Source organism: Lactuca saligna, chromosome 7, assembly GCF_052625555.1.
Source record: "Lactuca saligna cultivar CGN05327 chromosome 7, ASM5262555v1, whole genome shotgun sequence".
Taxonomy (NCBI): Eukaryota; Viridiplantae; Streptophyta; class Magnoliopsida; order Asterales; family Asteraceae; genus Lactuca; species Lactuca saligna.
The window spans coordinates 146,203,394-146,275,482 of NC_136423.1; the positions used below are offsets into that span (position 1 = coordinate 146,203,394).

At 36.3% G+C, this 72,089-nt stretch overlaps 4 protein-coding genes across 5 annotated transcripts; 2 read left to right on the forward strand and 2 right to left on the reverse strand.

The window, feature by feature from the left end:
* Positions 1-7,249: 7,249 nt before the first annotated feature.
* LOC145007569 (deSI-like protein At4g17486) lies at positions 7,250-9,471 on the reverse strand. 2 transcript variants are annotated; one of them, XM_078966484.1, is made up of 4 exons: positions 9,288-9,471; positions 8,370-8,613; positions 7,978-8,265; positions 7,250-7,747 (listed from the first exon to the last, which is right to left on the reverse strand). In XM_078966484.1, exons 2-4 carry the CDS (start codon positions 8,590-8,592, stop codon positions 7,470-7,472), a joined length of 789 nt encoding a protein of 262 aa, XP_078822610.1. In that variant the 5' UTR covers positions 8,593-8,613; positions 9,288-9,471; the 3' UTR covers positions 7,250-7,469. The 2 variants fall into 2 exon arrangements, with proteins under 2 accessions (XP_078822610.1, XP_078822611.1); XM_078966485.1 differs by lacking the exon at positions 9,288-9,471 and adding an exon at positions 9,063-9,219.
* A 10,459-nt stretch (positions 9,472-19,930) lies between these two features.
* Positions 19,931-21,628, forward strand: LOC145005519 (Tetratricopeptide repeat (TPR)-like superfamily protein). Its single transcript, XM_078964600.1, has one exon. The coding sequence runs from the start codon at positions 19,981-19,983 to the stop codon at positions 21,535-21,537; it is 1,557 nt and encodes a 518-aa protein (XP_078820726.1). The 5' UTR covers positions 19,931-19,980; the 3' UTR covers positions 21,538-21,628.
* A 1,488-nt stretch (positions 21,629-23,116) lies between these two features.
* On the reverse strand, positions 23,117-29,602 carry LOC145007321 (pfkB-like carbohydrate kinase family protein). The gene is made up of 17 exons (XM_078966279.1): positions 29,371-29,602; positions 29,091-29,222; positions 28,900-29,002; positions 28,768-28,815; positions 28,598-28,695; positions 28,421-28,535; positions 28,251-28,333; positions 27,586-28,105; positions 27,445-27,499; positions 24,846-24,921; positions 24,444-24,502; positions 24,177-24,274; positions 24,011-24,062; positions 23,869-23,932; positions 23,694-23,789; positions 23,504-23,576; positions 23,117-23,405 (listed from the first exon to the last, which is right to left on the reverse strand). The coding sequence occupies exons 1-17, from the start codon at positions 29,398-29,400 to the stop codon at positions 23,260-23,262; spliced, it is 1,848 nt and encodes a 615-aa protein (XP_078822405.1). The 5' UTR covers positions 29,401-29,602; the 3' UTR covers positions 23,117-23,259.
* Positions 25,075-27,285, forward strand: LOC145004803 (LOW protein: PPR containing-like protein). The gene has a single exon (XM_078963801.1). It carries the CDS (start codon positions 25,226-25,228, stop codon positions 27,266-27,268), a length of 2,043 nt encoding a protein of 680 aa, XP_078819927.1. The 5' UTR covers positions 25,075-25,225; the 3' UTR covers positions 27,269-27,285.
* Positions 29,603-72,089: the final 42,487 nt, after the last annotated feature.

The following is a 72,089-nucleotide window of genomic DNA, read 5'->3' on the forward strand; positions in this document are numbered from 1 at the left end:
ACCTTCGATATTGATAGCAGGGGTTATTGACACTACATGGTTGGGTTTGGGTGCCTTATGTTGGTGGGGCTCGGTAGGTGTTGATGGATGAGGGTGACAAGTCGAGATTTTATATTCATCCAGGATCTACCAAGATGTATCAGACCTTAGGCATGGGTATTGGTGGCCATGTATGAAGAAGGATGTGGTGTGGTTCATAGAGCGGTGCTTGACCTGTTGGAAGGTCAAGGCCGAACATCAATGCCCTCATGGCAAGTTGCAACCCTTGGAGATACCACTGTGGAAGTGGGAACAGATTATGATGGATTTCATTATGAAATTACAAAGATTGTGAAGGGTTTTGATGCTATCTAGGTGATAGTTGATTGTTTGATGAAGAGTGCTCATTTTCTAGTCATATGTGAGAGCACTTCTGCTAAGAAATTAGCCGAGATTTATGTTCGAGAGATAGTGGCTCGCCATGGGGTGCTGGCTTCCATTGTGTTAGACCGGGATGTCCGCTTCACTTCAAGATTTTGGAAGAGGTTTCATGAGGAGGTGAGTACTTGGTTTCAATTTAGTACCGCCTACCATCTACAGACAAATGGGCAGAGTGAACGGACTATCCAGACGCTCAAGGATATGTTAAGAGCATGAATCATTAAATTTGGTGGGATCTGGGACTCCTACCTTCTGTTGGTTGAGTTTTTATACAATAACAACCATCATGTTAGTATTGACATGCCTCCCTTTGAGCTCCTGTATGAGAGGAAGTGTCAGACTCCTATTTTCTGGGGATAGGTTGGACAAAGAGCCATGAGGAGCACTATGGCGATGCTTAGGACAAAAGAGCTTATCCAGCGGATCAGACAGAGGTTGCTAATGGACTAGAGCTGCCAAAACAGTTACGTAGATCGTCGACGCTCTGGGTTGGTGTTTCAGGTTGGAGACTTTGTGCTCCTGAAGGTATCACCTTGGAAAGGTGTTATCCGATTCAGGAAGTAGGGCAAGCTGGGCCCCAGGTTTATTGGCCCTTTCAGAGTGGTGACCCGAGTGGGCAAGGTGGCATACCGGTTAGAGTTGCCAAAGGAGTTAAGTCAGATTCATGAAACCTTCCACGTTTTCCAGTTGAGGAAGTGTGTAGCCGATGAGACAGTTGTGATTCCTTTGGAGGACATTCAGATCGATGGTCGCCTGAAATACATCAAGAGGTCGGTGGAAATTTTAGATAGGAAGGTGAAGACCTTGAGAGCTCGAGGATAAGATGCATGAGCATTAACCTGATCTTTTCACAACAAATGACTTCAAGGAAGAAGTCTGATTTGAGTTGGGGAGAATTGTAACACCCATTTCCAGGCATTTCCATTTTCAACCTAAAGATGAAATTATTTTGCAAAATCGTTCCTTACATTGGGCATAAATGAAGTGTACGTCGGGTGTAAGTTAATTAAGGATCACGATTTTTGTTGTGTATGTTGGGCGTAAACATTAAATACATTGGGCATATTAGCGATGTGCCTAAAACCCTAAATTTTTATGGTTGTGTCCCTTATTTAAGCATCATATTCTCCCTTGGACCTTCTTATGACCAGCGTCCATCCCTCTTAGCCTTAATATCGGAACCCTAACCCTTGAGTGTGAGTTTTGAAGCTTTTGAGTGATTTTTTAGTGTTCTTGGTAATGAAGGAAGATCATTGGAGAAATGGTGGTGCATTCAAGATCTTGGATCCAGAATCTACATCTCATTATTCATCTTTAGATGGTATGAAGTTCATACCTTGAGGCTCGCTTTGCTAGATCTTGTTAGGGTTTTGTTTATGTTCATCTTGTCCCAAAACCTTGGTCCTTGTGAGTATGGTATACTCCATATCATTTGAGCTATCCTTTCAGAAAATTTTGAGTGCATGATGTCATAAAAATGCAAGCTTGGTCCTTTCCTTTCATCCATAAATGAGTTATGGAGTTTTTGGTGATGTTAGAAGTTAGGGTTTTGGGATTGAGCTCTCTTTAGACATGCAAAGGCATAAAGTTAGAGAATTTATGGATTAGAATGCCTTTTACGGTCAGATGTAAGGTTGTTGTAAAGTGTCTTAATGATTAAGAGCTTAAAAGTTAAGTTATGGGTTTAAGTAGAGTACGCTGAGTGTAAATCTGGCTACGCGTTGTGAGCCCATTTTCAGAACCTTGTGCTCTACGACCAACATAGAGCTTTGGTACGCTGCTCGTAAAGGTCAACTGTGTTGATCTTTGACTTTTTGACAAAGTGTGACTTTTAGGTCAATTTGTGAGGGATTGGTCATGGAAGGGCAAAATGGTCTTTTTCCCAAATTGTGGATTAGACTTGTCTTGGGACTAGTTTAGTTTGTATAATTACCTCAATTGTTAATTAGGGTTATTTGGTGCGATTAATAGGTAGAGTCTAGTTCTGACAGTTCGGGTGTGAGTTTTATCAGTCTTTCGTGCGAGGTGAGTCTCCTCACTATACTTACATGTATGGTAGAATATATGTGTTGACTAGCTGGGTCTATTTTTTGTTATTATGATATATGTTACTATGTATGCTGAGACTTCGGGTAGTCTCCAGGATTGCTGATAATCCACAGGTTGTGTTGTTTTCCCATTGAGACTTTGGGTAGTCTCCAAGGTTGTTGATAACCCATAACTGTTTATTTGTGATGTGTTGTATGTGATACTTTGGGGAACTGACTAAGCTTTATGCTTACAGTTGTTGATTAAATGTGTTTCTGGTACTTCTGATGATCTCGGGAAGGCGAATGCTTGATTGTACGCATTCGCCTGCAGTTTATGATTCTGGATATTTTGGGACACTCTGATATTATGATGATGATTTGTATTTGATACTTGTGATTTTCTTGAGATGAGTTTTTATGAACATTGTTTTTAGCTAATTAAAAATTAAAATTTTGGTTTGAAAATTTGGATGTTACGTTCGTCATTCTATCAACCTCCATCTTAGAGGGCATCTCCCACGCAAATTCCTAGCCCCTTATTGTGTTTCTAAGAGTTCTCTTCCTTGGTTTAGCTTGAATAGTCCATTGATTTGCAAGATGGTGTTGTTCCGGTCATCTCCAACAACTAGCAACCTTCATTTCCTTGATTTGGATCTCTGTGGGTATTCAAGTTCATTGCTTGTTAGATCAAGGTTTATGGCTTTGATTTTTACCCTTTCATGTGGTTTGGGTGGAGTTTGGAAAACTTCAGACCCAGATGTTATTTAAGAGGATCTTGTGAACCTTTTTGGTCACAATTCATGGAATGTTATCTTGCATTTCCAGCCATGTAAGGTCATGAGATCATTTTGGTCCTTTTATGACAAGATTGTAGATCTTAGCTTTTAGGGATCCCAAATGGATAAATCTTGGAACTTTATGGATTAAGACCTTGTTTTGATGAGTTTTGGAATATCAGGGTTTATGCCTAGAAGGATTAAAACATAATGAAAAGGTGGCTATTAAGTCAAAAGTAACGGTGCGACCTGCTTGAGATTCACGACACGAATTCGAGTTTGTCCTGACTATTTTGTCGACCAATGATTCACAACGTGACCTGTAGTAGGTCACGACGTGAATATTATGGATTGTTGAATTTTGGTCAACGTTGGGTTTTTGGATTATGACCACTGTGTAGGTTCGGTGGTGCACGTATCTATTTCTGAATGATTGTTGTAGTTTAGCTTTTGATCAGGCGGGTCTTCTCACTATACTGTATGACACTGGGTGTTAGGTTATGCTAGTTGTCTTTGTGACTCTTGCATGTTTGTGTATATGCTTGCTGGGTTGGACCAGTTGGGCTAGGCTCGTTTATATGTTTAATTGGCAAAACCGAATGTATGTATGTCGGGCTGGGCTTGTATGTATGAAACATAACTGTTGAGCTAGGCCCACTACTTGTATGGTATGTGGTATTTTAGGGAAGTCACTAAGCTTTGTGCTTACGATTTCAAGTTTAAATGTTTCAGGTACTTCCAGTAGCAAATGGAAGGGCCCGACAAGATCGCATCGCATTCACTTTTATGATTTGAGATGATCGGCACTTTTCATTGTATGACTCTAATCTGATGATGTCTGAACAAATGGTTATTTTACTCTTTTGAGAATGAAATTTGTATGGTTTCTTTTATATCAAATGAAAAAATTACTCTAATTGTTGGGACGTTACAATTAAAGATATATAGAGTTACATGTTAGTAACCGATTTCATTAATGAAATAACAAGAAAAAACTTAAAATTGAGTTTATTTTTTAAAAAATTTATAGGTCAAAAGCAAAAACAAAATATACGAGCTTTTATGAAATAAATCTAATTTACTTGTCACACACCTCACACATCGGTTCCTAGAATGAAATATAAGAAATATGTAAAAATTGGATTTTTTTAAGAAAAAAAAAATATTCACGTCTAAATCGAGAAAGATAGAAATATAAGATGTTTTGTCGAATAAACTAAGATAACCAAAATGATTATGTAAACCTTATATGATTAAATTAAACTGTTATTAATTATACTCCTCTTTGTTTTATTTCACAATTAAAACGGAATGATAATTTATCGCCTCTCTTTTTGTAAAAGGTTGGTTTGGCTCTATGTACAAACATTCTCACTACATTCAACATATATACAAATTTGTCCGTTTTAATTGAGAATTTCATTTATATAGTTATAAATTTTCATAATTACGTCTATATTTTTATAAAACTTGAAAATATATATGGGATAATAACTTGGGAGGGGATCGAACTTTCAACTTTGGTCACATTTAGTCCTAAATTTTTTTTTTGCGAGGGGAAATCCTGAGGGGAGAAAGTTGTGTCATCACGTTGGACCCTTGTCCTTGTTACCGGATGTACCTGAAATATAAACTGAAACCCGTAAACATAAAACTTAATGAGTTCCCAAATTATCACATACCATACATAAATAAGTGAATGATATGGGTCATATCATAGTCTTACAAGCACTTCCTGCCATGGGCCAAATCATGGTTTTCCCTTGTTCACAAAGCAACAATTAGTTATAAGGGTAAAATCTGAACAATTTCAAATAGTTTAAAGGTAAATCAAGCACGAAAAAAAAATTCAGTGACTAAATGTGATCAAAGTTAAAAGTTCGTTACCCTCTCTAGTCATTATCCCTTAATGTGTATATATATATATATATATATATATATATATATATATATATATATATATATATATATATATATATATATATATATATAGCTGGTGTAAGTAAATCCTAATAAAAGTTGTGGGTTTCATCTGGAGAGCTGTGCAAGGCCGTATACCTTGCGCTATGGAATTTATTCACAGGAGCATTCCAATTGATTTCATGTATTGCATTTTCTCTGTAAATTAGTAGGAGGATGCAGATCACATACTCATCAAATGTTTGTTTGCGTGTTTGGTTCGAGAAAAAAATTCTCAATTGGTGTGGGATTGATGATATATGACAGTAAACATAGTGGGGAAGTTCATTGATTTTACATACAAATGGGGAAACTGCTCCAATCGTAGGAAAAGATTCACTGCAATATGTTATGGGATGGTATGGGTTATTTGGAAATCACGGAATAACAGAGTATTTCAATGATTGACATGTTATCCTACTCAAGCGGTCGAGAACATTAAGTCATTAGGTTATCTTTGGATCAAATGTAGGGGTAAAAGGGAATTTGTAGTTGGGAGAATTGGAATGTACCCCCCCTTTTCTATTTTTTTGATATGTATTTGTTGTAACTCTTTGGTCCTCGTTTAGTTTCTTGTTAGCGGAATTTTCTTTATAAAATCTTGGCCGTTTCCAAAAAAAATATAAACTCACATATATACCCAAATATTTAATTTAATCATATTTAATATATTTAAAAATTAAAAACAATATTTTTAATTAGATTATAACTAAAATATTAAAACAAATATTTGTAATCTCTCTCATAATCGATCTCCTTATTCACGACATCATTCTTTGTCACTTCTTATTTTGCATTATAGATTAGCAAAACTCGATGATTGCATATTATTGATTGGTTGGAACAGTATATTTTATCTTCGATAATCGATTTAGGAGACCTACGATTATTCACTTCTAAACAATTTTGTTCTTACTTTGTAAAATTATAGAAAACTAATTTCAATATAGGCGTCAATATTTTATAAGAATTAATGAAGTAAATATGTTGAAAATAGCAATGTGGACGAATGATAACTTTATAATGTTACAAGTTAATTATGTTTATAATAATAAAAAATCAATATAAAGATGTTTTTATTTTTTTAATATATTAAATATGATTAAATTAAGTTTTTAGGTATATATATATATATATATATATATATATATATATATATATATATATATATATATATATATATATCTTTACTAAAGAAATCTAATTATTTTTATAAATAAATTGAATATAATAATATTATTTTTTTAAGACGTCCAAACTATTAAGCTTGAAGTACAACTTATTTATAATATAATAATATTAAAACTTTACCCTATCCTTTATCCCCTAAAAATCTCGTATCAAATTAATAGAAGAATTCATTTGCAATTGAACCCGTCAATCTCAACACTTCAGCCATTTGAAGTGGTCAATGTCAACAATTTATAGAGAATATCTTGTCTCACATTGGTAACAAGCCATCTCATAATATCTATCTTCGTAATTCCTTCAAAGTAAGAAATATACGCACACTCTCTCGAAGAACCCTAACCAGTAACCAAGACACTATAACCACCACCACCACAGCCTCTCTGCCTCCTTTCGCCTTCAACCAACCACTATCACGACTACCGCTCTTCCTCTCACCCACGACATGAACTTTCTTTTTGAACATAACATTTTTCTTTAAAAAAATATCGTTGAAAGAAGCTATTTGTCACCGCCGCTGTGCGCGGGTAACGGCTAGTATATATATATATATATATATATATATATATATATATATATATATATATATATATATATATATAAGTTTATAGGTTTTATTAAAATATATATATGTAATTTGAAATTTTATAAAAATATAGATATAATTATAAAAGTTTATAAACATATAGATGAAATTCTCTTAATATTCCATAAATCTTTTTTACACAAGTTGTATTTGCTACTTTTATGACAACAATTAACAATTAACAATAAGACTTCCCGTTTTCTCATCAATCCCTAAGTTTTTCACTTGAACCCATAGAAGAAGATAAAGATAATTCAAAGATATCCTAACACAAAGAAAGATCAACTCAGTCAAAAAAGCATCAATTCCATTTGTACATTATCCACTATTAAAGATACCCAAAGTACAAAGAATATATTTTTACAATCAAATCCCAAGCATCAAAATTCGGGAAAATCTCACAACACAATCACGAAAATCTTTTATCTTTTTTCATATCAATTTCACAAAATCTTTGGTGTTTCACCAAAACCGATAAAAAAAAATGAAACATGACAAAAACCACTTTACTCAATACTCATCATCCTCATCTTCATCTTCTTCTTCACAAAGCCTTTGTGAGTCCACTTGTAACTCCCATGGTGGAAGGCATCCTTTATAGAGTGAATGTTTATATAACGACGAAATTGACACCTTTCTCAACTTATTATGCGTTGAAAATGATGAGAAACAACTAAATGAACCTCTTAAACTCTTTTTTTCGTACTCATCATCATCAGAAGAATTTGATTTGTTTTTCATAGCCGAACCCTTGATTGATTTCGGAAGTATGCAACGACAACATGAACCTACAAAATCATTTCAAACGATTAACTTACAAACACCCAAACACAATTCTGTCTCATTGACATCAGTCTCAGTCTGTCAGTCTGTCACATCAAAGACTACAAACATGAATCCTGACCATCTCATTGACATCAGTCCGGTCCAAGTAAAAATACAAAACATGTAAATGCAATACACGTTTTGTCAGTATCAATATCAGTAGCAAATACAGTTCAACCAGTTTGTCATGTACCTAATCTGGCTAGACGGTTAACCCATCTAGGGATTTTGTTTCCGGTTAACTTTTGACACATATCGTCACAAAAATGATTGCAATTCTTTCCAAATAAGTGATACGTGTCACCATAGTAGTTATTAGATTGGAGCTCAATGAATCTTTGAACTTGACTAGGGCTCAATTTCGTAGTACCCATTAAAATCGACTCTCTAAATTTAAATCCAGGGCATTTTTTAGGCTCAATCTCAAAAACACCACTTTCTGATTCTTGATGACACCCAAAACCATATTCGACACCATGAACTGTATGTAATCAACCATCACAAAGAACAAACAATCAGAATTATGAATAAAAGATAAAATGGAGAATAAAAACGATTGAAGAAATGGAGGTTTGGTTTAATCACCTTCTAACCCTGTGTGAAAGGCGCCAAGGCCTGTCCATGAAATGCAAGTGTTAATGGTGGAGATGTCGTAGACGTTAAGGTAAACAGGGGCGCTTCCAGGAGGAAAAAAGCGTGAAGAATCGTCTCGTGGTAAGATGCAGAAAAGACTGGAAGGGTTTCCGTTCATATAGTAAGGAACGATTTTTGATTTCATGCCTTTGAAAGGTGTGAAGCTAAAGAACATGGTGAAATTCGTCGTCTGGATCTGCATGAATCATGATCGAGTTATGAGTTTGATTAAGGAATGGAGTATGAGATTCTATAATTGACCAATTGCACAAACAAAAATTGGAATATGGAAAATAGAAACAGGGAAGAAGTTGACAAGAAATTAACAAGAAATGAAGAATTTTCGTTGATTGAGGACTTCAAACGACTGAAGTAAGACTAAGTTGTTGTACTTTTACAATGAAACAAGAAGATGAACAAGCGAGAAATGCGATGTAATCCAGATTTGGAAGCGTATTTTAACTTTTGTGAACAGATTTTTGTTTGCAAATGGATGAAATCTGAACGACTCTGTATCTGAACTATCAAAAAAGATTTACATGCAAATTTGAATCTAATTTTGAGAAGATGAATCAGACAAGAGGGTTTTAGTAAAGATCCAAAGAAAGTTTCAAAATCCAGAAAGAGAATTTAGATCAAACTTACACAATTTTTGAATCCATCATGAAATCAAAGACTATATTGCAGAATCGAAATGCAGAAAACATGAAAGCACTTGAGATTACAATCAAACAAAAAACAAATGTTGGAATACTTATCGAAGCCAATAAACAAATTGAAGATTTAAAGAAACCGAAAAGATGATTCGAAAAAGGGAATACAATCCCGGGGAGAAATACTAAACCCTAGAAATGGTTTATGTTAAATTACCTTGAAAAACCCCACACTCTTTCGTCCTTCGAGTGAAGGAAAGAATTCTTGAACACCAATCTGCTTATAATTTACTCTACTCCAATGAATTATCAATTATTGAGCTCGTAATCATCTCTATAAAGACTGTTCTTTTTGTTTTGATTCAGGGAATAAAGCGAAAGTGATTGGTCAAAATGTGAAGAAAAACTGGGGTTTGAGCTTTGAAAATTGGGTCAATGAATGTGAAGTAGTTCTAGTTTACATCCTTATATTTTGGTTATATTCCGTTTTAGTTCCTATAGTTATAAACTTCACAAGTATATGATAATGAGACAAAAATTTAGTTCGTTTATGTGTATATAACGTATTTTGTAGCATATGATGTATTATAGAGTTGTAGTTGGATCTCATTATCTCTTATCATTGGTAGATCTAGAGTTACATAAATAAATAAAAAAATGGACCCTACATGAGTTAGAATTAATTCTTAAGATTGGAAGAGATAAGATAAAATTATACGTTGTTTCAGATTTCGATTAGTCATGTATTTTTTGAACAACACATATAGAACTATAAGTTAGGTTATCAGATTATTCTAAAATACTGACCGGGACCGTTTAGACCTACATAAAAAAATCATCAAAAGTATTTCGTAGCTCAAAACCATCTACAAATTATGCACTCTAACTTTTTCAATTTACTTTCATTGTATTTGTAATTTATAAGACATTTATTTAAATTTAATTTTGTAAGTTTTTTATATTTAGTTTTGAACGTTTTTTATTAATAAATATAATGTATACTTTTTATTTTTATTTATTTATTGATTTATAATTTAGTATTAAATAATAGATTCAACAAAAACAATCAGACTTTTTTAATTAAATCATACAAAGTTTTCACACTAATAGATTTTGTTCAGTCGGGTAGGCTTTAGAAGTTTGAGTTGGACATACCTTTGATTGGGTCGGGTTCGGCCAATGTTGGACAATGGACACTAGGTAAATCCATTTATTGATGAGAACTTTTTTGGTGGCATAAGTTAGTTTCTATAAAAATTACATTTTGCTTAACAACTATAAATTGTCATTAATGTTATAAGTTATAACCATAATATACCTTATAAAAATATGATATAACAAATTGAAGTCGAAGATGGTAAGCATTCCCTTCATTCAAACTTCTCAAAGAAAGGTGGTAGTGTCATTATCTAATAATCAAGACAAACACTGGATAGTCAAGAAAAAACTATAGGGACTAAAAGCAAACAGTTTTACTTCTTACCAAAAATATGCTTTATTTTGAATTTTATAGGTTTCCCATTAAAAGACGAATTATCTCATTCGAAATGTATTCCTTTTCTAATTGCCTCAGCCCTCAAACATACACATTCGACATTGGCAAAATTGAATGGAAAGGATATATATATATATATATATATATATATATATATATATATATATATATATATATATATATATATATATATATATATATATATATATATATATATATATATATATATATATATATATAATTAATATTCATTTCATCACACTGCTATTTTTTTTAACTTTGTTTGTTTTTTTGTTTTTTCCCCTTTTTTTGTTTTTAAATAGAAGTTTTTAAGCCAATCAACCTAAGAAATATTAAAGGGTAAATTACATCAATCGTTCGTCGTGTATACGCCAGAAAGCATGTTTAGTTTCTATTTTCAAATTTTAACTCTGTTCTTAAGTGTGTTTTTTCTTGCACGTTTAGTCCATCTGCACATAAAAAAACCATTTTGCCCTTATTTAATTATTTTTTATTCATTTTCTATTTATTTGTTATTTATTATTTATTTATTGATTTTTTATCATAAAAATATTTATTTGTTGCCTTTAAAAAAGAAAATAGACCCTAAACCTAAGCACCTTCATAACTTGTCTCTTCTCCCATCACCACCATCACGACCAACACCAATCATCGACGTCACCGTCGACTCTAATACTCCGGTGAATCGAAGATATACCGGTCACTTCAAGATATCTCCGACAACAAAATAAAACCCTCATCACCACACCACCCATCAATCCACCCTCCCCCTTCCATTTCTCCTTTTCTTTTTGCCTTCACTGGAAACCGGGTCATTGGACCACCTTTCCATCTCTTTATGTCTTCTTTCTTTTCCGTTCACTACTTGTGCACCGCCATCATATATATGCACACTTACGATCTGCCATCGTAACTTGTGCGACCATCGTTGCACCAAACTCTAACTGTTTCTCATTTTCATAGCGAGAGGGTTGCAAATCTACAAAAAAAAAGAGGTCTACTGGTGGTATTTGGGTTGTAATGGTGATAATTCAAGATTCAAAAATTAGTGTTTGATGTTCTTGCAGGTGGAGTTTACAGTGGAGATAGTTGGGGTGATGATGTTACTGGTTGGGCGGTTTTCGAAGGGGGGTTGTTATCAGTTGGTGTTTGTACAGAAAGATGTTGTAGGTGAAGGAGGTGGTGGTTTATGGTTATTTTCCAAGAAACAGGTGGTATAAAGAGGAGGTGAAACAGATGCTCGATGGAAGGAGTGTGGTGGTATTGAGCTTTAAACCAGGGACTACGGTGGGTGAAGTGAGGGTTGATTTCCATGGTGGTGCAGATTTCCAGTGAAGAACGAGGTCATGGATCCAACAACCACCACCGTAGCCAGAAACTAAAAGGTGGTTGTGGTATTTTGCAGGTGTTGAAGAAGAAGAAGAAGAGAGACAAACAGAGACATCAAAGGTGGTTGTGATATTTTGCAGCGTACCTAAGAGAGAGATATAGATTAGAGAGTTGTTTTTTTAAGTTATAAATAATATTTAATTAATTAAAAAATAAATATCCAAGGGCATTTTAGTCATTTCAAATGGGGTGTGGACTACATTTGCAACAAAAACGCATTTAAGGGACAAAACGTGTAAGTTTTACACAAACGAGGGACGGTCTGAGTTAATTTTTTAAAATAGGGACTAAACATGCTTTCTGGCATGTGCACGATGGACTATTGGTGTAATTTACCCAATATTAAACTTTCTACATCTCCTTGATATTTAAATAAAAGATGTGGCAACTACCAATTTACCATATCAAAACTAGACTCTTTTTTAATCCGAACAGCCTTGAAGATAGACTTGTTACGCTGAGCAATATATCCCCCCCCACCCCCCCCCACCCAAAAAAACCATTACTCTATCCGTTTAGGTGTCGTTTGTTTTTTTTAAGCGAAAATGTTTGAAGTCTGCGGATCACCTTTGCAACCCTCTATACAGAAGAGGGGGACCAAACGGCTGCAACATGTAATAAAAAGTTTAGCAACCCTCTATACAGAAGAGGGGGACCAAACGGCTACAACATGTAATAAAAAGTTTATTTGTTTTTTAACATCTGCAGACAGGTGCAATAAGTTAAAATAAGATGTGAAGAAGTTTGAAGCAGAAGGTCAAGTGTTGCGCCAAACAGCACACACGTAACAGTTTTTAAGTCAGAAGTCTTCTGAAAAACAAACAGTTGTGAAGGGCCAAGTGTTGTGCATGTGTTGCGTATCGCAACAATAAGTGGTCAGAAGTGGTTTTTTAAGAAAAAAAAACAAACATCACCTTAGACTTGCAGGGGGTAGGTAAGGGGTTTTCCAATGTTTTGGACACCAAGTAACATTATCAAAGTGTTTACTAATGTTATTAACATCAAATCAATGTCCAAATGTTCAAATATCAATTATCAAAAGATAAGAGAATTTCAAGCTTTATTGTTTAATAAATAAACCCTTACGTATAATCTAGGATTTCCAATCCCTTGTTGCGTAAAAGACGAATTCTACAAATATACCAAGCACCTCCAACGATTGAATCTCCTTCATTCACCATTAATTGCACAAATTTCACGAATAATATGGCTTCCGTCCATTTTCTTATCAACCAAATCATAAAAGAGGCTAAATTACGGTTTTACGTAGCGTTTATACTTATTTTCTGATGTTAGACATGTGTTTATTAATACATCCTACATCGGTATGACATGATAGCTTAACACATCCCATGGGAATGAGTGTAAAGGGTTGTTTGGTAGAAAATACTAGGGAGAAACGTAATGATTCATAGATGAACCATTAATTAAAAGGACGAAATGATGTCTGAATTATTCAGGTTAAGCTGTTGAACGAAGTTGTTTAATGAATAAATTTATCATTCTAACATTCAAAAGAAGAATCCATTACACTCCTTTGTTCACCCATTAATTTCCTACTAAAAATTTCCAAGTTAATTCAAAAAAATATGGTAATAATAACTTAAACAACACAAACAAAACATTCAAGCACAAAAAAATGAGCACACAAAGATGAACATACAGAGTAAACAAAATCAACAAAAATTAGATGAACATACAAACTCATGCAAACACAAAAATCAAATGAACACAAAAATCATAATCACAACATATCTTAATGACATTGAAAAGGAAATCAATTATCCATTTTTAAAAGCTTATAGTTCGAGAACTAAGAGAAAAAACATAGGTAAAAGTAAAATAAAATTGCTCTCGTTCTTCCCCTTCATGCAAGTATAATGGATCAATAAAAAATTGACATGGGCTCGGGTTTATGTTAGAAGGTGATGAGGGTATGGAAGTTTGAACTTTTGAGGCATCGACTAGAAGAGGCAGGCTATGGAGCAATTAGTTCAAGGACAACTTCATTTTTACTCATTCAGAGACAACTTAAAGTATGAATGGTTACCCCTGGCCGATTAAGAGACTGCACAGACCTAGAGGCCAATGAGTATCGACATTGGAACGACATAGTTGAAATGTGGTGTTGTATAAGAACCACAGTTGAACAACATAAAAAATAACCAACAAGTAGAAGGATATCAATAATCATACAAACACTTAAAAGATATAATCCATATAAACTTTAAATAGCTAATTATATATGCATAATTTTACGACTTGACCACTATGAGTATTTAGAACATCCACTATAGTGAGTTTATGTAACGATCCAAGTTTTACAAAGAATTTTTCATTTTTGAATAATCAAACACATTTCCAACATCAAGAAATCTAGTTATAATTGTTTTTAAAACATAAGTCAAATACAACTTTTATTCCAAACATCAAAGTGTCCCATAAAATGCTTGAGATAGTGCACGCCGCGCCATCAAACTTTGCCCTTGCCCTTAGGCTCCGATGTACCTGAAACAAATCCACAAACTATAAGCTAACACTTAGTGAGTTCTCAGAGCATACCCCACACACACAAGCCACATAACACATATCATATCATCTATAAAAGCTTCCTCTACAACATATCACATATCATCTTAGTTATACAACTATCTCTACCACATATCACATATCTGTTGGATTAGTGTCTAAGTCCATAACTATTTTGGTATGTACTTGACCCGATGGTGCATGGTCCTTTTGGGTTGCCTTCACCAAAGCAACTTGATAGGATGAATTATGGAGAGAAATGATTAAATATGATTTATTAATATATTATGAGAATAATATATTAAAGGAGAAATCATGTTGTTTAATTAATATTAGTCAAGAATTAATTAGTAATTAGTTTTGTGACTAAAAGAGATTAATTAAACTTAAGGGACTGGAAGTGTAATTATAAGATAATTGCAATTTGGGCTATGGATTGTCTTAAATTAAGGAGTGGACGAATTCTATGGGGAAGTCCATAAGGAAATCGTACAAGGCCTTAATTAAAGGAGTCTATGGGTTGCTTAGGGCTTAAGCATCCATATTAGGGTTTCCTTGTTAGATAACCCTAATAGCCTAACTATATATACATCCCTTATGACCCAAAAACGTGGGGAAGACTTCTTCTAGGGTTAGAACACGTTTTGGGCAACCTCCATCCTCTCTCCTCTTCATCCTCTTGCTTATGGTGTTTGTAAACCATTAGAGGAGTGACATTTGTGACTATAAGTTTTCTAAAGTCAATACAAGGAGGAATTGGGATTGTTATTGCTACATAACAATCAAGGTAATATCTTAAACCTAATTATATGTTAATATCGATTTCCATATGTTAGAATTAGGGTTTATAGTCTTGGATAACTTGCATGTACAATAGAGAAACCTAGATCCAAGCATTAGGGTTTGTATGAGCACATAGGATGTTCTTATGACCAAAACCCATCAGTGGTATCAGAGCCTAGATTGATTTCTATTGTATTGATGCCTTGTATGTTGAAAAAATTCGATTTTTTTGGTTCTGCATGATGGACTCCGTGAGTCCCACTGTGGACTCGGCGAGTTGCTCCCTACTCGGCGAGTCCATGGGGGTACTCGGCGAGTTCGAGCGTCAGATGGAGTTATTTTCGGGATTTCTTGCTGTTTATCTTTGAGATACTTGCCTTTATCATATTAGATCAATATAAATCCGATTTTATGATATATATGAGTATATTCTTGATCTAATTGAAGATATTTATCAATTAATAAAATATTTGTTTCCTTATGTGATAATTGATTAATTATTTTGATTAAATTGGTAAATTGTTTTGCAAGAAATCATTAAATAAATCAAATATGGATAATTATGTGATTAAATGTTAATTTAGATTATGGTAAATTGTTCCCCCCCACATTGACTGGTTTACACCTGAACTAATTATCATGGCATTGACCATTTCTTTCAAGGTACGGTTCTTTCTTTCAGCAATTCCATTGGATTGAGGTGAATAGGGTGATGTGAATTCATGATGAATTCCATTTTTAGCACAAAAATCAGCATAGGGAGAAACATATTCCCCACCCCTATCACTTCTAACGATTTTAATTCTCTTGTTGAGTTGATTCTCAACTTCATTTTTGTACAAGACAAACTTGTCTATTGCTTCATCTTTACTCTTAAGTAAATATATGTAGCAATATTTTGTGCTATCATCGATGAATGTAATGAAGTATTTGTTCCCACCTTGAGTAGGAATTGACTTTAGATCACACACATTAGTGTGAATTAAATCAAGAGGTTCGGTGTTTCTTTTGATTGTTTGGAAAGACAATCTAGTTTGTTTAGCTTCAACACATGTGGGGAATTTGTGATTTGAGTCAATATTAAGTTTTGGTATGTATTCTAGTTTGATTAATCGCTTAATTGAATTGTAATTTACATGTCCTAAGCGACCATGCCAAACATTTGAACACTCAAGCAAATAAGCAGAACTAGAACTTTCATTATTCATTTTGTTTGTCACCATTACATTCAATTTGAACATGCCATTCAAGGCATATCCTTTTCCCACAAACATACCATTTTGGGACAAAACAAACTTGTCCGACTCAAACACTAGCTTAAAACCAAATTGGTTCAACAAACCACCCGACACTAGATTTTTACGAAGTTCAGGAACATACAAGACATCCCTAAGCTTCACTTCTTTTCCCGAAGTCATTTTTAGAATGACATCACCAACACCTTTGATATCCACGGTAGCAGCATTTCCCATGTAGAGCTTTTCACCATCTTCAACTTCTTTGTAAGTGTTGAAAACACTTTTGTCATGACACACATGACGAGTAGCTCCCGTGTCAATCCACCACTCCTTTGAATTTGTATTCATAAGATTCACTTCAGATACCATAGCCGTGAGATCAGTTATCATGGCCACCAACTCCATGTTATCATTCACCATGTTTGCTTGACGGTTTTCCCTCTTAGGTTGAGGGCACTCCGAAGCCTTGTGACCCGGTTGGCCACAATTGTAGCACTTGAACTTCTTCTTGAAAGTTCCTGCCTTGGGGCCTAGGTTTTTGCCCTTTGCTTTCCCTTTGTGAGGTCCCTTGCCTTTGCTTTTGGAAGTTTGACCAGCTTCCAGCATATGAACCTTAGAAGATTCAACTTCACTGCCTTTCTTCAAGGCTATTCTATTGTCTTCTTCAATGCGAAGACGCACCACCAGTTCCTCCACAGACATCTCATTTCGCTTATGCTTAAGGTAATTTTTGAAGTCTATCCAACCAGGAGGAAGCTTTCCAACCATTGATGCAACTTGGAATGATTCATTCAGATCCATCCCTTCTGCATTGTTATCATGTATGATGACCTGAAGGTCTTGGACTTCACTCATAACAGATTTCGAGTTAACCATTTTGTATTCCAAGAACTTAGCAACAACATGTTTCTTAGTTCCAGCATCTTCTGTCTTATACTTCCTTTCCAACGACTCCCAAAGTTCCTTAGCAGTTGCAACTTTACAATAAACATTGTAAAGTGCATCTATTAGCCCATTCAACACATAGTTGCGGCACAAAAATTCTGAATGCTTCCATGCATCCACAGCAGTCACATATTGAGCATCAGCCCGCCCCTCAGCAATTACAGGAGCAGTTTATGTTAGGAACCGAGCCAGGTTCAAGGTGGTCAAGTAGAACAACATCTTCTGTTGGCACCTCTTGAAGTTAAGACCATGAAAATTTTCAGGTCTTTCAACATGATTAGCCATGATGTTTGGAACCGGTGCATTTGGGTTCACAGCAGGGGTAGCACCAACAACAGGAGTTTCAGTACCAACGGGAGTTGCCGACATTCTGAAAGAATCGTAACGACAATCAAATATACAGCAGGGGTAGCACCAACAGTAGGAGTTCCAGACATTCTGAAAGAATCGTAACGACAATCAAATATATTATTACAGGAAACGATGTGGCTGAGGCTCGAGTTCGACTCGATTCCCTTAAACAGATTCACCGTCAACAATACATAATTCAAAAATAGGGACCAAAACTGTTGACAGTTTAGCAAAAATGAGGGTAGTGCGCGCCCGAGTTTTCGAAGCTGCATTCGTGTCCATGCACGAGTTCGGTGTTTTTGGTCTACGGAACCAAGATTTGCACCCCCCCCCTGCGCGCGGGTAGGAATTGTAGCATAATCATAGACACAAGCTTGTAAGTCTTCCATGCAATGAAACTTATAAACCTTGTTGAGTTTGGTCTCTCTACCAATGTGGGACTCATTCCCACATTCTTCTCTTTTGCTAAACTTATTCTCAAATACCCATCTTTGAGTATCGATATCTCATTCACTTATACTCTATTTTGGACATATAATATATCGTTTCGAAGTCCTCATGCAGGAGAACACAAACCCACTTAGAGTTCGTTATATGTACAACATATGTATATATTTATATATGTCCAAAGTTAGTAAAAAATATAAATATTTTTACTAAATTTCCAACAACCGGAACCGCCGGTTCCGGGATTGGCTCCAAACATTTAAGAACTGCCTAGAGCGGTTTCGGTTCTAACTTTCTAGGAACCGCCGGTTCCGGTTCTCGCCAAATGAGGCGGGTACCCGCCTATGCTCATCCCTAGCCCTTACCCTTGCTCTATGACGTTGCCCCTTTGTTACTCTCACTGAATATTTTGTAAGAACATCATCCATCATCTCAAGCAATGTCATTTTGGGCTTCCTAATTAAGTCCTTAATGTAGTGTTTTGCTAACCAATTACAACTAACCAAATGTCCAAAGTTATAATTCTTTGCACAAAGATGTGTTTCAACCATAGATTTTATCTGAAAAGTACGTTCATTATACTTCCATGAAGCATGGATCCTAAAGGACATGGTTTGTTTTGCATTTTTTTCCCACACCTAACAATTACCCTGTTTTTATCACTTTTCATGAACCAAAGTTGGTATCCATTAGCTATAACGTAGTTAGTGAGTTCAAACCTTAACTGAGCAGGAAACTCGTATAACTCACCAACTGTAGGCTTCATTTGGTTCCACTTGATGGCAGGATCGTGCACCCTGAACTCGACACCCACTTCCACATCATTTTCATCTTCAAGGTGTTCATGCTCATGCTCTTCCTAGTGAATATCTTCAACATCAGCTTCATCATCCCCTTCAAATTGATTATTCTTTAACGTTTTATCATCACATAAAATGTTAACAAAATGGTCGTCACACAAGTTAGATGTAGGATTGAAATTATCTGGTAGGGATGAGCATGGGACAGAACCGGTACTGACCCATACTGTTCCCGATTTCCCGAAAACTGAATTTTATTGAAAATCAATCCCAAATATCGAACCGAATTAACATCACCGGTACCGGTACCGAGAATGGTACCGGTATCGGTGGTACTGAATCTCAAATTTCATGTATTTGGAGTACCAAGTACCGTCCCATATTTTCAAATTCGGTACGGTTCGATATCGGTTCCAGTACAGTACCGGTAACATCCAACAATCCTAACTCAAGAAGATCATCATCGGACTCTTTATCATGTACATATCTTAACTTTGTCTTCTTTGTCGCCTTTGATTCTTTACTTTTCCTTCTTCGTGATGATTCTGCCATCAAACCCTTGAAAACCTTCCAAAACCCTCTTTTGACGATGATCATATCTGATAACCCCTTTGTTAGTCGGTCGAGGGAAAATGTGGTGGCTACTATGAACGTTCCCAAGAATTAGTACTCGAGTGAAAAGAGGCAACCGGCAAGGACTTGATTGCCGGTTGTTAACCGGGTAAGGTTTAATAAATGGAACGTCATCTCATTAACACCGGCAAATAAGTAAAGTAAAAAAAATTATGGTTAAATCAAAACGGATACTTAGTTTTTAAGGTAACTGTTAGATTAATCATATTAGTTTCTTGCGAAAGTCCACTCACTATCGTTGCTCCGGTCGGCCAAATTTCCGGCGACGAATCTTTACCAATGGTCAGTGGCAACGTTGCAGAGCTTTTATGTCTATTAAGGCACTGCAACACCCTTAGATCCGTCACTCAAGTTCACACCCACATCTTCAAAACCGGTCTCGACTCCGATGCATTCATCACCGGAAACCTCATCCTCCACTGCGCCACACTCATCTCCGATGCTCTCCACCACGCCTTCTCTCTCCTCCTCCACTCCCCAAATCCAGACGCATTCATGTACAACACCGTCATACGCGGATTCTCCGACTCAGATCACCCACACAACTCTTTCACTACCTTCATTGACATGCGTCGGAACTCCAACAACCTGCAACCAGACAGCTTCTCCTTCGCCTTTTCTCTCAAAGCAGCTGCGAATATAAGATCTTACAACACCGGGATCCAACTCCATTCTCAAGCAATACTCTACGGATTACACAACCATCTATACGTCGGGACAACGCTTGTCAGTATGTACGCAGAATGTGGGTGGATCTGTCATGCCCGGAAGGTGTTCGAAGAAATGTTTGAACCAAATGTGGTGGCATGGAATGCCATGATTACAGCTTGCATGAGGTGTTACGACGTAAAGGGCGCTGAGACATTATACAAACAAATGCAGGTTAGAGATATACACTCCAGTAACATCATGTTATCCGGGTATATGAAATCAGGGGAAGTTCACCTCGCCATGAAATTGTTCTCCGAGATGCCATTAAAAGACGATGTTTCCTGGAGCACAATGATCACAGGGTTTTCTCACAACGAATGTTTCAATGAAGCTTTCGATTTCTTCCTACAGTCTCACAAACTCGGATCAAAACCTAACGAGGTAAGCCTAACTGGAATTCTCTCTGTTTGTACACAATCTGGTGAATTCCAATTCAGCAAGATTCTCCATTGTTATTTAGAGAAATCAGGGTTTGTTTCAAGAAGTTCTATCACCAATGCGTTAATGGACACTTACTTTAAATCCGGGAACATAAACATGGGTCGTTTGGTTTTTGAAAAAATGCCCGGAAAAAAGAACTTAGTTTCTTGGACAACAATGGTGACTGGAATAGCAATGCAAGGGTATGGTAAAGAAGCCATGGAGCTCTTCCATCAAATGGTGGATTCCGGGGTTAAACCCGATGGAATTGCATTCATTTCCATTCTTTACGCATGTAGCCACGCGGGTTTAATCGAACACGGATGTAAATACTTTTCCATGATGAAAAATGAGTACGGAATTGAACCGAGTTATGAACATTATGGATGTATGGTTGATTTATATGGGCGAAGTGGGGAGCTTAAAAAGGCGTATGAGTTTATAATGAAAATGCCAATTGAGGCGAATGATGTGATTTGGAGGACACTTTTGGGGGCTTGTGGGATTCATGGTGATGTGGAGTTGGGTGAGGAAGTGAGGAGGAGATTGTTGGAAGTGGATCCTAATGATTCGGGTGATTGTGTTTTGTTGTCGAATATGTATGCAAGTGTTGGGAAATGGAAGGATGTTGCGGGTGTTAGACAGATGATGGATAGTCAGGGGTTAATGAAAACCCCGGGATGGAGTGTGAGTGAAGTTAGTTGAGGTGAAATGTGTTTCAAAGTGATAGTGCAATTCCACATGCTTTATATATTGATGCAAATATGGTTGACATAATGTCAAAAAATTTCAACCATACATCACTACATGTCTTTACTAACCAATATCTAACAACTAACTCAACAACCATTAACCATAGAGTGACAATTTTTGATCCAACCCGTAACCTGATGCTGACCCAACACAAAAATAAATGGGTTTGGGTTCATATTTTTGACCCGCCAACCTAGCAATCCGCCAACCCGATTATATATATATATATATATATATATATATATATATATATATATATATATATATATATATATATATATATATATATATATATATATATATATATATTCAGATTCATTTGAGATCATTTTAATTTTGTGAAACCGTGAGATCAAATCTAAAAATAATTTTAAAATGCAAAATAAATGAAAAAATCCAAAAAAAAAAAATTTAAATATTATTTTCGGAACTTGAATTAACTAAAAAAAATTAAAAAAAATCCGTTTTTTTTTTTTTAAATAAGTGAAATACTCTAATAGAATATTACACTGATATATTCCAAAAAATAATTTTAAAATGCAGAATAAATGGAAAAATCTAAAAATTATTTTTTTAAATATTATTTTCGGAACTTGAATTAACTAAAAAAAATATAAAAAAATAAAAATAAATTCTATTTTTTTTTTTTGAAAAATACGTGAAATATTCTAATAGAATATTACACTGATATATTCTAAAAAATAATTTTAAAATGCAAAATAAATGGAAAAATCCAAAAATTCTTTTTTTAAATATTATTTTCGGAACTTGAATTAACTAAAAAAAACTAAAAATAAATAAATAAAATAAAAAAATGCGTTTCACGGTCTCACAAAATAAGACGGTCTCACATGAACGTAACCCTATATATATATATATATATATATATATATATATATATATATATATATATATATATATGTTCAAAAATATATTTAATTATTTATCAGTTTTGAATGTTTGATTATCGTTTAATTATTTTCCGAATTCTGAAACTGCAAAACATCTTCGAGTCGAATTAGCGTGTCCTAGCTCCTAAGAAGCCCCTAATCAAAAAGATATTCAGTCTTCAGTCTCCAAACTGATGACTCCATGTCTCCCGTCTTTGTCGATTGAGGAGTCGAGTCATCGACTGTCCCAGTGTCACACACACACCACTCGTCTTCTCGTCTTTCGGCTGTCGCACACCACTCGTCGTCGTCACTCCTGTTTATAACTTTATGTTGAATATTTAAGACTATGACTTCATTTTATTTGTATTTTTTAATTGCATTTTAAAATGTGTTGCTTAATAAATGGGTTATTCGGGTTGGGTTCGACCCACAAACCCATATACTTATACGGGTTATATGGGTTGGGTTGGATTGATGTTTTCAACCCACCAACCCATATATTATATGGGTTGGGTTGGGTCAATGTATTCTGACCTGTCAACCCGTGATCCGTCAACCCGAACCCAACCCACTTGCCTAGCCTAATTAACCAACACTTGAATCAAAGAATGCTGACATAGAAATATAACAAAATAATATATACTCCAACAGTAATTGTAAAAAAATAAAAAAATTATTTACAGAATCCATTTCATAAACTAACAAAAAAAAAGGGTTTGAACATTTACATGATATCAAAAGCAACAATTTTGAGTCATGTACATTGTTGCTTGATCATGCATTAAGTTGCAGGCACAGTTACATAACCATCAATATCATCAATATCATCATCATCATCATCAGAGCTGTCTATTTGTTCGCCTAAGCCTGTGATTCTTCCCTCTGGAGGTGGGACCGGTTGACTGCTTTCGTTGATAAAATGTTTTGCTAATTCAAATAAAGCAAATGAAAAAAATAAAAAAAATCAATCACCATATAGATCAATACTTAATTTACTTAAACCAATGCTCTGATACCAATAATACCTGATATCAAAATCTTCAGGGCAATTGCCTTCATGAATCTAAATTCCCCTTCGTGAGCACTAACAAATTTACCCTGAAAGATCATAAAAAGACATTTTTTTGTTTTGTTTTTTTTTTTTTTAAATTACAAATGAGTAGGTTACAATGTAAAAATATATACATAAAATTTGAGGAAAGAGGGTTTATTTACTGTTTCATTGTACAAGATTCCCACAATTTGATCAAGATTAGCTTGATGCCTCAAAAGGAAAGGACGTAAATGACTCATGTATAAATGTTTAGCACCCTGTAAAACAATAAAACAAACTCCAATTTCATTATTTTTTAATTTTAATTTTGGATATTTGAGAAAAAAGATTGCTTACATTGGTAGTGGGAAGTTGAAGCCAAACAAGAAAAGCAAACTTCATGTATTGGTATAGTGGAAACCTGAGAAAAAAAAAGCCAATAATTACATATATGCCACTGCCACCTTCAATTTGAGAGTTGGGATAAACATGATAATACCATGAGATAATTTTATCTGCAAATGTTTCTGCAATGCTAAAACTCCCATATGCTGCAGCCAATAAATCCTCCAAGATATTACCAATATCATAAAGATTTTAAAATAATAGATAAATGTAACATAAAATAAAACTTGTGTTGAAGTTTAGGTCACAGGATTACTAACCTGCCCAGTATAAAAGCCATTTTTGTTGATCAGTTGAATTATTTGTTTCAATGGCTTTAAATGTAGAGTAAACAGGTAAAATAACACCTACAGAACAGCTACAGAAAGAACACAATGTGTTACAATCTGAAAAATGGAATTCATATACTTTCTTTCAAATCTAAGAACATGAAAACCTAATCAATTTGAGTAATTGGGAGTAATAGAATAATTTATATGCATTGTATTGAATTACTCAATTACCATATGACTCAATTCAAACCTTACCATGCTGTTTTTAGCACAATGTTGGAACCAAGTGGACAAAGAAGCAACTTCAGGCCAACCTGCATTACATGAAAAATCCCCAAATTTATCGAATCATCATTGATAGAATAAATCTTAGCTCAAAAATCTGTGTTCGTATGTTGCAACCCAGAAAATGTAATATCGACATATCTACAAAGTTTTTCCAACACATTGACGAAGATGATGAACACGACGAAGTTCCATAACGACAAACCTACGATTCAGCGTCCTCATTTCATCTGATTACTAGTTTTTGGGGAAGAATTGAGCGATGTTATAAGAAATGAAAACAGATACCGATTCAAGAGAAATGATTTCAAATTGTGAAATCGACGCTAAGAACAAAAGAAACCCTAACATAAGGAGTTTAACATCGATTACCTCGCTCGGGATATTTGAACCTAGGATCGACATCGTATTGAAACCGGATCTCGCAATCGGATTCTGTAATCGATAGAGTGATCAGAAGGTTATTAGATCCGGAAACGCAGGTTTAAACCTTTAAAGGAAATTAGGGCGGAGACCGTTTATGTTGTTGGCGGAAAATATTTACATTCCGGTCCAGTAACTTTATCATAATTCAAAAAAGGCCCTTCAAATTTTTTTGATTTGTCACTTTTAAATGCTTAAAAAGTAGAAGAGGGAAGGGGTTTAGGAGGGTTTTACTTTTTAGAATCAAATTGCACATCACGCATCGATTTTTGTACATCTGAATCAAGAGAATAAGAGATTGTGGATGCGGGAGATGAAATTGTTCACGAATGAGGTTATTCATCGACGCTCTCAAATCACAAGTCTACGCCATAAAATCCGGTCACACTCCTACACTCTTTTCATGCAATCAGCTTATACATTTATACTCCAAACATGGATTCCTACAACAAGCCTGCAACCTGTTCGACGAAATGCCTGAACGAAATGTCTTCACATGGAACGCCATAATTTCAGCCCATATAAAATCCAACAACTTACCCAAGGCCCAACTTCTCTTCGATTCTGCCCCATGTAAAGATTCCGTGACCTACAATTCCATGTTGTCTGGATACGCAAACAGTGAAGGTCATGATACACAAGCGTTTGATTTATTCACACAGATGCATTTCACAGGGTATGAATATGATGTTCAGATCGATGAATTTACTCTCACCACGATGTGTAATTTGACAGCGAAGATTCGGAATTCAAGATATGGGAAACAATTACATTCGTTCATGGTGAAAACTGGAAATAATTTAAGTGGGTTTGCAGTGAGTGCGCTGGTTGATATGTATTCAAAATCTGGGTGTTTTAACGAAGCTTACGAAGCCTTCCATGGCTGTAATTTTGAGTCAGTGGATGTCGTTTCCAAAAATGCAGTTGTTGCAGCTTGTTGTAGAGAAGGAAGATTAGATATGGCTATGGAGATTTTTTCAAATCAATTGGAGTTAAACGATGTGGTATCATGGAACACGATGATTACAGGTTACACCCAAAATGGGTATCATAAAGACGCCATTGAATTATCTTCTTTGATGATGAAAAACGGATTTCAATGGAATGAACACACTTTTGCTAGCGTTCTGAGTGCTTGCTCTTCTACAAAAAGTTTAAAATTGGGGAAAGAAGTTCATGGCAGAATTGTGAAGAACAGAATGAACTCGAATCCTTTCATTATCAGCAGAATCATCGATCTCTACTGCAAATGTGGCTACATGAAATACGCTGAATCAATCCATTCAAGAAATAAAATCGAAAACATGTTTTCAACTACTTCAATGATTGTAGGATACTCTTCACAACACGATATGATAAAAGCCCGAAAACTTTTCGATTCTTTAAAATCTAAGAACACTGTAGTCTGGTCAGCTATGTTTTCTGGATACTTAAACAGTCATGATTCTTCAGATGTCTTCAAACTCTTTCAATTCTTCAACATTCAAGAAAAAACAATCCCTAATTGTTCGATTCTTGCAACTTTGCTTGGTGCATGCGCATTACAAGCAATCATCGATCCCGGAAAACAAATTCATGGGTATTTAATAAGAACGATAGTTGAAATCGATTATAAAACAATCAGTGCGTTAATCGATATGTATTCGAAATGCGGGAACATAAAATACGCAGAAATAATCTTCAAAACTTCGAAATTTAGGGATCTGGTGATGTACAATATCATGATATTAGGTTTCGCTCACCATGGTTATGAAGATAAAGCTTTTGAGCTCTTCGATAACATGGTGGAATTAGGGTTTCAACCGGATAACGTAACTTTCATCGCGATTTTATCGGTTTGTCGTCACTGTGGGTTGGTTAAAACCGGTGAGGATTATTTCAAATTGATGACGGAAGTTTATAAAATCGAACCTGAAATCGATCACTATTCGTGTATGATTGATCTATACGGGAGATGTAATGAGGTGGAGAGAGCTATGGAGTTTATGAGGAAGATTCCGGTGGAGTTAGATGCGGTGGTGGTTGGATCGTTTTTGAGTGGGTGTAGGGTTCACCGGAAAGGTGAGCTGGCACGGGAAGTGGAGGAGGAGTTGTTGAGAATTGGCGGGAAGAGTGGGACCAGGTATGTACAGTTGGCGAATGTTTATGCGGCGGAGGGGCGGTGGGAGGAGGTGGGGAGGTTGAGGAAGAAGATGAGAGGGAAGGAAATTGGTAAGGTGGCTGGTTGTAGTTGGGTTCATGTTGGTGGGAAAGTTCATAGCTTTATCTCCGGTGACACGTGTCATTTGGAAATGGAAGGTGTATATGGTATTTTAGGATTATTGGTTATGGAAATGACCGAGACTGAAAAAGTTTTATATGAATTTTTTTGAGGTTATTTACGTCTTTTTATATCTTGTCTCATTTTGTTCTATCTTTTTGGACCTTGACAACGATACTATTATTTTATTATCTTGATAACAATACATAAAAACTTGGTATATTCCAAAACATTAGAAGCTTCTAGAACCTTTCTTCATTCAATGTTGGAAATTATATATGGTCTTACAACATAGACTGAGAAAAAACAACCTTTGCACCCAAGTACACCGATCTTGCATCCTCTGCACAAAAAAAATACAATGTAACATTTCCTTCTTTATATGCCACATCAGCAATAAAAACTTGACATGTCATCATGAAAACATACCTGCAATATGGTCGAAATCAAATTGAAGAGGCACATTCATCTCCACTTCAACAGCAGCTTTAGCAGTTGCAATTCCAACTGCAACACTTTGCATTAAATCCAAACCACCACAAACAGACGCCACCACACCACCCACCAAACAATCCCCAGCTCCGGTCAACCTCACAACCGCCGCCAATGACACCGCCGGAAAATGGACCACACCGCCGGAAAACCGGCCCACCGGGCAGACTAGATTTATAGCTTCTTGCAACCTTTTGTTATTGTTGATTCTTTTTGGGCAAATAGAATCAAGGAAATTGAAGTGTTTTTTGGAGCATAATAATACGCCTTTTGATCCAAGGGTTAGAATGACTACTTTGATGCCTTTTTCTAACAAAATTGAGATTGCTGGTTTTAGTTGTTGGAAGAGAGAGGTTATTGTGGAGGCTTCTTTTTGAATTGGGGAGAAGGTGTGTTTGGGAGATAGGGCATTTGCCATGGCAATTAATTCGTCTTCATTAGGTGAAGTGAAGGTTATCTGTTAAAAAATCAGTATTAGTTTATTACTCCTATAATTAATGTGTCACAAAAAAATTGGTGTCAAATTTGCAAGATACACTATTAATGAAACAATAGTTCAAGCTTATTATTTTTACAATAGAGGGGTAAAATAGGAAACTCACATACTTGGCAACTGAAACAATTCTTCTTGACTTGGCAACAGATACAGGCTCAAACCACACTGGGGTACCCACCTCTGCTGCCACTGCAAGTAAAATGACTTCATTAGACATAGGAGGGGGGGGGGGGGGGGGGGGGGGGGGGGGTACATATACATATACGTAGTGCTTACATTGACAAGATGCTTCAAGAGCTAGTGGACTTAAGTTTGCATCAACCATGACAATAGGAGCGGATGCTAGATTTGTTTTGAATTGTTGAATCCATTTGGGTGTAAGAAATTGTTCCTGTATCAAACAACAAATATAAGTATGGAAAAAGTTTAGAAAAGTGATGATATGTAACTTACGAGAGATTCAACACTTGCAACAGCAGCTGCGGATTCTCCTTCAGTATCAAAGACAATGGATACAACTGGAGTCTCTATCTCATTTCCCATTCGAATACCTTTGATAAGATTGTTTCTTTGTTACAAAACTGTAACTCATGAAAATTTCAATCAGAACTAAAAAAATCTACCTTCTGTTGATAATCCTGAAGATTTCCAGTACTCTAACAGCATGTTTCCTGTTGAATTTGAAAAATTACATTAGCAATTCGTAAGTGGTGTTGTGATTTGATATTTTGATTCATAGGATACTGAATTCGAACCTGCGATGTCCGATCCTAATGCGCTTATCATGAAAGGCTTTGTTCCAAGCTTTGATACACATTCGGCAATGTTCCTTGCTACACCTCCCGCCGCATATCGCACCTGAATATTTGGATTATGAAGCAACAATGAATTGTTTGTTTCTAACAAATTATCATCATTTTTCAAACTGGAAGTATCATCGATGTACCTTGCCAGGAGCGGTGGTTCTAGGGTTTGGAGGAATAGAAGGAATGGCGTGTATGTCTAACACCATACCACCAATTATCACAGCCTGCGCTTCACCTTCTTCCTCTTTCTGATTTTCGCTCTTAACTAGCCACTGCAATCGCTCATTGGAAGATCATAATGAGCATTTAGACATGTAACAGCTAAAAAAATTGAGAAATCGTGAATAAATAAGCAGATACAGATAGACACTAAAACTTGAGAAATTTAACTGAGGAAAGAAGATAAATTTGTTGGTATACGTGTGGTTTTTGAGGAGAGTGACGATCCATACTGCTTCCGAAAGCTCCCCTGAATTATCTCGAGCTACTGCAGGACTACCGATGAGTGATATAGAGTTTAATACGAGTCCGACGATGAACACGACGATGATTTATGAATCAAAGCAGGGTCTCTATGATACGCAATGAATTTCAAAGATCGACTAACAAAACATTAGAACTAGATATTCATGGCCCTAGATCTTGGAATAGTAGTTTCACAACTAGTTAGGTTTGGATTTTTAAATAAAAATTTTATTGATTTATTGTGATGATAAAAAAATAAAAAATATTTTGATCAGTTGAATTAACAAGTTAAAAATGTTTGATTAAATCTTATTAAATTAAGTTTTTTAAAGCAATAGTTAAGAAGCTATAAAAATTTTAAAAAGCCATATTTTAAATTGTTTTTATATTTTTTTAATAGAAAAATTATTTTAAAAAATAATTTCATAGGATAGCACCAAATTCATATTTTCCTAAAGTAATTAAGATTGAGAATTTTTAAAATGTTTAGTTACTTTATATTTATCATTATACTTTTAATGAAAATTATAATCCTTGTCCTACCCGTTCGGCTAACGACCCTCCACCAGTCAAGGAAATGGTGGGTGAGAGTGGACACCCACTAAGCTGTCATTTTATAGGCAACAACCTTATACCCCCCTTAAAGACCGATTTCGTGAATGAGATATGCTAACGGTAAAACTGACTTGCGTTTGGAATTAAGGTTTTCTAAAGTGACTTTACAAATTCAAAAACTTGATGACAAGTTTTGAAACTATCCAAGACCTTTGATATTCAATAACTTATGAGTTTTTAATAACTTCAAAGAAAAGACTTTTGGAATTTTATAACTTGAGGACAAGTTATGGAGTCTATTAATTGGCATTAAGATCAAGAATTATACTAACAAACAATTTGCAAATAATTCCTATGATCTACTAAAACTCATAAGCATGAAAATTCAAATAAACAATTTCAAGAATCATATAAACATATATAAAACTTGAAAATTTGATAATAACTATTGTAAATGGATTAGCATAATCATTACCACATCTGTAACGCCCCGATTCCAAGGTATTGATTTCTTTTGTTATAAAATCTTTTTGATTTCAAGGTCTACTCGACGAGTTGGTTGCTCGACTCGTTGAGTAGCAGCGAGTTGGTCCACGTGTTTAAGTGACCTACTCGCCGAGTCCAAGGAGGGACTCGACGAGTATGAACTGGAGGATGAAACCCTAATTTTCGGGGTTTTGCACCCTATTTAAAGGATCATTGGCCTCCCCAGCCTCCCCTCTACAGACTATTGCCATTCCAAACCCTAAAATCGTGTGTGTATGTGTGCTTTCTTGGTGTGTTAAGCTTTGAAGAAGGATTTTGGTAAGAGAAGCTTGGGGAAAACAAATGATTAGAAGCAAGGAACTCATGGGGAATCAAAGATCTACTTCAGTGGGCACCCTTTTTGAAGGTATTTAGCTGTTACGTTGGCTCATCTTTTCTTAGAACTCTTTTGGATGGTTTTTGGAAAGCTTTTATTGTGTTTACGCTAAGATCCAAAGTTGCAACTTCAGATCTGCACACTTTTTGGCCTCTAAGTCCATAAAGTCGCCAGCTTTGGCAAGTATGAACCTCCCCTCAAGTGCATGACTTCTTTGCAAGCTTAGTTTTGTCATTTTACGGCTTTAGAGCTTTGCATGCACGTAAAGTTTGCAACTTTACGTGATAAGCATGCCTTGGGAAGCTGGATCTGAAATATGGAGCCTTTACATGGCTTTAAAAGCATATATATAGATGAAGGACTGAAGGGACTCGGCGAGTGGCATGGTCGACTCGGCGAGTCTGATGAAGATTGTCATGGGCTCGGCGAGTCGGATGAATGACTTGGCGAGTCGGATGGGGTTTTCCCAACTGTTGGACATATATGAACTTGGCGAGTTGCAAGCGAAACTCGACGAGTCGGCCAAGGAGTTTATGGCCGCAAACCTTAGGAACTCGACGAGTCACTCTAGTGACTCGACGAGTTGGTGAGTTATGCATGGAACTCCGCGAGTATCTGAGGGTACTCGACGAGTTGAGGTCAACATGGACTGTTGACCTTAATAATTAACTTTGACTTTGACCAAGGGTTTGACCAGTTGACTTCTGGGGACATTTTGGGAGATTGGAAATTTACAAGTATGGTTTTGCAATGAATATAGGTGGTGGAGTTTGGGACGGTAATCCGAGAGTTTAAGCTTATCTTACGAGTCGACTGTTGCGAGGTGGGTTATCCTCACTATACTCAGGGGTCTAAGGCACCAAGATCGGCCCTTTGAATTGTTATATGGTTATGTTATCTAGTATGATCTGTTAGATCGGTATCCTAGAGGGTAGGATAATATTATGTGGTACGTGGTATGATCTGTTAGATCGGTATCCTAATAGATAGGATAATATTATGTGGTATGAGGTATGATCTACTAGATCGGTATCCTGGTAGATAGAATGGTATTATGTGGTATGTGGTACGATGTGTTAGATCAGTTGTTGTCTATAGACTGTTATGTGATTATCTGTTATATGTGCACATGTTTGTTTGGCGGTTGAGGCTTATCTGCTTTGGCGAAAGCCAACATACCTGGGCATTCCAACCTGTTGGTTGTGGGCCGTGAGTATTCCATCCCAAGGATGATTGGACTTATAGTAGGTGGGCATTCCAACCTATTGGTTATGGGCATGGGGTATTCCATCCCGAGGATGATTGGACCCATAGTATGTTGGCATTCCAACCTGATGGTTGAGGGCTTAGGGTATTCCAACCTGATGGTTGACTGGACCCATAGTATGTTGTTTATGACTATATGTGTATTGCTGTGAGTATGGGTATTTTGGGGGAACTCACTAAGCTTCCGGGCTTACAGTTTCAGTTTATTGTTTCAGGTACATCAGGGGATCGCGGCAAGGTGAAGGCGTGATCGTACAACACCTCATGTTTTATTATCGTTTATGGGGAAAACTCTGATATAGACTATTTTGGAAACAAATTTGTAATAACTGTTGGTTTTAAATGTTTTTGAAAATGTTTTTAATCGGTCTAAATTTTATGGGTGTTACAAGTTGGTATCAGAGCCTTGGTTTTAGTGAATTAGAAGAACATTCATGTGAATCCAGTCTCAAATCGAGGAAATATTTTCAAAATGATTTTTCAAATGGTTTACAAAATAAGTAAAGGAGGATGCAGGGTGTACGATCATCCAGAGCCAGTAAGTAAACCCTAAAATACCATACGGTTATTTGATTATGTGATATGTTAGAACAACATGCTAGTACTAGGCTATGGATCTTTAGGAATTGCATGATAAAATTGTCTGATTATATGATGACTGCTAGTCTAGGGATTTTCTTATATGGGATTGACATCATTGTTGTAGTTGCTTGTGTATGTATCACGGTTGTACATACATACGCACAACATACTTTTCAAGTCCTAATTTATCAAAATGCCATTATGGGTTTTTTTTTGCATTATTTCTTAAACTTATGGACCAAAAAGCAATATAATTTAATTTACAAACTTTACATTGATGCATGGGCTATTTAGCTCAAATAGCCCTAAAAGTGGTTCTTATGATGCATGGGACTCTCTATGGCCGTAAAGTTGGCACCTTTATGCCATGGAGTCCCTCAAAGACTCTGGATATGAAGTCTTGACCCTAGATATGATTGCATCCATAAATGGTTCCAAAAATGGTTCTAAAAAGCCCTAAACTACACCATGAAGGGATCTAATAGATGAATAGACAAGGTATAGTCTTTATACCTCAAATGAGCTGGAAATGTAACACCAACTCTGGATCCACTTGCCTCCTCTTGAATCCCCAAGCTTTCCTTTTACTTCTCAAGCTTCAAATCACTAAGAACACATAACAACGGCTCAAGGACACTCCAAATGGATTAGGGTTTCGTGAATAAGGCTTGGAGGTGATGAAGGTTGTAGTTGAGGCTAGTTAAGGCGTTTAAATAGGGTGCAAACCCTGAAAATTAGTGTTTCACCCTGAAAACCCTACTCGTCGAGTCGAGGCCTCTCGACTTGCCGAGTAGGTTTCAGTTCCATGTCCAATCCTTCGTTCCTACTCGACGAGTCCGGGCCTCCGACTCGTCGAGTCCCCTTGCACAAATGAAAGTTTAATTTGAAATACATACCAGGAACCGGACATTACAAACTTATTATAGAATAACAAAAATCTTGAACCATCAATTGAAGAATAAAAACAAAAATTACATTAATTCTTATAGAATACGGGTAACAATTGCTAAGAATTATATTTATTGTTAAAGAATAAAACTAAAAACACTTTCAAATCAGGAAAAAACATCAACATCTAACAAAAGATGCTAATACATTCTAAAAGAATAATGTTGCTAAGAATCACTTTCAGTTTTGTGGTCTGTTCTTCAAGCATCAACATCTTTGAAAACAAATCCAATTGTAGTTTAGAATCCAATAATGCATTAGCAAATAAAAAACAAAAAACTAAATTCCTTTGGAAAAATATGTTGACTTGTGAATTTCACCAAAACCAATAACTAAGAATTGTAGAACATGCATAAATCAGTGAGAAAATATCCATATTTCATTCCAACATAATTGAAATTCGTGATTCCATTTTAACAGAATTGAAATTCAAGATTCAATTAATGTATGCATTATGTTGGGAAAATATCCACCTTTACCAATGAACAAAAAAAACACATCGTGCATGAATAAAATGATTAAGACCACTAATCCACCTACCAGAGGTTCAAGACTTCATAAAATCAAAATGAATACTTCGTTAAATTAAAATCCAAACTCCATAAACGAAGAAGTAAATCACAAAAATTATCAATTGTGGTATATCTTTTGTGCAAAAAGAAAGAAATCACAAAAATTATCATATTCTACAACAAGTAATCATCATACCATAAAGAATTAATAAAAAAACTACTGAATTAGGGGGTGATATAGAATAGTAATTTAAAACAAGCAAAATTTTATTACCACTGTTATATATGTCATTAGGATACAAACAAATAATGACCTCTTCATCATAATCTCACTATCACATTGCTTTAGATAAAATATAATGTAACAAAATAGAACAAGAACCTATTAAATATATCAATAAAATCACGTTACATATGATGCTTCCCACTTGATGAGAATATATTTCCAATAGACATTTGGAAACTAAAGAGCTGGAAATTTGATAGATATTTGATAACTACATATAAGATGGTTTAAAAAAATTCATGCTACTAGACAAGAGATGGGGCGGAAGACAGAATTGCACACACTGAAAGTTGAACACCCATAATACCCAACAATAATTGATCAAAAATCAAAAACTTACCATTGTTGGTGCTACTAATTGCTAAGGAGTAGAGGATAGGTTCTGTTGCTGCCTTGCTACAACAGTGAGGATGCTATGATGCCAATAAGAGAAAAGAGTTATGAGATCGACATCATGAATAACCGGAACAGGGAAAGCCAGATGGAAGACGTGCGTGGCTTGGAGCATTTATTTGATTGCCCACTTGAATATATAAGCTTCCTTAATCTACAAAAAAAATTACAAGTGGTCATCCATGTTAATGCGATTTAATTGTACACAAATCAGAATCAAAACTTAATTCATATACGAATAACTAGCTAGGAAGATATATCTAGAACCTAATAATTGCATAAATAATAATTTCAAACCTTAAATGATCGGGGGAAATCCACTTGCCTCCTTTGCCACAACGTACCAACTACACCACCACACATCACCTATCGGTTTCACCTTGATCTCCATCCGAAATTAGTCTATGTTCGAACCACCTTCAGAATCGAGTTTCAAGATAGAAGAAGAGAAAGTAGGAGGCTGAGTTTTTTTTTTTATTATTGTCGGCAAAAAAACACAGTGATACACCACACGGGATAGGGCACAATCCATTTTGGGTTTCTATCTTGGCTGCTAAAAGAAAACAACGAACAAGTCGACGCTATTAGGCGAAACCGGTGGCGGTGCGAAACAAATCTTCTTATAACTGTCATCCCGGACAGACAACGAACAAAGGGATATTAAGACAAATTTTTTAGTGAAACAAATCTTCTTACAACTGTCATCCCGGACATACAAATGATCGAAATAACAAAAGTCTTGATAACTTTATTCACATAGTTCACCTTGATTGATTCAACTGCACCAACCTTTGCACATTCTTCGTAAACATCTTATGTAAAAACACTTTAATAAAGAATCAATAAATAAATGTGGAAAAATCTATATATGGACATAGAGTTGCACTTTTTACACATTGCACCTTTTTCTGTAGCCTAATTGATACAATCTAACATTCTATTATGGATCATCATTTCCACATGTTTACCAAGTACATGAATTTCCGATCTGTAACGCAATCACTTTTTTAAATGTTCAATACTCACCTAGACGAAGGAAGTGAGAATCTTTGTGCATGTTGAGGCCCCACTGATCGGTGACAGTACCCATTATCCTTACGAGATCAATAAGTTGTTGCGACATATCCACTTCATATGTGGGTTGTAGACCCCAAAACCACATCAATCATCGACGTATAAACCTGATACAACAAAATCAAGATCGAGTGTCATTTCCACAAACCTTAGGAAACCAAACTGTTAAACCAAAAACATTAGTTGGGATTTTGTGAAAAAGTCAATGAATATTCTAAAGTTATCATCCTTAATCAAATAAGCCCTAAAAAAAAGGCAATGATGCATATAGGTACGTAACATAAAAAAATTGGGTGTTTTAGTTAACCTTCTTCACTGCAAAGGAACCAATTGAAACACTCTTCTCTACGTGATTAGTATAGAACCACCTTATCGATGTTCTTCTTTTGTCAATGTGGCTAACCTTTTTTCAATTATTGGGATCCACAACAGCCTGGTTTTTGAGCACTTTCAAAAGACCTTGCACCTTACTCTTGTTGATTAATCTTAGTTATCTGTGGCTACAATTATAAAATTATAAAATCAATTTCATATACAAAAATATATATGAAGTCAAATTGACAAATAACAACATACCTCAGACTTTGTATCAGTTTCAACAAGTCTTTGTTTTATATCCTTAGCTATAGAGAAAAACACCTCCTCCACATTCATATTTGTTTTTTTTCACTCTGTTTAAAATTTAATTTTACAAAGATAATAAAAAACAAACAAAAACAATCTCAATATATATATATATATATATATATATATATATATATATATATATATATATATATATATATATGTAAAAGGAACCCAAAAAGCATATGTTTTACTTATAGTCTCAAAGAACTTATGCCATACTCATCTGCAAGTGCCTGACCCTTTGAGGTAGAACAACCTAAAAATTGAAATTACAGTTTATTAGTAAATAAATAAATGAAAGCACATTGCTATTTTTTTAATTTAGCCAAATAATGGAGAGAGAGAGAGAGAGAGAGAGAATACCCTTTTGCTTTCATCCATTACAACCTTGTTTCCAACCAATATTTTCTTTGCATTATAAGATGCATGTTGTTCTATGTTATGGATCCAAATCCTGATGTCTAAACATTAAAAAGAAATATGATTTCTTTTGTTTAAAACAATCTAAATATGAAGATGAGATGAGATGCATAAGCAATTACTGTTAAATGATGATTCATCAGTTACATCATACACCAACAGAATACCATCATCTTCAAGAGTTTATGAGTTTCTTTCAATCTACCTGCTTTACTATTCACTTCAATTAGTGTATTATAAGTGACAACATCATGGTTTATCCCACTTGTCTTCATCTGCTCAAAAACCCTATTCACCTTATCAAAACTTCCACCCTTTCCCAATAGATTAATCAAAGTAGTATATGTCATCAAATCAACAAAACTTTTCTGATGAACTCAATAATAACATCTATTAGAATTGAAAACTTTCCTGATGAACTCAATAGATTAATCAAAGTGTATACGTCATCAAATCAACAAAACTTTCCTGATGAACTCAATAATAACATCTATTAGAATTGAAAACATATTGTGTTACGCTCTGATGTTCTGTAGGAAAGTAGCATCTTGTAATGTGACAACCAAATCACTCTTTTCGCATACCAAAATAACCTACCACGAAATACACAAACAACATCACAATCCCCACAGGGAAATAAGAATAAAGAGTCTCACCTAAAGGAGCAGACGGAGGAATCATAAGGAACATTTGCATATAACTTCTACCTTCGGGATTTTTTGGACATAGATATCCTAGGATCAAGAGTATGGTGGGTACTTGAATCTTGTGACATCCCCATTTTCTTGGCCAGAAAAGACCGACTTTGTTTATGCTTTGTAAAAATCAGAGTACTTCTTTTCATAAAAATGTTGCGGAATTTGTTCCCAGAAAAACACGATAAATACGTTATTAAAACATTTTCGAAGAAACGTATTTTTATTCATCTTAAAACGTTTGGGAAGTCATCGTTAATACAGAAACATAAGCATAAATAGAACTTACAGTTATTTACACTAGTGATCTACATCTCTTTAAATCTCTCAGTGTAATGTCACTTCATATCGTCACCTGTGATGTAAATAAACTGAGTGGGTCAGGTTGGGAAACCTGGTGAGTACATAGGGTTTTCAACCCACAATAATATAGTTATTATGTTTAAACAATCAAAAAATCAACCCAATTACCCATCCCCATTATCTTCTTTTAGTCTTCCCTAAAGATATTATCTCAAGGGTCATCTCCTATATCATATTTACTTCTCATCTCCTTACATCGTATTTCCTTATATGATTGTTCCTACGAACTTTACCTAAGGATCATCGCCTACATTGCATAGACAATACTATTCCGGGGATTACTCCCTCAATATGTGTCTAGCAAGTGTTAGGGTATCATCGCATGATTACACAGCCAAAACATCGTCTGGACTTGTAAATCATGATAAGGGTTAGTCCATCATCGCATGAATACGTAGCCACAACATCGCCTGGACTCGTACTTCATAATAAGGGATAGACTATCATCGCATGAATACGTAGTTACAACATCGCCTGAACTCGTAATTCATCACCTACAGGTTACTAGCCTGCTGGTGTTTCCACGGGGTTGTCTATAATAGTCTGTGGTCACCATCTATACTCTGGTAGATGACTACATCTCCAAATTGTCGGACAAGGTTGTAGTATCCTACATCACCGATTCATAATCACCTATCTATCCTCACCTAATTATCATCAACTTCCTATCATCACCTATCTCTCATTATTTTATTTCATCACTCACCAACTTTTTCATCTACTCATGTTTTATCCCAACATATTTGTAGATATAAAATAAATATACACTTTAAATCATTTAAAACATGTATAAATCATTCATCCAGCATAGACAACAAGTATTCAAACAATATGCACACATAGCACGTAATTTATATTAAAATACTTCATATCTATGTGTAAGATGAAAGGGACTATGCACTAACCTGAAAGGTGGTGACTCAACACTCGGACAGCGCTTCGATACTCTCAAAACAACTTTCCTTCGATAAAACCTAGTATCAACACCACTAGGGTTTAGTCTACCGATATTCGCGACAAATTAATAGTCTGACTATTATTATTATTATTATTATTATTATTATTATATAAGCGTTAAATAACACTCAATATAATTCATAATAATAGCCTAAATAATTATTTTCAGGTCCTAATAATGTTACTATAAGTAATTAGAAGCTATATTAAAACTAGCGTATGCGTAGCTCACTTACAACGGGTTTTTCGCAAAACCGGGCTTTGCTGGAGCAGCGTTTCCCGAGCCAAAAAGGCTCTTTTCTCGGAGCCGTCGGGCGCTCCGGGGCTTCCGCCTCGTGCTAGGGAGTTACCCTAGGCTTTGGGGGGTTAGGGAGGCTTAGAGAGAGAGAGAGAGAGAGAGAGAGAGAGAGAGTTTAGAGAGAGAAAGAAGGGTTTGAAGGTGTGAGAATGAATGGAACCCGATACCTCTATTTATAGGGGTGATGACTGGCCTACTCGCCGAGTAGGGGGGACCTACTCACCAAGTTGGTCCATGTGGTGGCCTTCTGGTGGTGCCACGTGTCCAATTCTGGTGGTGTCACGTCACCCCCTATCGTGTATCAACCTTCAAACTTAGAAAAATCATAACTTTCGCATACGAGCTCCGTTTTCGACGTTCTTTATATCCATGCGTAGGTAAAATCAAGATCTACAACTTTCATTTAGACTCCATCGGCTAATTCTCGACCGATCTCAAATTTAACAGTAGGAGGCGTTTAGACTGTTAAATGACCGCGAAGAATTCATAATTCCTTCATACGGACTCCGTTTTCGTCTGTCTTTTTACTGTTGAGTTCCTATTAATGAGACCTTCAACTCTCATTTAGGTTGCGTAAGCCAAAAACCGCTCGAACTAAAATTCGAGTTTCGGGCTGTACACTGCTAAACCGAATCTTAGAAAAATCATAACTTCCTCATACGAAGTCAGATTTGGTCGTTCTTTTTATCGACGATCTTAGTTTAACATATTCTAAGAATTTCATTTAGATCACTAAGGCTAAAAAGTCCTCCATCGTAAATTCACTATTTACGCTTCCCGGTGCCGTGCCGGTTTTGCCGTAAAACTTCGACGGGCCATAACTTCTTCGTTATAACTCGGATTTCGGCTTTCTTTATATGTACGGAAACCTTGTGACATATTCTACAACTTGGTTAAGATTATTTATTCTAAATAATCTTTTGTCGAAAAGTCATTTTCGACCCCTATTGTCTCTAAATTGACTAGCCCAGATCTACGGGCGTTACAATTATCTCCCACATGAAAGCAAGCCCGATTGCCAGCTTCTACCCCGAAAAAAAGTGATCAGATCTCATTGAGCTTAATACCAAAACAAATATGGATATAATTAGAATTTATCAACTTACTTTGTAAACACTTGTCATCAATGTTATAATACATCATCAGATGTTAGACAACGAAGACCCCAAATTCAATTTTTATAAGCAAACAATAAGCCTTAAAACAGATGAACAAAAATTTGGTACTAGCCCTTAGAAGCTGCTGCAAGTGAAGCAAACATGAAACCGAAGATGACAGAACCTTTTCTTGTAATCACATTTGTCGGTGACGACGATAGCGAGAAGGTATCTGTGGCCTCACATCTTTTCATTGCCCAATAACGAATTGCGAAAAGTGTAGCACACATCACATCCGAAATCAAAGGTTGGATCTTCTTTCCCATAAGGAGAGGAGACCTTCGGTGTGAGGGATGAAGTGAAGAAATGGGGTTGCTTATCTGAGACAGCGAGTTAAAGTGGTGGAGGATCGAGATAAAGTCAATAGGAGATATCTGGAAGTTTTCTATTGGACAAAAGAAAAAGAAAGGTGGAATCATAGAGAAAAACACGTAGAAGAAGAAGACCGGATGAAAGGAACACGTATCGCCGATGAATAGTTATGCACCAACCGACGATCATGTGAATAATAAAGATTCCTATCCACTCCTGTCCAAAATTAATGAAAAAGATAAAAAAACACCCACCAATAGGAACAAAGTACTGTCCAAAAAGGGGGTTCATAATTAAACTATATATATATATATATATATATATATATATATATATATATATATATATATATATATATATATATATATAATACTATAACACCAAATTTGATATTATAATGTAAGAAATGGATTGAGTTTGGAGAAACCTTTACATCTTTTTGATGTAAAAATTGAGATTTGGTTACGGTAGGATGGCGGGTATCCACCCCTATCAACTTACTTGGCACATCATATACATATTAGTTTTTTTCTCTTTTATCTTTCTCATCTCACAACACATAAAAATTCGTCGATTACATCCCTCTCGACCCATTCATTTTAAAAAAATTAAAATTGTAAGTAGTTTATGTGACATCCCCATTTTTCTCGGCTAGAAAATACCGATTTAGTTTATGCTTTTAAAATAAAATCAGAGTAATTTTTCAAAAGATGTTGTGGAATTTCTTCCCAAAACACAATATAATAAAAATTTATCAAAACATTTCTTAAAGAAATATATTTTCATTATATAACAAAAACCTCGGGATGTCATGTTCCGATACAGACCAAAAGCATAAACAGTAAATTATAAGCCTTACAACATATTTACAACCACTGACTTATAATTCAAAAATCCCTCTTCAACCTCCAAACTACGCTCGGGGTCCACTACATGTAATACAGAAAAACTGAGTGTGTTAAACTTGGAAGCCTGGTGAGCATATAAGGTTTTCAACCCACAAATAATAAATTTATTAATTTTCATCAACCAACAATAAATTTATTAATTTCCTCAACCAACAATAAATTTATCAATCCAAAATAAATTTATTAATTTTATCAACCAATAATAACACGGATTACCCATTCCCATTATCATCACTTTACGTCCCTAAACACCTATTACAAGGGATTTAGTCTAAGGATTTTCATCGAGGTGACAACACTACTTTAGGGGATTCCTCAACAATTTATGTCAAATAAGGCAACCATGTGGGGGATGGAGTATACCACTGAACACTAAGTTCACAAACATCTATATGTTGCGAGCCTGCTAGCGTTCTACTGGACTGTCTAGAAAAGTCCGTGGTCATCATTTATACTCCGTTAGATAACTGAAAAAACAACAATATCGAGGCATCTCATCATTTTAACACTCATCAACTATTTCATCTACCCATGTTATACCCAAAATATTTGTAGATAAAAATACATATATAGTTTAAATCATTTTAAAACCTGTATAAAATATTCATTCAACACCCATCTCAAATAGGTAAACAATAAATATACAAATAGCACGTATTTTATAGAAAACACTTCATATCTATGTGTAAGATGAAAGTGACTATACACTCACTTGTTTTAATGAAAATTAGGCAGCAACTCGTTTCTTAAAACAATCGTTTTTAATAAAACCGAGATGTTTTCCCAAAAACCGGGCTCTGCGCGGGCAGAGTTTCGACTTGAAAATATACTTTTCTTGGGAACTTCGGAGCGTCAGGACTTGCTTCAGGTGTCGGGAATGATACCGGGCTTTGAGGGGTTAAAAGTAGGCTAAAATAGAGTAAAGAGTGAAAGAGAATTGAGTTTGTAAACAAAAACCCGTAAGCCATCGTTTTCTATTTATAGGGTTGAACCATAGGGTTTCGTCGGGTGTAAATTTAGAGTACGCGCGGCGTACTACTAATTCAACTAGTATGTTGGGCGTACACCATGGTACGCAGGGAGTACTAAGGGATAACTCCGGACTCCTCAAGGTTATGACACGTGACAATCATGCAAAGGAGTAGGGGAGGTGACGGACTCTGGGTCACGTACACGAGTACGCTGGGCGTACTCCGGTGCGCTAGGCGTACTCTCATTTCCAAACTTCAAAAATTCATAACTTTCGCATACGAACTCCGTTTTTGATGTTCTTTATATCCAAGCGTAGGTGACACTATGCTCTACAGTTTTCGTTTAGACTCCGTTGGCTAATTTTGAATTTAGTTTTAAAGTTATATTTTTAACATGCCGGGACAGGAAAAATAAAAATTCATAACTTCTTCATCCAACGTCCGTTTCGTCTGTATTTTTACCGTTAAACTACAATCAACAAGATCTTGGATTCATGTTTAGATTGTTTCGGCTAAAAATCACTCGATCTAAAATTCGAGTTTCGGGCTGCATACTACTATGCCAAATTTTAGAAAATTTATAACTTCCTCATACGAAGTCAGATTTGGATATTCTTTTTATGCACGTTATCGGTTTAACGAATACTACTACTTTCATTTAGACCACTAATGATAAAAAGCACTTTATCATAAATTCACTATTTACGTCATACAACATTGTGCCGGTTCTGTCACGAAACTTCGACATATCATAACTTCTTCGTTATAACTCGGATTTCGGTATTCTTTATACCTCCGGAATCCTTATTTCAACCACTATAGCTTTATTCATAGATATCGGGTTTATCTAACGTTTATTTTCGACGTTTATTTTTATTCTTAACTTATTAAATCATTATAATTAAACAATAAACACATAATAATCAAATAATACATCTTTATTATTTCAAAACAAATTACAAATGTTGACCTAAACTATTACATCATTATTAGTGTCTAGCTTAAAAACACGGGCGTTACAATTTAAGACAAAATACTTATAGAATAAAAATAAAAATAGCATTTAATTAAAAAATACACTACAATAAAACATTAAATAAAATTCTAAAGCAACAATTAAAATGAAAACAAATACTTAAAATACTACAAACGATAAACTAGAATAAAACCCGACAAATTAAATCAAACTACAATCACTAAAAAAATGATGTTTTTTTAAATATTTCACGACGCTTTATACGAAAATCATTTTTGTTGTTGTTGTTGTTTTTTTTTTTAATATTTTTTGTAGAAACTCCGGTCTCCTGAGTATTTATCTTGTAGGTGAAATATTATTAAACTCTTCCACTTTTAGTTGCATATTTTTCCAATTAGCAAGTGTTTGGAATTTCTTTTTAAGCGATTTTTTGACTTTTAGCGTTTTCAAAAAATCAAAGTTGTAAAAGATGTTTGACATTTGCAAAAGAGCTTTTGAAATTAACTTTTTGGTAAGAAGAAATATATGGTTTTTTAAAAGACGAGAAATCATTATTTTTTGTAACTTTAGCCATCTTACAAGGTAAATTACCTTTCAAAAGTCAAAAAATATTAAGCAAAACATTTTTTAAAATTGACTTTTAACTTTTATTTCCTTCAAATTTAAAATAAAAAAGTTTTTTTTTTTTTTTTTACAAAAAAGCTTTTGACTTTAAAAAACAATCCCAAAACCCCCTCACCTAAGTTATTGCTGAAAATGATCCTAAAAAATATGACAATCTAACAATCTATGTTGAATAACTTGATAATTTTCTAGAGTGTTAGTGTATTTTATGGCCAACATCACTTCTTCATGTTTAGACCATCCTATGCATATTACGTTTGGCATATCATCCTTTCTACAACATATTTTTGTTTTTCTAAGATCAAAAGAATAAAAAGGAAAATAAATGTTTTATAGGTTTTTCAAGTTGAATCGGAATTGAAAAGTAAGCAACAATTTACCATTATGCTATCAGCGATCTTTTTGTATCTTACCTCTAGTTTCTATCACACTCCTCCGATTCATATGACATGTTAGCATTATGTCAACTTTAAAGTTATCTCATTTTCTTAATCAAAGTTCTTACCACCAGTTTCTATCACACTCCTCCAATTCACATGACATGTTACTATGTTAATTTTAAATTCATCTCATTTTCTTTATCGAAGTCATGTCTCGACCGTTGTAGGTTTCTATATGTATATTTATATATACATTGAATCTCAAAAAAATTTCTTTTTTTACAAATTTAATCATTAATATTTTTATACAAATTTAACCACTATTATTTTATGCACATTTTACGATAAATATTACATAATTTGTTCAAAAAAACGCATTGAAGAATAAACATATATCTACATTATATGTAGTATTTTTTGCAAATAAATATGTTTTTATATATACATATTTTGACATATAATTTGTATTTTTACATTTAAATCCACCTATGTCCATAGCAAAATTTGAACCCTCAACTTCAAAAAAAGATGATAACACCAGATACGGTTGGGCTAACCCTTTGGTGTATATATATATATATATCAAAATTTTAAAGTTGTTTGAACTTCAAATTATTTTAAATAAATTATTAATTAAAAGATATATTAAAATTTGAAGTTATTATAAGTTCAAATTTAATATATATAGTTAGAAAATGTAAATTTGAATTTTTAAATGAGTTGCCTAAAACTATTTATTTAATAGAATATATATATATATATATATATATATATATATATATATATATATATATATATATATATATATATATATATATATATATATATATATATATATAGACAGAGAGAGAGAGAGCAAAGGACTACCATGTTTCTTGATCCGTTCCCAAATTAACAAATCTCTAGTGAGATATCCTAGTTCGTCCGTAGAAAAGATAGAGATTCTCCAATAAGTGGTCATCCAAAACTTCTTTTGGAAGATTGAATTTGCTTCTTTAAGATTTTCGTTTCGTGTGTGTGTATATATATATATATATATATATATATATATATATATATATATATATATATATATATATATATATATATATATATATATATATATATATATATATATATATATATATATATATATATATATATATATATATATATATATATATAGGTTCATTTGAGACCATTCTGATTTTGTGAGACTGTGAGACCAAATCTAAAAATAATTTTAAAATGCAAAATAAATGGAAAAATCCAAAAATTCTTTTTTTAAATATTACTTTCGGAAACCCAGATACCTGACCAATCACCCGATCCCTCTTGCGGTTCTCCGGTCTCATGACCTCCGCCTGGGCTTCTCGAATGACATCCAATACCGGAGTCATCACTGTCATCCTCATGCATAGACCTCGAATCGGGGCACTCTCTGCTCTGCGGCTCAAGGCATCGGCCACCACATTAGCCTTTCCCGGGTGATACAAAATCTCACAATCATAATCTTTTCCCACATCCAACCACCTCCTATGGCGCATATTCAGGTTGGGTTGATCCATAAGATACTTCAAGCTCTTGTGGTCTGTGTATATGGTACATCGAACCCCGTACAAATAGTGGCGCCAGATCTTGAGGGCGAACACCATCGCCCCCAAATCCATATCATGGGTGGGATACCTCGTTTCATGAGGCTTCAGCTGCCCCGATGCATATGCTATCATGTGTCCCCTCTGCATAAGCACTGCACCCAATCTAGATATGGATGCATCACCGTAAACTACAAAGTCCTCCATCCCCTCAGGGAGGAATAACACTGGAGCTTCGCACAATCTCTGGCAAAGAGTCTCAAATGAGTTTGCTGCTCGGGACCCCAAACAAAAGCAACACCCTTCCGGGTCAATCTAGTAAGAGGAATGACAATCTTGGAGAAATCTCTGATAAATCTCCAATAGTAACCAACCAATCCTAGAAAACTCCTGATCTCGGTGGGGGATCTCGGTGATGGGTTTTGAGCATTCTAACACTTCCTAAGTGTACATGCAACCCTAATAACCTTGGATCTATGTTTGTCTAATTATCATGCAAAGTTGAATTCCAAGGCTATATTCCTAACTAGCATACATGGGGAACAATTTTAACTTGAATGATAGATAGAATAACTTACCTTGTTGTTGCTTATGTTCCTTGAAACCTTATGAGCCTAGCACCCCAAGTGTGATGCCTCAAATGCTTCACACAACACCAAATGCTCTTGGAAAGACTTTTGAGAGAATGCACACTTCTTTGAAATCGGCCTAGCCCTTTTGTTTTCTTAGTGTAGCCGATTTTGGTGGAGAATGAGATCCTTATATAGTGTTGACACATCTAGGGTTACACCATGTAAACCCTAATGTGTCATGACTCTTCATTTCCATGACCCATGGGTTTGTAACTCCCATGGAGCATCCATGGAGCATCCTATGGGTGGAATCCAACTTGATAATCCATGGAGCCTCTTAGCCCACTATACAAGACATGGATGATTTACATAATCAACCCATATATTTAATTAGTTATCTTTTGATCACTTAATTAATTCTAAATTAATTCTTGATCAAACTAATCAAATAATATTATTAATATATTAGAACTTATAATATATTAATAATCTCCAAGTGTTATTTCTCTCATTTAGTCTATCCAATTGCATGGTGCCATGCAACCCAAATGGACCATGCCGGGTTGGGTCAAGTACATACCAGAAATAGTTATGGACTTAGACACCTTATCCAACAGTCTCCCACTTGGATAAGTCTAATAACTATTACTGCAAGTATGACTTCAGGAACCGATCGACAATCGTATCTCTTTTCAAGGTTTCTGGGAACTGAGAAGATGATGGTACACCATTTAAGATAAGTGATCATATAATCCTCTGTTCTAGATATCAGTCGGACAAATACATGGAACAATATCTTACTTATTGTCCAACAGTTTGTTTCCCGATTTCCGATTTGTTTGACAAAGAACTTAATTGAACACATCAACTTAGTTCTGACCGGGCCCGGTACATGGGTCAAAACAAAATCATCGAGGGGTCCAGATATCAGCTTCTAAACCAAGAAGGAACAGATAAATTTCGACTCATATGTTTGTTCTACCACTCATTGAATTACACACAAGAGCACGATTTATAACATCGAGTTACCAATGCGTTTTCGTACAATCAATGCATAACCAACTTGTAAGTAACAAATCATATCTCTAGGTTTGAAGACTTATACGATATTACCGTCTCACGATCACTCGAGATAGAATTCCATGAAGTGATTCCAGTAAGCGTGGGTTGAGTCCAATGCTCAGAACTTATGAGCACTCATGATTGCTGTAGCCTTGTCCAAGACCTCTACAACCAAACATGACAGTCTTGATTCATACCTACTTCCGACATATGACCGACTGTGGAGGTTTGAATAATATGTTATACCAAACAAAAATTATTCTGGAAGTCAAAACATGCAAAAGAAATATAGTAAACGATCGACAAGAGATAGCAACACTTTACTCATAAATAAAACATTTTTTATTCATCATCAAATGTCAATTACACTTTACAAATTTCGAGGTTATCTAACTACTAAATCTAATATCATCCTCCAGCCCTATGCTCCGAGCATGCTGGAGATGCTTAACCCGAGTCAGTCCCTTCGTGAGGGGATCTGCCGGATTCTCATCTGATGATACCCTCTTTGCCACGAGGAGTCCTTCTTCGATCCGATGTCTGATGAAATGGTATTTTCTGTCGATGTGTCTGGATCTCCCGTGATCCCTTGGTTCCTTGGCTAAGGCAACAACACTTTCACTATCACAGAAAATTTCCATTGGCTCTTTAATAGCTGGTACAACTCCAAGGTCTCCAATGAAGTTCTTCAACCATATCGCCTCCTTTGCCGCCTCGCTAGCTGCAATATACTCTGATTCACAAGTGGAATCTGCCACTGTCTCTTGCTTGGAACTCTTCCAAGAAATTGCTCCTCCATTTAGGGTAAAGACCTAGCCCGACTGAGAGCGGAAATTATCCCTATCAGTCTGGAAGCTAGCATCACTATACCCTACAACTCTCAAGTCATCACTCCCACCGAGGGTAAGGACCCAGTCCTTAGTCCTTCGTAAGTACTTGAGAATATTCTTTACCGCAGTCCAGTGTGCCTTGCTAGGGTTCCCCTGAAACCTGCTAACCATGCTCAGGGCAAAAGCTACATCAGGTCGAGTACATGTCATAGCATACATGATCGATCCTACAGCCGAAGCATAAGGTATTCGACTCATTTCTGCTATCTCAGCCTCAGTGCTAGGGCTTTGTGTCTTACTCAATTTGGCGTTACTCTGGATGGGCAACTCTCCTTTCTTGGAGTCCTGCATGCTGAATCTCTTCAGCACCTTATCCAAGTAGGTACTCTGACTAAGTCCAATTAGTCTTTTACTCCGATCTCTCAAGATCCTTATCCCTAAAATATAGGCAGCTTCACCAAGGTCCTTCATAGCGAAACACTTCCCAAGCCAGGACTTTACTTCCTGCAGGGTTGGAATGTCGTTTCCTATGAGTAGTATGTCATCCACATACAATACCAAAAAGCTAACTGTACTCCCACTAGTCTTGACATACACACAAGATTCATCTTCACTCCTAGAAAAGCCAAATTCCTTGACCTTTTCATCAAAGCAAAGATTCCATCTGCGAGGTGCTTGCTTTAATCCATAGATGGATTTCTCAAGCTTACACACTCTATTAGGGTACTCGCTGCTGACAAAACCTTCTGGATGACTCATGTAAACATCTTCAGCCAATTTTCCATTAAGGAAAGCGGTTTTGACATCCATTTGCCAAATTTCATAGTCATGAAATGCGGCTATGGCTAACATAACCCTAATAGACTTAATCTTGGCTACCGGAGAAAAGGTCTCATCATAATCCACTCCAGGAATTTGTGAGAACCCCTTTGCAACCAGTCTAGCCTTATAAGTGTTTACATTACCATCCATGTTGGTCTTCTTCTTGAAGATCCATTTGCACCCCCAACGTCTTATGACCTGGTACATTTTCAACCAAGTTCCAAACTTGATTGTCATACATGGATTGTATCTCGCTATCCATAGCCTCTTTCCACTTAGCAGACTCGGGGCCTGCCATGGCTTCCTCGTAGCTGTTAGGGTCATCTTGACTTACTAGTGTCCCATCACTAATAAGTGTCTCACCTTCTGCAGTAATATAGAATCCATAGTAATGCTCAGGTGCACTCGTAACTCTTGTGGAACGCCTCAGAGGTACAGATTCGTCAATTGGCTCAACAGGAGTTTCATCCTCAAGTTGAGGGCTAGAGTTTGAAGTTCCTTCACCACTTGACTCTTGAATTTATTCAAGATCAATTTGCCTCTCACTGTCTCCTTGGCTTATAAACTCTCTTTCTCGAAAGGCTCCTCTTCTTGCCACAAAGACCACATTGTCACTAGGTCTGTAGAAGAGGTAACCAAAGGATTGTTGTGGGTAGCCGATGAAAATACACCTCTCGCTTCGAGGTTCGAGCTTATCATGAGTCTCGCATCTCACGAAAGCCTCGCAACCCCAAATTTTGATGTGGTCTAGTTTAGGTACTTTACCAGTCCACATCTCGTGAGGAGTTTTGACAACTTTCTTTGTAGGGACTAGATTAAGAATACGGGCGGCAGTCTCTAAGGCATACCCCCAGAACGAGATTGGTAGCGTAGCTCAACTCATCATGGAACGACCCATATCTAACAAGGTTCGATTACGCCTCTCAGCTACACCATTCAACTGTGGTGTCCTGGGAGGTGTCAATTGTGAGACAATCCCACATTCCCTAAGATAGTTGAGGAACTCTGAACTAAGATACTCACCTCCTCGATCGGATCGAAGCATCTTAATGTTCCTGCCCAATTGATTCTCGACTTCCTGTTTAAATTCCTTAAACTTCTCGAAAGTCTCTGACTTATGTTTAATCAAGTAAACATATCCATATCTACTGTAATCATCAGTAAAAGTCAAATAATAACGATTAGCATCCCTTGTGGCATGTTTGAATGGTCCACACACATCCGTGTGTACAAGGTCCAACAAACCTTCACCCCTTTCACACGAGCCTATGAAGGGTGACTTTGTCATTTTTCCAAGTAAGCATGATTCGCAACTATCATCTGACTTCAGGTCAAACGACTCCAAGACTCCATCCTTTTGGAGTTGGCCTATGCATTTCTTGCTTATATGTCCAAGACGACAATGCCACAATGATGCTTTATACAAGTTATTATTATTAGTAGAATCAATACACAAAACATTATTTCCTAAGTTATCTACAACAGACACAGCTTCATACACACCATCACAGGGTAATGCTTTAAAATAAAGAACATTATTAAAGAAAGCATCAATAGAACCAACTTCATTATTAAACGAAAAGGTAAACCCTTGTTTGTACAAAGCATGAATGGAAATAATATTTCTTGCCATTCCTGGCGAGTAACAACATTTATTCAAATCTAAACTAAACCCACTACTTAGCGATAAAGTATAAACTCCAATCTTGGTGACAAGTGAAGCTTTCCTATTCCCCATGATCAAGTTTATTCTTCCTTGCTCCACATCCTCACTTCTTCTTAGTCCCTGCAAGTCACAACAAATATGAATACCACAACCGGTATCAAGGACCCAAGATTTAGAATGGGGTGAGTTATTAGAAATGATAGTGTAAATACCTGCATGGTTGGGTTTGACTTTCCCATCCTTCACATCATGCTGGTACTTTAGGCAGTTCCGCTTCCAATGAGCCTTTTCATGGCAATAGAAGCATTCAGCCTCTTTTGGGTCAGAAGAGGGAGTGATGAAACCTTTCTTGGTTCCACTTGAAGAAGAGCCATCAAGGGTCCGAGCCTTGGTACCCTTCTAAGATCTCTTTCTCTTCCTCCCTCGACTTTTCCCGATTGCCAAAACCGGAGTTGAGTTTGGAGTAGGAGTGATAGCAACCGACTTCCCCTTAAGACCTGTTTCTGCGGTCTTGAGAAGTCCCTGAAGTTTGCTGTGGGTGACCTCTTCCTTATTCATGTGATATGTCATGCGGAATTGATCATAGCACGATGGTAAGGAGTGCAAAATGATATCTATTGCAAGCTCCTCAGGGAAGTTCACATTAAGCTTCAGCAACCGATCCACATACCTTTTCATTTTCTACATGTGGCTCGTGACGGATTCCCCATCCTTCATCATGGCTGTTATAATAGAGCAGATGATTTCATACCTCTCTTGTCGTGCACTTTGATGGTATCTTTCCATCAAATCTTGGTGCATTTCATAAGGGTAGAAATCTTCATAAGACTTTTGGAGTTCAGCTGTCATTGTGGCCAACATGATGCAAGCCACCTTGGTAGCATCTCTTTCATGAGTATGAAAGTCAGCGATCTCCTGGGGAGTTGCAGTGGACTCATCAATTTCCTTAAGCTCTTTGTCACAGACATATTCTCTGTCCTCGTAGCGGGTAATCATCCTGATGTTTCTGATCCACTCATTGAAGTTGGATCCATCAAAGGTAACTTTCCCACACAAGCTCATAAGAGTAAAGGAGCCATTAGGATTCGAGCCAAAAGCAGCATTGTTTGAAGACATCTGAAAGAAGAGAACAAGTTTAGTATAGATATAAGAGAGTCCTTAATAAAACACCCAAATGTAATATTAAGGCTAGGATCCAATCACAATATAATATAACTTAGAAGAGGTATGCCGTAATCTAAGCTATACCATATTTGAAAGGTAGGTGAATGAAGATTCACCAATTTCCACCACAAAAACCGAAACATTTAAGTATAAGGTTTTTTGATTGGTTCTTAGAAATTCCTAGATTCTTTGAGATTCAATGAGCTTTTCAAAGGCATGTTTCAATCTCGAGCGTGCCCTCCAAGTTTTGTGACTGGGATACCGAGGATCACAAAACGAGGTGTGAAGTAACCATGCAAATCACTTGGTACCCTTAAAGTTTATTACTCAATCGATGTGCCGGTAAACCACACACGCTCCACCGATACTATAATAAACCTTAAGTCACCCTTTACCTACCTTGTTAAGTCCAAGTTAGTGTGCCGATTAACCACACACGCTCCACCAACGACTTAGACAAAGTGTAAAGTGTAATTTCATGGATTAGCACCTTATTCACATTTTCCTAAAGTAACTAAGATTGGGAATTTAATAAAACATTTAGTTACTTTACAATATTCATCATACTTTTAATGAGAATTTATAAGTCCTTGTCTTACCCGTTCGGCTAACGACCCTCCACCAGTCAAGCAAGCGGTGGGTGAGAGTAGACACCCATTAAGTCACCATTTGGGGGTGTTAACTATTTGGGGGTGTTAACTATGCTCCTCCTTACTATAACGTCTCAAAAATCACGACTGAAAATTTTCTTTAAACATTACTAAAACCATATTTATAAAAGCCATGTCATAATTCATAACATACATTCAGAGTATTAATTCAAAACATATTGTCATTATTAGAGTAAAACATCCCAGGCTGTCTAATTAATGGTGTGTGCCATGCAATCACCCCGAGCTCTTCCCTCCGCTACCGGAAGTACCTGAAACCAAAACTAAAAACCGTAAGCACGGATCTTAGTGAGTTCCCCAACCTACCACATACCCTGCACAAACACATATAACACATACTGGGCCACGCCCCTACCCTGGGCCTTGCCCGCTACAACGACCCCTCCGCTCCTGGCCCCGCCTGGCTTCAAGCCCCGCTCGGATACAAATCTTTTTCTTTTAGGCCCCACCTATCTCTGGGCCCTGCCTGCTAACCACATAATACAAAATAGCATATAACACATTAATGAACATACCCTACTGTTTTCCTGTCTTAAGGCCTTGCCTGTCTTGGGCCTCGCCCCTATCCTGTTACTAGTGAGTCATGGAACCCCGTCCAAGCTCCTACTGTAAGTGAGATACAGGCTCCCCGCCCACACTCACTCCATACCTATCTTGGGCCTCGCCCCTACTCTGCTACTAATGAGATATGGAACACCATCCATACTATATTATTGGTGAGATACGGGACCTCGTCCACACTCACCTCCCTACCATGCACATACATGCATCACACAGACAACAAGTATACTCTATAATGCAAACCACTCCTTGGGCACCCGCCCGACATTGGACCTTGGTCCTGAATATCATAATAGCAAACAGTTCCTGGGGCTAACCCCCGAGTTTTCCTACTCATAACTACATGGGCCGACATTGTGGCCGTAGACCCATTCACACAAAGGGAAACTCACCTGCACTGCTGAACTTTACTGGTAACCCTCTAGCTGTTGTCCGACAATTCTCTGAACCGCTGCTCTACTAGCTCCCCGAGTTACCAATATCTATATCTATATATATATATATATATATATATATATATATATATATATATATATATATATATATCACTTAGATCCAAACTGAACTCTAGAAGCCAACTAAGTCCACTCTTGACAAAGTCCAAATCCTGGTCAAAGTCAACCTTCCTGATTGACTCTACTCGTCGAGCCCTTATACTCAGAAACTCTCATAATACGCCTCAACTAGCTAAGTCACCCCGTCGACTCGTCGATTTCAATGATCTCCGAGTCCCATCCTGTCCAACTCACTAAGTCACCACTCAAATCACCGATCTAAGTCTTAACCAGAAAAGGTTGAGGTTCTGAGATTCAACTCGTCAAGTCCAAGAACAGACTCGCCGAGTCCACAACAATCTTCAACAGACTCGCCGAGTTGCTCTTCTAAATCGTCGAGTTCCTTCCTATCTTCATACAACTCGTCGAGTCCACCCATGTGACTCGTCGAGTAGCTTCATTTCTTAATCCTTACAGTGGCTTTTCGATCCATGCAGGGGCTCCAAACTGTAGATCCGCTCTTCTAAGGCCCATCCTTCACGTAAAGTTGCAAAATTTACGTGAAACCAAGGAGCTATAGGCTTAAAACACTCTAGGGCTAGGGTTTGAGATAAGCATGCTTCACCAACACACCAAAGACTAATACTTTATGGGTTTCTGGGCCAAGACAACCCTAGATCCGAAGTTCTCTTTGCTTACAAAGGCACAATACACGAATTGGCCTTGGAAATGGCCGAAAATGATAAAATCTAACTAGGAAAGGGAATCTAAATGAATAACAGCCAAGGTATGCGCTCCATACCTTCCAATGATCTGAAATAGCACACCAACTCAAAGCCCACTGCCACTTCTTGAATCACCTAAGGTTCCTTTCTTCCTTTTTGCTTTTGAGCACCCAAATGGCAAAGAAATCTTGAGAGTGCTACAATGGAGGCTTAGGGTTTCGAGGGAAGTTAAAGGGAGTGATGGAGGCTGGGTGAAAGCCTGAAATGATGCTTAAATAGGGCACCAAGCCCGGAAATCAGGGTTTCCCAACCCAGACCTGACTCGCCGAGTCAGTCCCTTCGACTCGCCGAGTCGGTCACTTAAATCCCAACACGGAACCCGCTCCAACTCGTCGAGTTCACCTATGGACTCGACGAGTTGACCCCTTTGACTTAGGGTTTTCCTTTCCTTTCTTGGTCTTTTTGATTCTGAGTGTTAAACTTACTTCAGGAGTAGATAAGGATGTCATCGATGAAATGATTCATCTTTCTTCTTCACGAACAAGACCGATGCTTCCCATGGTGAGAAGCTTGGCCTAATGAATCCCTTCTTGAGAAGTTCGTTAAGCTGATTGGAAAGCTTATGCATCTCAGCTAGAGCTAGACGATAAGGTGATTTGGCTACTGGGGTAGTTCCTGGAACTAAGTCGATTCTGAAACTCGACTTGGCGTTGTGGTGGAAAAGTAGCGTACTTCTGGAATGTTCTTAATGTTTTTCACTTCTTGGCTCATATCAACGATGTGTCCAAGGAATGCATGATATTCCTTTCGTAAGCACTTATGTTCCATCTTGATCGGTAGGAAGAGTATTTGTTTGGCTTCTAAGTTTATTCGCATGGCAGCACGATCACTCGTAGTCTTGAGTAGTCTCCGTCCTGAAGTTCATAGTAGAACTCATACCTGGTTCATCATTCATAGTCTCGGGTATACGAGTCGTATATAGTTAAGATTGAAAAGGCCGTTGAATAAATGATTCTTCTCTAAGCTCACATCCAAACAAGGAAAATAAATTAAAGAGGAATCATCAATGCTAAACCTGTAGAACCTTGATTATGTAGTACCCTTGCGTATACATTCTTCAGTGATAGATTAAACGTATGGGTCTTCGGATTGAACTTACTGTACGAGTGGTATTCCAGGGAGGTTTGTTCAGGTTACTTCGGGAAGGATACGAAACATGATGCGCTCTACGCTTGAGTACCTCAGAGTTCTGGAACGACGACTTCGCTAGGAGGTCGATTACGGGGAAAGAAATTTTCGCACTAACTGGCAATATGAGGATCACTTGACAATGTCGGACTACTCGGAATAACTGGCGTTAGACTAGTTCAGAACGGTGTTACAAGAATACAATGGTGCAAATTATGAAAGAGTTTCAGTACTTTAGTTTTACCTATGATAAACTGCCACGAACAAGGTATACTGCGTAAAAGCAAGTACAAGCAGCACGAGAGTCCCTTGAACTAATAGGACCTCGCAGAAAGATATGACTTGAGTTGCACTAGTTTTATACAAGTGTTAAGATTTGATTCGACCGAGGGTATAATTATACGTGTAATTAGTTATTGCGATTCAGAAGTGTACCTATTCAATCAGAAAAAGTGACCCTCTTGAACTTCAGCTACTGCAGTCCTCAAGCACCCGCAGTCAAACTCGTTCATCAGCAACCTGTTGGGTTTTGAGCATTCTAACACTACTAAGTGTACATGCAACCCTAAATACCTTGGATCTATGTTTTCTATATTATACATGCAAATATGAACATCCAAGGTATTATCCTAATCTAGTATACAAAACAATGACTACAGCAAGATAGAATACATACCTCTTTGATGTAGAATGTCTTCATGAAGCTTGAGTTCCTAGTGCCTCAAGTGTGACACCTAAAATGGTTCACACAACACCAAATACACTTGGAATAACTTGAGAGAATTCTATACTTCATGAAAATCGGCTAGCCCTATCACTCACTCATAGTGGCCGATTTTCCCAAGAATATGATCTTCATATAGTGTTACAATTAGGGTAAACCCTTTATTGTCATGGCTTTCCATTTCCTTGGATCCATGGGTTCAAATACACCATGGAGCATCCTATGGGTTTTAGCCCAACTTGATAATCCATGGAGCATTAGCCCACGATACAAGTATGAATGATTTACACAATCAACCCATATATTTAATTAGTATTCTTTTGATCACTTAATTAATTCTAAATTAATTCTTGATCAATACTAATTAAATAATCCTATTAATATATTAGAACTTATAATATATTAAATAATCCTTAAGTGTTATTTCTCTCGTTATAGTCTATCCAAATGCATGATGCCATGCAACCCAAATGGACCATGCCGGGTCGGGTCAAGTCTTACCAATTATAGTTATGGACTTAGACAATAATCCAACAGTCTCCCACTTGGATAAGTCTAAAACTATTATTGCGTATGACTTCAAGAACCGATTGGCAATCGTAGCTCTCAAAAGCTTCTATCGAACTCTGACCTTGTAGATGAACTCTGACCTTTGTCAATGACTTGTCCATTAAATAAGGGATCATATATTCCTCCATTCTAGATATCATATGGACTGAGACATGGATTATAATCATTCTCTCTATCCATTTGTTGTTTCCCGATTTCTGATTTATGACGACTGAGTAATTGAACAAATCAAATCAGTCCTGGCCCGGCCGAGCACTTCCATTTGTCATCATCAAATCATCGAGGGGCCCACAGATATCGCTTTTATCCCGAAGGTAAAAGGAATGGATAAACTTCGACTCATATGGCTTGTTCTACTACTTGTTGAGTCATACACAAAGGCACGTTTTATAACATCGAGTTACCAATGCGTTTTCGTGCAATCAATGTACTATCAACTCATAGTAACAACTCATATCTCTAGGTTTGAAGAATATAAGATATTATCGTCTCATGATCACTCGTGATAAAATCCATGAAGTGATTCCAATGAGCGCGGGTTGAATCCAATACTCAGAACTTATGAGCACTCATGAGTGTTGTAGCCCTTTGTCCAACATCTTAGACCTCTACAAGCCAACCCATGACAGTCTTGATTCATATCTACTTCCAACATATGACTGACTGTGGATAGTTTGAATAACTTAGTCAATAAGGAATAACGACCTAGTTATTCTGGAAGTCAAAACATGCAAAATGAAACAAAATAATAATCGAATCCAATATGGTCTTAGAACTTATGAATATAAATAAAACACCTTTTATTTATCACCATATGATTACACATTATTCATTGCATATTGTTTCAGCTGTTAACTTTATTCTTGAATTTAAAACAATAGTTGTCCCATGCTCCAAGCATATACACTATGTTTTCTAAACTCTAGTTATGCCACACACCAAGTATGCATACTATGTTTGTCTATGATCTTTACTTTATGAAATAGATCAACTGAACATAACTCCAATGATCCTCTTTTCACCGTCCCAATTCCTTACTGCAAATGCAATAATTCCATATTCATGCCATTTACTACAATTTGTTAGATTCTAAACTTATATGCATTGATCCTCTTGTAATGATTATGCACAAATTCACAAAGACTTGGCAACAATCATTACGGAGTATTCCAAAGGAGATCAACTCCTTGGAAACATCCTTCTTGCATTAAGTTTCCTAATCTTACACAGATTGAATAATTTCTAACTTTGAAACATTTACATATTCCATTTTGACTATCACTTATGAACAAGAGTTGCCTCCTTACAGATTATGTCAATATGGTCCTTCCAAAATTATCATTATACTTCCAACTGTCCTTGAGCAACCAATCTTTGGTAAAGCTTAGATTTTCCTCGACAATTGTTTAATTCTTTTAGTCATATCCAGTTCTAAACCGTTTCCCTTCTTAATGCCCCAGACATTTGGAAAATTTTAGAAAGGATGAGTATATAGCACATGTAATCGATACTCTATCCGAAATATATGGGACACGATTCATGATATCTCACATAAAGACTAAACCAGTCTTTTGCTATAATATTTCCATTTCAATTTGCCAAGTTCTCATAATTCAGATTATGAAAAAGGATGCCATAATCATAATCGAATTTTAGAACGCAAATAATGGACCCATATACAGAATTTCCTTATGTTGAACCATTCCAACATGAAATTCATATATATATATATATATATATATATATATATATATATATATATATATATATCCTTGACTAAATGATTAAAACCTCACGATCTAAGCTTATATATTTGAGATGAAGTATAATTTCTTCTCCCTTAATTATAGCAAAACAACTTTTTCCCAATTGAAACCTTTTGTTTTCTATAATTAACATTGCTAACTTGCAATACTTCATCATAATTATCATGCTCCCACTAACATGATGATTATTATCATAACACTTATGCTCCCACTAGCTTTGACATGTACTCAGAAATCAACTGGACTTCTAGAAATCAATACTTTATTGACTTTCTTACCAAAGTTCAGATTTCTGATACTAGATTGTTTTGATAGAACTTTCTCGAAATCATACACCTTCCCTTAGATAGCACACTTTTGTGTCTAAACAATTATGAAGAGGGATGCCGTAATCATAATGGTTAGACCTTTTTGCAACTTCTCACAAGTCCATGTTAGTGTGCCGGTAAACCACACACGGACCACTAACGACTTTGAGAATGCAAATATCACAATTGCTATCTAGCTAAAATCTACTTAGTGAAAGTGTTTCCTCACCATCATTTTCATGAATCGGAGAGAAACCTTATAACACTTAGATTTAATGGTGTATGAGCTCTTATCCATGTGAATTGTCAAAACCATAGTCACAAGACAAGGATAATAACAAATCCAAACTCATATGGACTAAACTCAATCTTAATTTCTTGCCATCTGGCAGCTCAAGGGCCTGCCATTGCTTCCAAGTTGTTATGCAACCAATTGAGAACTCTAAGAACTCATATGCAAAGCCAACTTTAACTGGAATGGGAATAGAATATGTTAGCACGATAGGTTATAAACCTCAAGTCGTGTGCTAGTGAAGAACTTCAGGTTCTATTCTTGATTAGTTATTGAGACTTTCAAGACCTTTAAGACTCCCACTATCCTCTTGACATATAAGACTCTCTTGTCAGATATTCAAGAGATAGTGTGGATACTAATCAAGACAAACACTTCACACAATTGGCCTTAATTGGTCTTTGTTTTATCCAAAACATCACAACTTACCAATTTCAAATGTACAAGAGTAGAAAACTTTTACTCTTACATTTGACAAGTGTTTTAAACCTTCTTTAAGACATGTCACTCAAGTTATACTCTTGGAGTATGACTCTAAGAATTGTTTTTGGAACGAAGTATGAACCATCTTCTTGATTTAACCACTTCAACAATTCATAGCTCCTCTTCTTAGCTATAAGAAGACACTTAGAGGATGAATTGTGATAAGGTCTCTAAATCATTAAGATGATCATAAAACTGATACTAAAGTACTCTCCCATCTTTTCAGATTTGAGAAACTTTTATCCTTCTGCCTAGATTGATTCTTCTTATTCTCTCTGCCATACATTAGAACCTTTTCCAATGTCTCAGAATTACATTTAAGCTTGTAAGTATAACCATATTTACTGAGCTTTAGTAAACTATGACGGATAGTCTTATCAATTTTTTGTGGTGGACTTAATCAGTGCACAAGAATGTGTACTCGATCCCTTAGTCCTTTACATGACTCACACATTCATGTGAACAAGTAATTAGTCTTAATTTTCCAATGCTCGAAAGTTCTCATTCACCATGCTATATAACTTGCATGATTCCAAGTTTCTATCCTATTGAAACTTGGGTGATGAGCATCTTTCCTTATTTGGTAAATTTAGACACTACCACAAATGAAAGAATCAAATTCATATTTCCACTCTTGCTCTTAATGGAATCTTATAAGCAACAAAAATTTCCACAAATGCCATTGTAAGGATATTTTAAAATAAATAAAATCAAAATTTCCTTTTATTTTAAAAACTTTGCGGAAAAACTAATCCTTACAATGCAAATGTATATGAAAACTTGTTGTTATCTGTTCCTAAGCAATTTATCATAACTCCTAAGAAGTAGCTCAAGAATCCAATCTTCAAACTATGCGATAGAAATCCATTTACACGATCAGATTCAGCATATTCTTTCTTTAAGTTTTCTTCAGTTCTCTTTGATTCTTAAAACATCAACATGTGACCCAGTCACATCATGTATCAAGAATCTCAGAATAGAAACTTAGCAGAGTTAGATAGTGGACTTTACCTAAAGTAGAGTCAAACTTATTGACTTTAACATCCTTAGGTAAATTGGCAGCTTCGCAACCAATGCCCCTTCCTTTGGCAATTTAACATATGGACACTTTGGTAATGGAACATGGGACTATCACAGACTTAGCCTTCCTCTTTACCATTTGGTCAACCAAGCTGACTATGGCCGATCCCTTTCCACTGGGAAGAGAGAGCTTTACTAGATATCCAATGTCATTATTGTCAATGTCCACAACTTTGAGGAAGTTGATCTTAGCAAACAGATAAGATCATTAACGGTCTTGTCATAGTCTGTTTCATAGGAGTCCCAAAGGAACTCACTATGTGACTTTGAAAGTGATTGAACCACCAAATTTCACAAGACTTTGACACCCAACTCTCCCGACTTGTCAATATGTGACTACATCTCCAAGATGTGATTACACAGAGACCTTTGCTTTCCTATAGGATTTTAAGTGAGCTTAAACTTTTCAAGAACTTGTGGGTTAGGGAGAATAATTGGAGGAGGTGAAAGAAGTATGATTTCCATGGGACATCATCTTCATTTAGGAAAGCTTGTTTCAATAGATTTGGGAAGATCATAGATGTCTAAACCAGACATCTTTTGGGAGATATTCAAGATAGTTGATCTAAAGTCCTTAATATAACACCTAATATGAGATATTAAGGCTAGGAACCTACAAACTATTTTATAACTCGGAAGAGGGATGCCGTAATCCAAGCTATAAAATATTTGAAGGTAGGTGAATGACGATTCACCAATTTCCACCAAGATAAACGAAATGTATTATTAGGTTTTAATTGGTTTTGAAACTCCTAGATTCTTTTGAGATTCATTGAACTGTTCAATGGCATGTTTCAATGCCCTTCAGGTTTTGTGACTGGGATGCCGAGGATCACAAAACAAGGTGTGAAGTAACCATGCAAATTACTTGGTACCCTTAAGTGTTTACCCCTCAATCGATGTGCCGGTTAACCACACACGTTCCATCGATACTATGATAAACATTAAGTTACCCTTTGCCTACCTTGTTAAATACGAGTTAGTGTGCCGGTTAACCACACACGCTCCACTAACCGACTTAAGCAAAGTGCAAAGTGTAATTTCATGGATTAGCACCTTATTCACATTTTCCTAAGTAACTAAGATTGAGTATTTATAAATGGTTTAGTTACTTAGTATTTATCATTAATACTTTTAATGAAAGGAGAATTCTAGTCCTTTTCCTACCCGTTCAGCTAATGACCCTCCACCAGTCAAGGAAGCGGTGGGTGAGAGTGGACACCCATTAAGTTGCCATTTTATAGGCAACAACCTTATACCCCCCTTATAGACCGACTTCGTGAATGAGGCCTACTAACGGTAAGACTGACTTGCTCTTATACATATATATTATTATTAACTTATAATATTATAATAGTACAAGGGTTAAATTTTAACTTTTAAAGTTCTAAGGGCTTAACTTGGAATTAAAGTATTCATAAGAGAAAACTTTTCAAATTCCAAAACTTGAGGGCTACTTTTGAAAATATTCAAAACTAATTAATTCCATAACTGATGTGTTTAAAGTAGTTTTAATTAAAAACTCTTCAAGTTACATAACTTGAAGACAAGTTATGGAAGACTTTAAACTTAATAAAAGAATGTAACTTTTCTTTATTTTATAACTTATGGAATTATTATGGTTACACACTTTATTCTTTAATGAAGTGACTCTTGAACCTCCATAACTTGAGGACAAGTTATGAAGTCATAAATACAATTAATGATGACAAGACTCTTCATTTTTGTAACCATTTCCAACTTTTATGAGTTTTATGAATCTTAAATGTTTCTTTTAATATAACTTGAGGACAAGTTACAAAAACACATTTTAGCATCAACTCTTAGATTAAAATTGATCAAACACATAATCAATTAACTTCTCTATTAATCTAAGCAACTCATAAGTATAAGATAATTCAAATCAAACTTTTTCATGTAATTAGTCTAAACTTTGAACTAATACAAAACATGAATCTATTGACAATTATCTTTGAAATTGGATTAAAATGAACATTATCACATCAAAGTCAAGTTTATAAGTCCAAAAACATCTTTGGGTAATGATCCTAGTCCAATTCCAGCCAAAAAAGTCGAATTTATGCTGTTTGGGGGTCCAACTCGTCGATTGCATGAACCAACTCGGCGAGTTGGATCGATTTGATCACTTTTAGGCATGGACTCGCCGAGTCTCCTGATGGACTCGCTGAGTCTGATGATCAGACAACAATAACTTCGATTTTTTAAGCAGTTTTGCAAGTATAATAAGAAATTAGGCCTAGGCACTGTTGGGTTTTGAGCATTCTAACACTCCTAAGTGTACATGCAACCCTAAATACCTTGGATCTATGTTTTCTCTATTATACATGCAAATATGAACATCCAAGGTATTATCCTAATCTAGTATACAAAACAATGACTATAGCAAGATAGAATACATACCTCTTTGATGTAGAATGTCTTAATGAAGATTGAGTGCCTAGTGCCTCAAGTGTGACACCTCAAATGGTTCACACAACACCAAATACACTTGGAATAACTTGAGATAATTCTACACTTCATGAAAATCGGCTAGCCCTATCACTCACTCATAGTGGCCGATTTTTCTAAGAATATGATCTTTATATAGTGTTACAATTAGGGTAAACCCTTAATTGTCATGGCTTTCCATTTCCTTGGATCCATGGGTTTAAATACACCATGGAGCATCTATGGAGCATCCTATGGGTTTTAGCCCAACTTGATAATCCATGGAGCATTAGCCGACTATACAAGTATGGATGATTTACACAATCAACCCATATATTTAATTAGTCTTCTTTTGATCACTTAATTAATTCTAAATTAATTCTTGATCAATACTAATTAAATAATCCTATTAATATATTAGAACTTATAATATATTAAATAATCCTTAAGTGTTATTTCTCTAGTTATAGTCTATCCAAATGCATGATCCCATGCAACCCAAATGGACCATGCCGGGTCGGATAAAGTCTTACCAATTATAGTTATGGACTTAGACATTAATCCAACACAACCGTATCCGGAGTCTCTACCTACTGCAATCATTTACTAGATTAGTTTACTTGTCTTTTATTGTAATACTCTCTATTGTCCAGTATGCCTTGCATGGCTACTCTTAGAGATGTAATCTAGTGAACTTCTTGAGTCTCTATAAATAGAGCTCATTATCTTGTATTTACTACGCATCTATTCTGAATACACATCTCAAAAGTTATCTTTTCTATCTCTCTTACTCACACTTCTTATTCTCACATAACATATTACAATCTCTCTTCGTAGCAAGTCTTTTGTGACTTAATCACTAAGTTTGATATCACTTATTAACTTGGCTTGAATGCATTCCTTGTTATGAATCAACTTATGTGTATATTTGATATAACAATTGTTGTCATTTCCATTTCTTTACTTTTCCGCAACTAACTCTCTAACTATCTAACTCTAAATATTATTGTTGAGCTTTAGATCCTTCGAGATTAACTATTCCACAATATACTTGTTCTAACGTTTGTTCAAGTGTGTCTTGAAGTTTTTTCTCTCAACAATTGGTATCAGAGCCATAGTGGTTGCTTTTTGAAAACGGAACTCTAATTTTCAACAGGCCTTCTATACCACTGAAGCTCATTTTAAAAAAAAAACTTCAAAAAAAAACATGGTACAATCGTTATCTCTGAATGTTTCCAGCAGTGTTGGTGGTTCTAATCGAGCCCCAGTACTGGTAGCAAATGAATATCGTCATTGGTCACAAAGAATGGAAAGATACTTATGAAGACTTGGTAGAGACGTATGGCGATCTGTTGAAGAAGGACCATATGTCCTTGTTCTTACACCTGTTCAAACTGATGGCACCACAACTAGAGTAAGAGGAGGACAACCAGTCCTGAACCGTCCCACCAAGGATGATCTCGATAAAATGGAAAATCATGCTATTGATTTTTATGAAATCTCTTGTGGAGTTGCTCCTGACAACTTTGACATTATCATAAACTATATATCAGAAAAAGAGATCTGGGACATTCTAAAAAACTTGTATGAAGGTTCAGAACAAGCTCAAGATAAGAAGCTCACAACCGCACTCAATGAGTTCAACAACTTCAAAGCTCATACTGGCGAAAGTTTGGAAGACTCTTTCAAAAGATTCAACCTGATAGTCACCAAGTTATCCAATGCGGGCACCATCCTCAGTAACCATGAAAAAAACCTTCAATTTCTCAACGGGTTAGGAAGACATTGGACTACGGCTAAGATTATAGTCCAAGGTGATAGAAAGATTCATTCTTTTTCACTCTACAAGCTCTATGGAGAACCGCAAGCACAAGAATCCACCGTACTCAAAGATTGTGTTGACTTCGGAGGACCTCTTGCTCTCATAGCTCAAGCTCCATATAATCAATCTTATTCTCCCTTGTATGATACCACACCGTAGTCATACAAAGTTGATTCAGAGTATGATGATGAAGAAGAATTTCAAAAGGCTATTGCTCTAGTTAGAAAACAATTCAACTGACTACCACCTCACTCTTTTCGCAAAAATCAACAATTCAACAAGCCACCTTTCAATCGTAACTTCAACCCACTAAACAATCACTCTCATTATCCTAAAAGTTCTCATCCACCACCGCAATCTCAAAATACTCAACCAAAGGAAGCACCTCAGTCTACTCAAACCACTGACTTCGGTACTCCCTCAGAAGACAAGACTGATGTTGTAATCTGCCATAAATGCAACAAAGAGAATCAATTTGCAAAAGATTGTAAGGCCAATGTAGTAAAAGATAGAGCATTCTACCTTAGAATGGCTCAAGAGTTGGAAGATAAGGAAATGGCAAGGGCATACGTAGCCCATGTCAAAAGAGACCATCAGGTTTGGTCATCCGGAGACGAAGATGAAGCCATCAGCAGTGTCAAAGGAAAAGGGAAAATCTGCATGCTGGAAATTGTGGATGATGATGGGTCTACAAAGCTGGACAAGAACTACTGCTGCATGGAAAAGGATGGAACTCTAAGCATCGTCGAACAGGTAAAACTCATGATCCAAACTCTAAACTATAGCATGCATGATTGTCAACCTTACATAGATGATCTTAATGACACGTGTGCTACCATCCTTACAGACTATAACAAAGCCTTAGATGAGAAGAACATTGCGTCCCAGGAGATGTTCCATTCGACAGGATGACTGGATAACAAAAGACTCAAAATGGCTATGTTAGAAAGAGATTTAGAGTTAGAAAAAGATGCAAGAATGTTGAGTGAAACCCAATTAGAGATAACTTTGAACTAGAGAGATTTATCCCAGAGTGAAATTGTATGCTTAAATCTCTTAATCGAAAAATTGTTCAATGAAAGTGAAGCTATTGAAAATTTGGTAAATAATGAAACCGTGGACAACACATACAATTGGGGTTGGTCAAATGGATATCCTACCACAATGGATTCCTCACCCGGTTTACCAAAGACAAGCTGTATGTCCCTCCAGACCGAGAATTTCATTTCCCTATCAATGACAAGACCTTTCTCGAAGATATCAAAACTCACTTCGGTACACTGCATAATCTAAGCAATAGTTGTGTCATTGAGGAAATTGTGCCTGAGGTTTCGGGTCATACATGTGACCAAATTCCTATCTGTGGCACCACATACCTAAATTCTCAAACCTCATCCATAGTTGATGAAGAAATTGTCATTGAGGACCCCAAAGTCTCGAAAGACTTTCCATCTCTGTCCTCAGACTGTAGTGTCTCACACTATAGTCAAAAGTCCCACTGAAGTCCCAACAAAGACTTACTCTGCAGTAGTCAAGTCATCTCTACCGCAGTCCTCGAAAAAAAGTTCTGCCACTCTTCAAACAATTCATCATGAATTACCCATAGAAAACTTTGAAGTGGGTCAATGCTCTCAGATCCCTGAATCTTCAAGTTTGGATGACTTAAGCCCACGTTTTCACAAAATTTCAAAGGGTTTTAGGAAACCGCAGTTGAACAATAGAGACTGCGGTTCACCAAAATCCTTAGCAAAAAAGGCTTTCATAGAGGAAGTTCGCTCCTGAGGCACAAATACACAATTTTTTTTAAAAAACAAGAAGCACGTCAGATTTCAAAAGTCCAAAAAAATTTGTTTTATGTCACTATTTTTCAAAAAACTCTACAATCAAGAAAACATACAAAAAGGAATGTACATTTTCAATAGTTATTCCTAATTCATCTGACACAACCCAGAAATGTGTAAAGTCTTTTTGAAACAATGGTTTTCAAATCTAGTCCTCAGATGATCAGAAATGGAAAGGTATTTTAGCCATTCTAACACCTTTAAAGTCACATCAAAATTTTAACAAGTGGAAGGGTATTCTACCAAATCCAACAAAAAGGACACAAAGATCTACACGTACTAAACCTTTTTCAAAAAAAAACTTTTCAGAAACCAAACAACACTCATGTCAGGTCTTTTCAACCTCGGACTAGTCACAAGCCCAACAATTCATCCTTTAGATCACTGACCAAACGTGGTGTTAGAACAAAAGACAAAATCTTAACCTGTGAATGTCAGTGTAGTTGTTAAAAAAATTCATCCTATGTCAAATCTAGTTGGAATCAGAAACCTCGTAACTTTTCAAAGACACACAACACTCCAAAACTACACAAACACCCAGGACTAGGATTAAAAGTTGACACAAAACCAGTCCCTGCATCCTCGGTCCATGCATCATTCCGAAAACTCATCTGTTGTTCCAGGCTCCTAACTAGTTTGGATGCGTAAACTAACTGTGTAATTCTCAGGCTTTGTGCAAGGAGGAACAAGACCATGAATGGTTAATCGACAGTGCTTGCTCCTTGCACATGACCGGAAGGTTAGAATACCTTCGGGATTTCAGGCCAATTTACAATGGTGGAAATGTTACATTCGGCAACAATGCGAATGGAATCATCCGAGGTTATAGTGTACTCACTACGGGGAACTTCTCTATTCAAAATGTCGCTTATGTAGGAAGCCTTAAACACAATCTCATCAATGTTGGCCATCTATGTAAAGCTGGTCATCGAGTTGAATTTGATGATCAATTATGTCATATAATGACAAGTGATAGGAGCACATGTTTGATCAAGTCTAGATCCGAAGGTACTATGTAGCCTCTGGATATGTCTCTGATCATAGGCAAACCGCAATTGTGTTTTCTATCCAAAGCTTTATCCGAAGTCAGCTGGTTATGGCACCGCAAGCTAGCACATCTTAACTTCCGATACATCAACAACTTGGTCACTGGAGAACTAGTCAGAGGTCTTCCAATAATCAAATTCAGCAATGATACTCTCTATCCTACATGTGAATGTGGAAAGCAGTTCAAGGCAAATCATCCCACAGTGATTGATTCCTCAATCTCCGAACCATTGGAACTCTTACACATTGATCTATACGGTCCATCTACTATTGCCAGTCTTCATCACAAAAAATATATACTGGTTATTATGGACGACTTCACACGTTTCACATGGGTCTTATTTCTTCAACTCAAGTCAGAAACACCGCAGGTATTAATCAACTTCATCAAGGAAATCAAACTTTAGATCAAATTACCAGTCATACATATCCGAAGTGACAATGGAACTGAGTTTACTAATCATCCTTTAACTAGTTTCTTGGTTTCCAAAGGGATTACACACAACTTCTCTGCTCCTTACACACCACAACAAAATAGCGTAGTAGAACGAAGCAACCACACTCTAGTTGAAGCTGCTAGATCCATGCTAAACTTCGCAAACCTTCCTCTCTACTTTTGGGCCGAAGCAGTGGCCACAACCTGTTTTATTCAAAATCGAAGCATTGTGTGAAAACGCCTCAACAAAACACCCTATGAAGGTCTTAACAACCACAAGCCAAATGTTAGATTCTTCCATATTTTTGGCTGTAGATGCTTCGTTATCAACAACAGAGATCACCTTAATAAATTTGCACCGAAGTCTGATGAAGGCATCTTCCTTGGCTACTCCACTAACAAGGTTGCCTATCGGGTTCTCATTAGATGCACAAGGTTGACAATTGAAAGCTTCGACGTAAAGTTTGATGACCATCGCATCCGCAACTCAGCTCCATCAACTGAAACCACCGTAATACTAGAAAGTGATATTCCTGCCTCTTTGGGTCCATTAAATCTAGTTGAAGTAAAATATGACGACCTATTTGATCCGGTAGATACAACCAAGCTGTCAGAAGTTCTTGTATCTCTGGAAGCTCAACAACAACATGCGGATGTATCGGGTCCCATCGCGTATGAAGAAGCATTGATGAATATTTCCACCTCGCTGGTTGAAGGGGAAAATTCCACTCAGGATCAAACAACCATCGAGGTTTCAGTATTAGAAGATGCAGCTCCAATCCGCAGAGAAGCTCAACCATCAAACGTTGCTTCAAATTTGGATGGAGAAAACATAGAAACCATTGATACAAGAACATATTCAAGAATTTTTACCCATCCATCCGCAATCTAAGGGGAACCCTCGTAGGTCCAAGGTGAACTTCCTTCTACACTCCAGAGGGAACCTTCGCCATCTGCCCAAGATAAATCTGATCCCACCTTCCCAATTCAAGATAATTCAGCAGGATGTTCTCAAATACAGGGGGAACTGTTGTCTCCAATTGAAAAGTCTTCTAACATTGAAGACATTCCCTCCACTGCAGCTGCTGATCATCTTCAACCTCGTCTACATGTACAGACAAAAGATCACCCACCAGGTCAAATTATTGGCAACCCATCCGCAGGAATTCAGACTCGATCATCTAAAGACTTATCTGATCACTGCCACTACGCAAGGTTTTTTTTCCTCAATTGAACCTCGATCGATCAAAGAAACGCTAATCGAACCAGAATGGATATCCACAATGCAAGAAGAGCTAGAAGAATTTAAAAGAAACAAAGTATGACAACTCATTCCAAAACCGCAGGGCCACACCATTGTTGGTACAAGATGGGTATACAAGAATAAGTTAGATGAATTTGGTGCAGTCGTCAGAAACAAGGCAAGGCTAGTTTCCAAAGGCTATAGTCAACTTGAAGGCATTGACTATGACGAAACATATGCTCTGGTGGCATGAATGGAAGCCATCCGAATCTTCTTAGCATATGCAACCTACAAAAACATCAATGTACACCAAATGGGCGTTAAGAGTGCATTTCTCAATGGGAAATTAAAAGAAGAGGTTTATCTTCAGCAACCTCCAGGCTTTGAAAGTATTGAATTCCTTGACCACTGCTACAAACTTGAAAAAGTAGTCTACGGTCTGAAGCAAGCCCCAAGAGTGTGGTACAAGACTCTCTCTGAATTTCTTGTCTCGTCTAGATACAAAAGAGGAGTAATTGATCCCACGTTGTTTAGAAAAGAAAATGGTGACCACCTTATGCTTGTACAAATATATGTGGATGATATTATCTTCGGATCGATTGATCAAGGAATGGTGGATGAATTTGCTAAGCTCATGACCAAAAAGTCCCAAATGAGCATGAATAGAGAGATTAACTTCTTTCTAGGACTTCAAGTGAAACAAGTTCCGCAAGGGATATTCATTCATCAAGAGAAATACAACACTGAACTGTTAAAGAAATATTCTATGGACAACTGTTCTTCGACTAAGGTCCCCATGGCCTTCGGATATAAGATCTCTGTTGATCCCACAAGCGAATATGTGGATCATAAGACTTATAAAGGTATCATAGGCTCCCTAATGTACCTCACCGCAAGCCGACCAGACATTGTCTTTGCAACTGGTGTATGTGCAAGGTATCAGGCTGACCCAAAAGTGTTGCATATGACTGCAACCAAACAAATTCTGCGGTATCTCAAAGGAAGTAAGCCTCTTGGATTATGGTACCCAGAAGGCAATGACTTTAGCCTTCAGGAATTCATAGATGCGGATCATGCCGGATGCAGACTAGATCGAAAAAGCACCTCAGGTGGATGTCAGTTTTTGGGTGGAAGACTCGTCAACTGGTCATCAAGGAAACAAAGGTTTGTATCATTGTCTACCGCAGAAACTGAATATGTGGCCGCAGCCAGCTGTTGTTCACAAGTTCTATGGATGAAGACACAACTTATGGACTCCGGATATCGAATGTTGTGGATACCAATTTACTGTGACTCTGAAAGTGCTATAGTGATTTCTCACAATCCTATTCAACACTCCAAGACCAAGCATATTAAACTACAGTATCACTTCATCAAAGACCACATCCTGAAAGGTAACATTGAAGTCATCTTTGTCCATACTCATGAAGAGATTGCTGATGTCTTCACAAAGGCACTTGACTCTACAAAGCTCAACATTTTCTTACATATGTTAGGAATGATGAATCCGGACCCTCAATTCTTCTTGAATTGATAGGTACCGCAGACCATCCTTGGTCTCTATTCGGTCCTAACTAAAAGTTACTTATAATAAATGGTTTTGGTATATCTTGTGTACCGCAGTCTATGTACCGCAACCATATATTATATTTACCCTTCATTGGTCCTTCTTGTTTGTTATGACTAACTTATCGTACAAGTTCTCTCTTCAGTTTCCTCTACTGGAGTAATATATCTACCCATCAGCAATGGCAAAGGATCCATCCGCAATGAAGTTTCCATCCGTAATCACATTGCTAATTTCTCAACCGATTCATTAATTCTTGAATCATGGTGTGCTATTTAATGATTCGCCATTAAATAAAACATTAAATAAAAAACATTCGTTGAGAAACTGTCACATTCTTTTTCATAGATCTTGTGTCAGACCTATTTTAGGTATGATGAAAAAATGAACATTTTTCCATAAACACATCCTTAATCTGTCTTTTCCTCATATCCAACACGTCCCATCCATTACAACTTCTTTTCCCCTCACCACACGATCACCCGATGTAAATGATGTACATCTCATTTTTCATTAAATGCAATTTTTTTGCAAATCTCAAAAAATCCTTTA

Excerpts from the sequence above, each read along its gene's own strand:
- LOC145007569 (XM_078966484.1), bottom strand. The coding sequence starts at position 8,592 with ATGTTCTTTAGCTTCACACCTTTCAAAGGCATGAAATCAAAAATCGTT. Across the intron at positions 8,266-8,369 it reads CTTTCACACAGGGTTAGAAG|TTCATGGTGTCGAATATGGT; the intron begins GTGATTAAACCA and ends GATTACATACAG. Across the intron at positions 7,748-7,977 it reads TAACCGTCTAGCCAGATTAG|GTTCATGTTGTCGTTGCATA; the intron begins GTACATGACAAA and ends ATGATTTTGTAG.
- LOC145005519 (XM_078964600.1), top strand. The coding sequence starts at position 19,981 with ATGGTCAGTGGCAACGTTGCAGAGCTTTTATGTCTATTAAGGCACTGC.
- LOC145004803 (XM_078963801.1), top strand. The coding sequence starts at position 25,226 with ATGAGGTTATTCATCGACGCTCTCAAATCACAAGTCTACGCCATAAAA.
- LOC145007321 (XM_078966279.1), bottom strand. The coding sequence starts at position 29,400 with ATGGATCGTCACTCTCCTCAAAAACCACAC. Across the intron at positions 28,696-28,767 it reads TTCAGGATTATCAACAGAAG|GTATTCGAATGGGAAATGAG; the intron begins GTAGATTTTTTT and ends ATCTTATCAAAG. Across the intron at positions 23,933-24,010 it reads GCAGATAAAATTATCTCATG|GTTTCCACTATACCAATACA; the intron begins GTATTATCATGT and ends TTTTTTTCTCAG.